We start from the raw sequence: 72,089 nt of genomic DNA, 5'->3' as shown, positions 1-72,089 counted from the left end.
AGAAGAATTTTCTCCTAAAACCAGCAGAGGAAAAGTTTTTGGATCGGGCTGATGGCAGCATCAGTAAGATCTCTGGACCTGCATGGATATCAATCAACTAAAGATCCTGGCCCATTTGATTGGACTCCTGGTGTGAGACTTGGATATTGGAAAGTTAATGCTTAGCTTAATTAGATAGTTTAGTTTATAGATGTTAGCTTTTAAGTTAAGTATATGTATAGTTTACTCCTAAATCCTTGTTCCTTCCTACCCTTCCCAAACAATAAATCTGAATTTATTTATATGTTTCCTCTTATTCTTTCCTCACTCCAAATCCCATCATAACAGTTTTCGATGAGCCAGCTAGGTTAATGAGATCAAAGCTAAGTTGAAGAAGCTAGATTTATGTGTCTGTTTATTGTATAAGTATTTTTTAAGTATAAAGACAGCAATTTTATGCCAACATGCTACTCTATATTTAGGTAGATAGGAGCTTAGGGGGTAAGTCACATAGAATTCTAAGGGCTTTGCTTGCTCAAGAGGTTTAGTGAGGCTGCACCACAGACCTCCAGCAGCCATCTTGGAGCAGTCATCTTGGGAAAAAACTGTTTTTAAATTTTTAAATTTATATCTTCTTTGTTTTCTTTGTTATATTTACAAATTACAGTGTAATAATATTGTTCTGTATAATAATTTGACAATTCAAGCTGACATGTCAGTAGACATGTCTAGCAAATATGCTAATGATGTTTTTCCACTCCATTATGTATATTCCCTATTTTGTGTTTGTGTCCTTCCCTACCTACAGCCATTATGGGGTTTTTCTGTTGATTCTTTTTTTTATTTGGTCAATTTCAAACATTATTCCTTGGTTTCAAAAATCATATTCTATTCCTCCCTCCCTATCCCCACCCTTTCTGTAGCTGATGCACAATTCCACTTTACATGTGACCTTGACTAGAACCTATTTCCATGTTGTTGATGTTTTCACAAGGATGTTCATTTAGAGTCTATATCCCAAATCAAACACCCCTCGACCCATGTAATCAAGCAGTTGTTTTTCTTCTGTTTTTCTACTCCCACAGTTTTTCCTCTGAATGCGGATAGTGTTCTTTCTCATAGATCCCTCCATGTTTTTCATGGTCACTGCATTGCAACTAATGGAGAAGTCCATTACCTTCGATTGTACCAAAGTGTATCAGTCTCTGTCTACAATGTTCTCCTGCTTGTACTCCTTTCGCTCTGCATCACTTCCTGGAGGTTTTTCCAGTTCACATGGAATTCCTCCATTTTATTATTCCTTTGAGCACAATAGTATTCCATCACCAACATATACCACAATTTGTTCAGCCATTCCCCAATTGAAGGGCATCCCCTCATATTCCAATTTTTTGCCACCACAAAGAGCGCAGCTATGAATACTCTAATACAGGTCTTTTTCTTTATTATATCTTTGGAGTATAAACCCAGTATTGTTCTGGCTGGATCAAAGGGCAGACAGTCATTTATCATCCTTTGGGGATAGTTCCAAATTGCCCTCCAGAATGGTTGGATCAATTCACAATCCAACCAGCAATGGATTAATGTCCCCACTTTGTTACATCCCATCCAGCATACATTATTTTCCATTGCTGTCATGTTAGCCAATGTGCCAGGTGTGAGGTGATACCTCAGAGTTGTTTTGATTTTCATTTCTCTGATTATAAGAGATTTAGAACACTTTTTCATGTGCTTCTTAAGTTATGATTTCTTTAACTGAAATTGCCTATTCATGTTCCTTGCCCATTTATCAATTGGAGAATGGCTTGATTTTTTTGTACAATTGATTTAGCTCTTTGAGAATTTGATTAACTAGACCTTTGTCAGAGATTTTTGTTCTGAAGATTATTTCCCAATTTGTTGTTTCCCTTCTAGTTTTGGTTACGTTGGTTTTGTTTGTACAAAAACTTTTTAATTTGATGTAATCAAAATTATTAATTTTACATTTTGCGACTTTTTCTAACTCTTGCTTGGTTTTAAAATCTTTCCTTTCTCAAAGGTATGACATTTATACTATTCTGTGTTCACATAATTTGCTTATAGTTTCCTTCTTTATATTCAAGGCATTCACCAATTCTGAGTTTATCTTGGTGTAGGGTGTGAGATGTTGATCCAAATCTAATCTATCCCACACTGTCTTACAATTTTCCCAGCAGTTTTTATCAAATAGCAGATCTTTGTCCCCAAAGCTGAGATCTTTGAGCTAGTCATAGACTGTCTTGCTGAAGTCACTTACCCCAAGTCTATTCCACTGATCCTCCTTTCTATTTCTTAACCCGTGCCATATTGTTTTGATGACCACTGCTTTATAGTATAGTTTGAGATCTGTAACTACAAGGCCACCTTCCTTTGCATTTTTTTCATTATTTCCCTGGATATCATTGATTTTTTGTTATTCCAAATGAACTTTGTTATGTTTTTTTTCTAATTAAGTAAAAAAGTTTTTTGGTAGTTCAATGGGTATGGCACTAAATAGATGAATAAGTTTGGGTAGGATGGTCATTTTTATTATGTTAGCTCATCCTACCCATGAGCAGTTAATGTTTTTTCCAATTACTCAAATCTAGTTTTAGTTATGTGGAAAATATGTTGTAGTTGTGTTCATATAGTTCCTGTGTTTGTCTTGGCAGATAGATTCATAAGTATTTTATATTGTCTATGGTGATTTTAAATTGAATATCTCTTTGTAATTCTGGCTGCTGAGATGTACTAATACAGAAATACTGATGACTTCTGTTGGTTTATTTTGTATCATGCTACTTTGCTAAAGTTGTTGATTATTTCCACTGGCCTTTTAGTTGATTCTCTAGGATTCTTTAAGTAGACCATAATATCATGCACAAAGAGTGATAGCTTGGTCTCCCCGTTGCCAATTTTAATACCTTCAATTTCTTTTTCTTCTCTAATGCTACTGCTAGTGTTTCTAGTACAATGTTAAATAATAGAGGTGATAATGGGCATCCTTGTTTCACTCCTGATCTTATTGGGAATGCATCTAGTTTATCCCCATTGCAGATGATGTTTGCTGATGATTTTAGATATATACTATTTATGGTTTTTAGGAAAGACCCTTCTATTCCTATGCTTTCTAGTGTTTCAATAGGAATGAGTGTTGTATTTCTTCAAAGGCTTTTTCTGCATCAATTGAGATAATTATGTGATTTTTGTTGTTTTGCTTGTTGATATGGTCAATTATGTGAATGGTTTTCCTAATATTGAACCATCCTTGAATTCCTGATATAAATCCCACCTGATCATAGTGAATAACCCTTGTGGTGACTTGCTGGAATCTTTTTGTTAGTATCCTATTTAAGATTTTTGCATCTATGTTCATTAAAGAGGTAGGTCTATAGCTTTCTTTCTCTGTTTTTGACCTTCCTGGCTTGGGAATGAGTACCATATTCGTGTCATAAAAGGAATTTGGTAGAACTCCCTCTTTGCTTATTCTGTCAAATAGTTTGTAGAGTACTGGGATTAGCTGTTCTTTGAATGTTTGATAGAATTCACTTGCGAATCCATCAGGCCCTGGGGATATTTTCTTAGGGACTTCTTTGATGGTTTGTTCAATTTCTTTTTCTGATATGGAATTATTTAAGAATTCTATTTCTTCTTCTATTAATCTAGGAAATTTATATTTTTGTAAATATTCATCCATATAACCTATATTGCTATATTTGTTGTCATACAATTGGGCAAAATAGTTTTTAATGATGGCCTTAATTTCCTCTTCATTAGAGGTGAGGTCTTCCTTTTCATCTATAATGCTGTTAATTTGGTTTTCTTCTTTCCTTTTTTAATTAGATTGACCAGTTTGTTGTCTATTTTGTTTGTTTTCTCAAAATAGCAGCTTCTAGTCTTATCTATTAGTTCATTAGTTCTTTCACTTTTTATTTTATTAATTTCTCCCTTAATTTTTAGGATCTCTAATTTAGTTTTTCTGGGGATTTTTAATTTGTTCACCTTCACATTTTTTAATTTGCATGTCCAATTCACTGACCTCTGCCCACCCTAATTTGTTAATATATGAAGTCAAAGATATAAATTTTCCCCTGAGTACTGCTTTGGCTGCATCCCATAGATTTTGAAAGGATGTCTCATGACTGTCATTTTCTTCAATGAAATTATTAATGTTTTCTATAATTTGTTCTGTAACTTACCAATTTTGGAGTATCATATTATTTAATTTCCAATTAATTTTTATTTGGCTCTCCATGTACCCTTACTGATCATTATTTTTATTGTGTTATGATCTGAAAAGGTTGCATTTATTATTTCTGCTTTTCTGCATTTGTTTGTCATGTTTTTATGACCTAGTACATGGTCAATCTTTGTGAATATACAATATGCTGCTGAAAAGAAGGTGTATTCCTTTTTATCCCTATTTATTTTTCTCTATATATCTATTAACTCTAATTTTTCTAAGATTTAATTCACATCTTTTACCTCTTTCTTATATTTTTTTTTATTTGATTTATCTAAATTTGAGAGTGGTAGGTTCAGGTCTCCCACTAGGATAGTTTTACTATCTATTTCCTCCTTCAATTCCACTAGTTTCTCCTTTATAAATTTGGATGCAATACCATTTGGTGCATCCATGTTGATTACTTATATTTCCTCATTGTCTGTACTCCCTTTTATCAGGATGTATTTACCTTCCCTTTCCCTTTTAGGAAGGTCAATTTTTACTTTGGCTTTGTCAGATATCATGATTGCAACTCTTGCCTTCTTTCTGTCAGTTGAGGCCTAAAAAGTTTTGCTCCCAGATTTTATTCTAACCTTGTCAGTATCTAACCACCTCAGGTGTGTTTCTTATAGACAACATATGGTAGGATTTGGGGTCCTAATCCACTCTCCAATTTGTTTTCATTTTATGGGTGAGTTCATTCCATTCATGTTCAAAGTTATGATTGTCACTTTTGTATTCCCTAGCATTTTGATAACCTCTCCTAGTTCTGTCCTTTCTTCTTTTGCTATATCCTTTTAAACTAGTAGTTTACTTTTAATCAATCCCCATAATCCCCTCCCTTAATATGCTTCCCTTTCTGTACCCTCCCTTTTTATTCCCTTCTTGTTTTCATAGGGTCTGTTAAGTTCCCTCCTCCTCTCTTTCTGTCCTTTTTTTGTACTCCCTTTCCCCTAACCCCCTTAGTTTTCCTTTCTCACTTTCCCTGTAGGATAAAATAGAATTTAAGATCCCAATGGATCTGGATGCTCTTCCCTCTCAGAATTGATTTCACTGAGAGTAATTTTAAGTATTACCTATTAGCACTGTCTTCCTCTCCTTCTTATAACAGTATTCTTCCCACCCTCCCCTTCCCAAGCATATCTTTGTGTGATAAAGATTATTCTATTTATTTTATGTCTTCAAGTAACTCTTGGTGTCATCTTTGATTCCCCCCTCTCTTTTTATTTTTTGCATATCATCTTATAGCACTTATTACCCCCAATATCTTCCTGTGAATGATTCTTCTAATTTCTATAATAGTAAATATAATTTTTGAGAGTTACAAATAACATTTTCCACATATATTAATACACACACACACACACACACACACACACATATATATATATATATAATTTGATCTAATTGTAGCCCTTAAAGAAGAAAGTTTGGATAAAAAAAAAAAAAACATTTTTCCACTTTCCCCTCTCTTTCGTATTTACCTTTTCATGTTTCTCTTGATCTTTCTGTTTGGATATCAAACTTTCCACTTAGTTCTGGTCTTTTCTTTACAAATACTTGGAAATCTTCTATTTTGTTGAACGCCCATACTTTCTCCTGGAAGTATATAGTCAGTTTTGATGGATAGGTGATCCTTGGTTGAAGATCCAATTCTCTTGCCTTTCTGAATATCATGTTCCAAGCCTTGTGGTCCTTAAGTATGGAAACTGACAGGTCTTGTGTGATCCTGATTGGTGCTCCTTGGTATCTGAATTGTCTCTTTTTGGCTTCTTTTCAAATTTTCTCCTTAGCTTAAAAACTCTTGAAGTTTTCAATTACATTCCTTGCAGTTGGCTTTTGAGGATTTAGTGTACAGGGTGTTCTATGAACTCTTTCAATGTCTATTTTGCCTATTTGTCTATTTTCAATTGTCTATTTTGTTCAAGAATATCAGGGCAGCATCAAGATGGCAGCTTAGAGAAAGCTAAAGTTCAGATCTCCGGAAACCCTTCCCTACCGAATTCAAACGATATGCTCCTAGGGCACCGAAATTCAAAATGAACAACAGCATAGACCCCGGGAATCCTCCTCCTGGACCTGGACCAAAAGGTACGGCCCCCCAAAAGCCAGAACCCAAGATCACTCGGACCTAAGGGGTAGGCAGAAGGAAGGTCCCAGGACCCATCCCCCCCAACCCAGAGTGCTGAGTCCAAGGCAGCAGAGGGAACCTCAGAGCCTCAGGGCCGGCTATTGTGAAGACAGATTCCTGAAAACAACTTGACTCAGTTGAGGGGACACCCAGACAGCAGGGAAACAGAGAGAGATTGGGGGAGCCTGTAACCCCCTGGCTGGATCCTTCCATCCAAGTCTCATGGAAGGTCCCTGCCTCAGGGCATACTCAGTTCAACCCAGGGAAAGCTAAATTTATCAGGAGCCCTTGGAGCTCTGGGAAGCCACATCCCCTCCCCTCTCAGAGTGCAGGCTCTTCTGGCCTGCTAAGGCACTGAAAAACCTCGCGGAGAGTGCCAAGCTAGAAATGTTTTTGTACAAACAAAGCTAATGCATTCAAAATTAGAAGGGCAGCAACAAATTGGGAAACAATCTTCTTTACAAAAACCTCTGACAAAGGTCTAATTTCTCAAATTTATGAAGAGCTAAACCAATTGTACAAAATATCAAGCCATTCTCCAATTGATAAATGGTCAAGGGACATGAATAATTAAGAGTAATCTAGGCAGTATTGTCAGTGAGGGTTGCCTAATTGGATTGTTTGTTCCCTAAGGGAAAGGGGATACATATGTAAACAGATTCCCCAGTCCTGCCACTTTTATGTTAAAAAAAAAAAAACAGCTGTGTTCAATTCAAATTAAGGAGAAAAGAGAGAAAAAAATATTTTATATTCACCTGATCTCACAGTTATGTTTCAAACTGCATAAAAGCTGACTTCAGGAAGTAATAAAGAGAGAAAGGAAAGAGATTTCACAGAAATTTGGGAGTCTTTGTCATCCCTTTGTGGTTGCCAAACTGTAAGGATAATTTAAGAGTTGTGACCTCATCTAAATTAATTTTGGTCACCAGGGAATATCCCAAATAAAATACTCAGCTTAGCTTGAAAATTTATGGGGGTTTAATTAATATAGAGGGAAAGAATTAAGGAGAAGAGAGAGGGAAAGGTATAGGATTTCTCCCACCTGGCCTGTGCCAGGGGGAGTTCAAAGTCCTCCACCATGAAGTCTTTGAAGATTAGAGACTTTTTCTAAGAGGATAGTGTTTGGAAAGTAAAAGAGAAAAAATCAGCCTAAACTCAAGAGAGCTCAGAAAAGATGCCTCACCTGAACTAGGTTACTAGGCTTCTTCCAGTATGGTATCAAGGAAAAGTCACCACTAAACCGGACAATAGCTGCCACCACACCAAGATGCCAAAACTCTAAGCACTATTCCACCAGCTACCTCTTCACTGCCAAAGAGGCCAGAGAGAGGAAGTGAAGCGAAATATATAGACAGTTTTTACATCACTTTACTGCATCTTACATGTACTAATGATAACTTAAGCTTCACTTAGGACAGCCCAGAGGTCTGTCAGATGTTTCTGATTTGTCATTTGCCAGCACATGTCTGTCATAGGCCATCCTCCTAAATACTTAATCCTTATGTATGGGTGTAGACATTCCTGTTTTTGTTAGACAAAGTAGAGTGTAGTAATCTAAAGTTCACACATTGTAATCATAGTCATCAAGGACTTGCTGATAAAAATAATGAACATCCACTAAATTAATGGTTTTCTCTAATTTTGTCCATTTAACCACTACAGCCTATTAACATGGAGTTGTTGTAATTTATCAGGATTTATTTCTTTTTAACATGACAAGTTAAAAAACTACAGCACATTTGAAGAAACTGAACTTTATAAAATATTCTTCAGATGGGATCCAACCAAGATGGCAGCTTAGTAGCACCAAAAGCTGAAATCACTCTGACAATAATTCTAAACCAATCTTTTAAAAGTGCATCAAAATGACAGAAGTCAAAAATCAACAGCAAGATAGTGTGAGGGGGTCCTCCCCCTAAGCACAACTTGAAAGGTAGGTGGAAAGAATGGGTTTTCATAAGATAAAGGGGAACCAGAAGCAAAATTGCACAGAGAGATATACATACTATCAAACCCGCCCAATGTACCAGGTGCTGAGCCTAGGCATAGGCCAAATTTGAGATCTCAGGACCCTGGCTACTACAACAGAAGAACACCCAAACCCCAGACCCACCCCTTGAGGTCCCAGGCCCTGGCACCGCCCTGCAGTGAGATGCATGGTCCTTTCAAGCCTGTGCTACAGTGAAGACCTACCCAAGGGCAAAATAGCTCACAGTACAGAGTCCTACAAGCCAGCAGCAGAGGAGACAGAATTATCAGCTTTTATAATTCCTAGTCCACAGGTAAATAAAAGGCTGGGGAAATTACCAAAAAGAAAAAAAAACCCTAGAAAATTCCTATGAATACAAAATGCAAAGCACAAAGTCAATATGAGATGGTGAGATCCAAGAAAGCACATGTAAAACTTCAACGAAAAATGGAAATTGGTCTCAAGTACTGGAAGAACTCAAAAAAGAATTTAAAACTTAAATAATATGGGTCAAAGAAAAATTGGGAGAAAAATAGGAAAAATAAATGAAAATAATGAAAAAGGAAATAACACCTTGAAAAGAAAAATCAGTTAACTAAAAAAAAAAGAGACAAAAATAAAATCCAATGAAGAAAGGAGTGACATGCAAAGTAGAATGGTCCAAATGGAAAAGGAGAATTTAAAGATCATGGGAGAAATTCATTTTTAAAAATTAGAATTGGACAAATAGAAGCTAATGGCATCATGAGACATCAAGAAACAATAAAATAAAATCATAAGAATGAAAAAATACAAAATATGAAATATTTCATTGGAAAAAACTGACATGTAAAAAAATATAGAAGAGACAGTTTAAGAATTTTTGAACTATCTGAAAGTTATGACCAAAAATAGCTTAGATATCATATTACAAGATATTATGAACAAAGAAAATTGCCCTGATATTCTAGAATAAGAGAGTAAAATAAAAATTGAAAGAATCTGCAGATTACCTCATACAATAAACCCCCAAATTAGAATTCCTAGGGATATTATAGCCAAGGTCAAGATCTCCTAGGCCAAAGAGAAAATACTGCAAACAGCCAGAAAGAAACAAGTCAAAAATCATAGAGCCCAAGTCAATATTACACAGGATCAGGCAGCTTCCACATTGAAGGACTTAAAGGCTTGAAATATGATATTCCAGAAAGCAAGGGAACTAGGTTTACAAACAATAACCTCATACCCATCAAAACTGACTATATTCCTTGAGGGAAAAGTATGGTCACTTAATAAAATAGCAGATTTCCAGGCATTCCTAAAGAAAGGATCAAACAGAAAATTTGATGTCCAAATACAAATTCAAGAGAAGCATTAAAAGGTGAGTAAGAAAGATAAAAAACTTAAGGACTTTAATAAAGTCAAATTGTTTATATTCCTTTATGGAAAAATGATACCTGTATATCTTTAAAATTGTTATCATTATAATAGTAGTTAGAAGAAGTATACAAAGAGATTGTGGTAGTAGGATATCTAGGATGAAACATAAAAAATCTATGGGTAAAAAAAGAGGATTGCACTAAAAGAAATGGGCAGAGAGAAGTAAAATGGGGTAAATTATATCACAAAGAGGCATGGGAGGGGGGAAAGCTATTACAGCAGAGGGAAGGATGAGGGTGGTGATGGGTCATACTTAAACTTTATTCTCATTGGAATTGGCTCAGAGATGGAAGAAGTCAGATTTGTTGGGGTATAGAATTCTATCATACTGTGACAGAGGCTGGCACTAAAGAAAAACTTCCAGGCTGAAGAGTGTGTGAAACTCATCGCCTCAATGGGGGAGGGGCCCCAGAAGATGGGAATCTGGAGGAGAGTAGAAGATTCTGGCTGTTAGACGAATTGGTCTCTTAGTCAAGAGAAGCCTAAAAGAAAAGGTTGAAAAAGACTTTCTCCTGAGGGTTACCCACTTTATCTACTGGTGACTGGAAATCTTTCCCACCAACACTTCCTAATTGAAAAGACTATTGAAGAGGAAGCCTGAGAAAGACATTTTAAATCTCTGTCCAACTTTACTTCCAGCTCCTGTTACCCTGAGTATGAACTGTGGCTAAGGGGACAAACCCAGAGTGAGTCAACCTGACTTTCTCTCAGGGAGATCAGGCTGCCAAGGTCTGAGTTCCTCCCAAACTTGAGGAGAGAGGAAAAGGGGTTTTGGATAGAGACAGGGACCCCCTTTTCCTCACTTTCCTCTCCCATTCTTTCCCTGCTAGTTATTCTTTTGTATTACCTTAACTGAGTTGATATTAAAATAGTTAACTTTTCCCCAAGCTGTGTGTGAGTGAACATATCAAGGGGAGACCCTTTGGTCTCGAGTAGTGGAGAGGGAACAAGAGGGACAAAAGGAATCTGGGAGAGCAACCTTAGCTAAGGAGGGAAGGAAGAAGTGAGAAAATCTTCAAACCCCCTCTTCTCTCTCTGAGCCAACCCTAAACATCAGCTGTCAGCCCTGAAACCCACTTTGAGAAGGAAAGTTCTCCACTCTTTTCTTCTCTCTCTATACTGAAAGACTGAACCCCTCGATTACAACTTAACAATCCCTCAAATACGGTACCCTATATAGAAATAGGGGAATAACAAAAGACATGGTGGGGAGGGGAATAATATAAGAGAGGGAGAAGTTGGGGGTAATTAAATAATTTAAAAGAATTTATACAAAAATAGGAGGGGGGAAAGGCAGGTGGTGGAAAGGGAAGTAATATAAGGGAGGAGGAATGATGTGTGAGACTAAAAGCAAAACATTCATGTATAGGGAAAGAATAAAAGGAGAAAGAGAAGGATTAAAAGAAGAAATCAAGATGAAGGGGAATACACAGATGGTAATCATGCCGTGAATATAAATGGGATGATCTCACCCATAAAACAGAAGTGGATAGAAGAATGGATTAAAAATCAGAATCCTACCATATGTTGTTTACAAAATACACATTTAAGGAAGGTAAACCCATATAGAGTAAAGGTAAGGAGTTAGAGCAGAATCTATTGGGCTTCAACTGAGATTAAAAAAAAAGTAAGAGTAGCAATCATACCCTCAAGATAAAGATAAAGCCAAAATGGACCTGATTAAAAGAGATAAAGAAGGTAATTACATCCTGATAAAAAGTCCTACAGACAATGAAGTAATATTAGTTCTTAACATATATGCACAAAATGGTATAGCATTTAGATTTTTAAAGGCATAACTAAAGGTGCATAAGGGGGAAATAGACAGTGAAACTATACTACTGGGGGACTCCACCTTTCCCTATTAGAACTAAATAAATCTAACCAAAAAACAAACAAGAAAGAAGTAAAGGAAGTGAATGAAATTTTAGAAAAGTTAGATTTAATAGATATCTGAAAAAAATTAAATAGGGATTACAAAGAATAAACCTTCTTTTCAGCACATGGTACATATACAAAAATTGACCATGTAATAGGACACAAAAACTTCACAACCAAATGCAGAAAATCAGAAATAATAAATGCAATTTTTAAATCTTAATACAATAAAAATATAATCAATAAGGGTTCATAGAAAGGCAAATTAAAATTAATTGGAAACTAAACAATCTAATTCTTCAAAACTGGTAAGTGAAAGAACAAATAATAGAAATAAACACTGATTTAATTGAAGAGAATGATACTTAAGAGACAACATATCAAAAATTTATGGGATACAGCCAAAACAGTACTTTGGAAATTTCACATTTGTGAATGCTTATATCAGTAAAATAAAAAAAAAGCAGATCAATGAATACGTACATATCTTTAAAAAATCCTAAAGAAGAACAAAATCCCCAATTAAAAATTAAGTTGGAAATCTTAAAAATCAAAAGTGAAATTTATAAAATTGAAAGTAGAACTATGGAACTAATAAATAAGAGTAGGAACTGGTTCTATAAAAAATAAAATAGAGCTTTAATTAATTTGATTTTTTAAAAGTCAAAACTATCAATAATCATATGTGAAGATGTTCTAAATCCCTTTTGACTAGAGAAATGCAAATTAAATTTAAATTAAGACAACTTTGAGGCACCACAGGTAGTTTTTGGATAAGAAAGTCAAAACTACATGTAATCATAGGAAATAATGCTCAGTTTATATAAAAAGGTGTTTTATAATTATATTTGTTTAGTTCAGGCATTTAAAGACATGTATACCTCTAAGCATTTTATTTTATCTATGATTATTTTAAATGAGTCATCTTTTACTGCCTCATCTTGCAGGATTTTCTTGATGATATGTAGAAATGCTGGTGATTTATATAGGTTTATTTTATGTCCTGAAACTTTGCTAAAATTACTAATAGTTTCAATTAATTTTTTAGTTGAATCTCTAGGATTTTCCATACATACTATTATATCATTATGAAAAGAGTTGGTTTTATTGCCTCCTTCCCCATTCTGATTCCTCCAATTGCATTTTCTTCACTTACTGTTATTGATAGCATTTCTAATACATTATACACAATATTGGCAATAATGGGCATCTTTGTTTTACTCCTGATCTTAAAGGGAAGACTTCTAAGTTAACCCTTTTACATATAGCAGAACTGGTGAACCTATGGCACATGTGCCTAATAGGGCTCCCAGAGCCTTTTCTGTGGGCATGCCTGCAGTTACTCACCAGATTTTGTTACTAGAAAGCCAGAGGGACTCAGGTTGGGGCTGTTTAACTCCCCCTCTCCATGCACCTGAGGACATTCCTGATCCTCTTTCCCCCACCCCAGCCCTCTTCCCAATAGTCCAATGGAGGCTGTGTGAAGGAAATTTACCCTTCTACATTTCTGGGGTCTCACAGCTACCTGCATTCCTGGCTTGAGCATGAACTTGACACAGAGGTGAGAATTGTGTGAAGGAAATAATTGAGTGGAATGGGTCAACAGGATAGAATGGCCACTGGGAAAAGGCAGCAATAGTGTCAAGAGATCACAAGATGGGAGCAGGTTTGATGTCCCTTGCACTGTCCCCTGTATGGCCCCCCTTGGAGGCCCAGGCAAAATAGAAAGCAACAGTTGACTCCCAAGATGTGGTGTGTGGGAGAAAGTAGGTAGTACAATCTATTGATGTAATCATATGGTTTTTGTTACTTTTGAAATCAACATAATTAAATATGTTAATTGTTTTCCTTATATAAAACCATCTCTGCATGCTTGATATAAACCTACTTTGGTCATAATATGTATAATATTTTTATATATTGTAGTCTCCTGGAATATATTTTATTTGGGATTTTTGCATTGTGAGTGAGAAAAGACCCTTACCCTGTTATACATTGTTAGATTTTAATGTTAGTGATAGTTTTAAGATACTCATAAGTACAATTCTAAGATGATTAGTATGTCAAAATAATCCTAATTGTAATTAATAAAAGTCATGATTTTATAAGACTTTTCCATCTATATCTGAGTAGAGTTTTAACACTACTTTAACTTTGGCCTTTGAGTCAGCCTCAACTCTTTTAATTTTCAGTCCATGCACATACGTTCCTTGTGATGAGGATGTGCATCATTGTGCTGACCTTTGAGTTTCATAACCAGATATGAAACTAACACCACCACCCATCCTTATCCAGAGTAAGCCACAAATAGCATCCTTCTCCACTTTGATCAGCATCAAGTGATTCTTATGTAATGGTCAAAAGATGGTCAGAAGATCTATCTCTCCAAATAATCTATGAACAAATAAGGGTTGTTTCCTAGATGAACTGACGTATAAGGGTTGTAATTGGGTGGCTCTATCCTTTGAAGGAGGGATGATCTCGTGATAATCTTGTGTACTTTTATGGAAAAATCAGAATCTTATTCTAAGGTTATAAAAGGCAGTTTTTCCAGTGAGCTGCATCTTCTGTTACTAAACAGAAGTCTGGCTTTTTTGAAGGACTTGGCACTCTTCCAATAAAATCTATCTAACAACCTGACTTGGAGAAATTTGACTTTATTTATGCAAATTGTTTATTTTCAAGAGAAAATTTTTATCACAGCATCTACATTCATTAATGAAAGTGGCCTTTTGTTTTCTTTCTCTGTTTTTGCTCTTCCGAGTTTAGGTATCAGTACCATGTTTATGTTATTAAAGGAGTTTGACATGACTCCTTTTAAAAGAATTACCCTAAATAATTTATTTAATATTGGAATCCGTTCATCTTTAAATATGAGGAAAAATGTGCTGGTAAATCTATCTAGTCCTGATGTTTTTTTTTTCTTAGAAAGTTCACTTATTGGGGGCAGCTGGGTAGCTCAGTGGATTGAGAGCCAAGCCTAGAGACGGGAGGTCCTAGGTTCAAATCTGGCCTCAAACACTTCCCAGCTGTGTGACCCTGGGCAAGTCACTTGACCCCCCATTGCCTAGCCCTTACCACTCTTCTGCCTTGGAGCCAATACACAGTATTGACTCTAAGATGGAAGGTAAGGGTTTAAAAAAAAAGTTCACTTATGGACTTTTGACCTCTTCTAAAAAATTTTTATTTAAATATTCCATTTCCTTCTCTGTTTAGTCATTTCACACCTATCAGACTGGCTAAAATATTAGAAGGGGAAAATGACAAATGTTGAAGGGGATGTGATACTAATACACTGTTGGTTGAACTATGAGCTGATCCATTCATTTTGAAGAATATTCTGAATATATGCCAAAGAGTTACAAAACTATTTATACCCTTTGACCCAGTAATACCACCATTAAGTTTGTTTTCCAAGATGATCAAGGGAAAAGAAGAAGAAATCATACTATTGAAAATATTTATACCAACTTTCTTGATGGTGGCAAAGAACTAGAAACTGAAGAAATGTCCATCATTTAGAGAATGGCTAAGCAAGTTGTGGCAGATTTTTGTAATGGAATACTAACTATATAGCAAGGAACAATGAGCACATTAATTTTAGAAAAGCATAAAAAGACTTGCATGAAATAATGAAGAGCAAAACAAGAACCAAGAAAATGTTGTATACAGCAGTTTGAAGAATAAATATGAATGTCCACCTCCAGAGACATACATTTGTCAAATGATATAATTCTCTATTGTGAGTAAGGAAGAAGGGATACAACTTGGAATATGAAATGTAATACATAATAAATTTAACTTAATTTTGAGAAGAAATAAAATAACTCCTTAAAAAGCAGAATTGGTCTAGTAGAAAAAGTAGATATGAAATTTCACTCCAGAAAATAGTTTCTTAAAAATTAGAACTATTCATATTGAAGCTAATTAATCCATAAGATATCAAGAAAAAAATAAAACAAAGTAAAAAAAATGAAAAGTAGAAGAAAATGTCAAATATCTCATCAGAAATCCACTGCCAAAGCAGCTAAGTGGCTCAATGGATTAAGAATCAGCCCTAAACATAGGTCTAGATTCAAATCTGGCCTCAGACTATTCCTAGCTGTATTGTTTCTAAGATAGAAGAGTTTTACAAAAAAAGAAAGAAAGAAATCAACTGTCCTAGAAAATAGATCAAAAAGAAATTATTTAAGAATTATGGATTACTTTAAAACCATAATCAGAAAAAAAGCACTTAGATGCCATTTTTAATGATAAAGGAAAATTGAAAGGATATAATAGAACCAGAAAGCAATTTTGAAATTGAAAGAATATACTAATCACTTCCTGAAAAAGATCCCAAAATGAAAACTATTATTATTAAAAATAATATTAATAAAAATATTATCACCAAACTCCAGAGCTCCCAGGTTAAGAGAAAATAATGCAAATAGACAGACAGAAACAATTCAAATATTGCAGAACCAGAATCAGGAATGGAGTGCTTGGAATATAATATTCTAGAAAACAAAGGAGGTATGATTACAATGAAAAATTACCCACCCAGTGAAACTGAATGTAATCCTCCAGAGGGAAAAATGAAAGAGAGGTTGAGGCATTCCTGATAAGAAGACGAGTCAAATACAAAATATGACATTCAAACTCCAGATTTAGGAAAAATATAAAAAATAAACATGAATGAGAAATCATGAAAATCTTTTAAAAGTTAATGCATTTTAAAACTTTATTTTTTACATTAAAATACCCAGTTAACTCCCTTTTCCCTCTTGTCCCCTCAATTGAGATGACTTTCTAGTAGCCTCAAATATATTCCTGTTTTAACTGTGCTTAACCTAAGGGCATCCTTGGGTGAAAGAGAGGCCAGCCAGATATTTAAGAAAAATACTTTTGATTATTTACAAGCTTAGGCATAAATGTTTTTGCTTTACAGTTTTTGTCACCTGAAAGAAACTCTATTTTGTAGTTGACAAAATGTTTGCATAAATATTTAGGCATTTGGAAACTCAAAATATTTTTACCATTTTCGTAGAGAATGAGAAAAGAGACAAACACTGAAGTTCTTAGGTAAAAGCCTCAGTGGGTCACAACCAAAAGAATGTAACTTGGGAGAAACCCCCAGAGATTGAATTTGATCCAAGTCAGCCCAAGGCTTTTGTCAGGATTTATGTTCAAATGTTTGTAGAAGGAATAGAAAAGGGAAAAAGAACTAACTAAACTATTAATCTGCTTAACAAAGCTTTCAGTAGTTAAATCAGACCTCTGTATCAATATTCTGATCAGTTAATTTATAAAAATAATTAAGATAACCAAAATCAATAATTGAATATCCAATAAGTAAATAGTTGAAGGTGTGCTAGACATCAAAAAAGAAGTTTCCAGACATGTCCTTAGTGGTTTGTAGCAGCAAAATTCTTTAATGCAGAATATTAAAAATAAAAATATGCCCCCCACATTATTACAATATTCCTTGTAATTATAATAGTCAAGGACAATTTTGATTTTAAAAAATAATGAATAGCTACTTAATTCATGATATTCTCTGTTTTGTCAATTGAATCAGTACAACTTAATAATATCAAGTGGCACTAATCTACTGGAATTTATTTCTGTTGAAATGTGATCAGCTAAATCAATGTATGTGACACTTGACACCACTAAGCATTATACAATTGTCTTGAGACATGGAGATCTTGAAAAGACCATCTGCAATACCTATTCATCTCTTGCAGTTAAAAAAAAACATTTCAATTTCTTCGTTTGGTTAATAAGGTAAGTTAAATTGTTTTTAAGTTCTAATATTCAGCATCCTTAAAGTACAGTAGAAAAATGTGAGACATGGTTGTAGATGGGCATAGGTAGAATGAGATAGATGATTTCTAGTGTTAATTTGTCTTCTTGTTCCTTAATTCAGCCTGCAGGACAATAGGTATGGTTGGTGTAAGGATTGGCTGATTACCCAGTTTCAGGGGAACCTGCAACAGTTAAGAACAGAGTTCAACAAATTAGCAATACCAAACAAGGAACAGAAATGTTTATAAATGTGTATGGCATCAAATGGAAAAACATATTATACAAATGAAGACACACCAGCTAGACTACCATGCAGAGGAATTTTAGATGATTATGATTGCAATAGAAACCCAATATAAGTTTAACCTCAGAGACTATCAAAAAATGGATAATCAATCAATTAATATATATGTATATGTATATATATATATATGTACACATATAAACTCTTTAGTCATATTCTATTAATTCTGTTCTGTTCTAGGATAGAATTAAGGATTTTGATGAAATTAAGAGATACTAACTCCCAGACCTTTAGTATTGCATTCTTTTTCCTCATAAATAAAAGGAATGAAAAGTCTTTGCCTACCCTTTGATACAGTCATACCACTGCTGAATTTGTACCCCAAAGAGATAATGAGGAAAATATGTATACAAAAATAACTATAACTGTGCTCTTTGTGGTGGCAAAAAAAAAAATGGAAGGTGAAGGGAATGCCCTTCAATTGGGGAATGGCTAAACAAATTGTGGTATCTGTTGGTGATGGAATACTATTGTGCCCAAAGGAATAATGAACTGGAGGAATTCCATGTGAACTGGAAAGACATTCAGGAATTGATGCAGAGTGAAAGGAGAAGAACCAGGAAAATATTGTACACAGAGACTGATGCACTGTGGCACAATTGAAGGTAATGGACTTCTCCATTAGTTGCAATGCAATGATCCAGGACAATTCCATGAGACTTATGAGAAAGAACCCTATCTACATCTAGAGAAAGAACAGTGGGCATATAGACACAGAAGAAAAAACATTTGCTTTATCACATGGTTCGATGGGGATATAATTGGGGATATAGAATTCTAAATTATTTCCCTAGTGCAAATATTAATAATATGGAAATAAGTCTTGATATGGTGGAGGCCATCATACCCCAAATGACTGACAAGTTCACATTTTGAGGAAATGAGGTCTACAAAGCAGATCCCAGAATGAGGGCCCCCCACTGACTTCTCTCTCCAAATTTTCCCCACTAATGGACTTATTATGATTATTATTCTCTCCCCAATACAGGAGAAATAATATGAGAACAAAAACTTATAGGATCAATAAATATATATACCCTACTTTAAGCCCCCTAGCTTATTACCCCCAAAAGATTGCAATTATAGAATTAAAGCCCAAAGATCACTGCCTATGACCCCTCCTTTCTCAAGCACAAGACATGCTCCAAGGACCTACAATAAACACTGACCAAAAGCTTGAGTACTATAATGAATCTTTTCCTATAGTTACCACGCTCCAATGAATTTGTTGAAATAGAAGCAAAGCAGCATTGCTAGGCACTTCAAAGTAACACAAGAAAAACAGAACTTATAAATTGAGGAAAACCCCAAGACTAGTCTGCTTTAAGTCCTCACACCTAGATATGAAAATGTTTTGTTCATCTCCCAAGAAATTATGATTGATAGTGAAAGCTAACCTCTCAGCAGGTCAAGGGGTACTATGTACTATGTACACTGTACTATGGCAGAGCACTTGTGTGATGCCTGCATGCATGGGTTGAACGCACAGTGTGTCTCACTTCCTTATTCCAACCATGACGTCATATCAGGCAGAGAGACGTTGGATCCTCAGAGGGGCCACTGGACAGACCCCTATATTTATCAGTTATACATGTAAAACTCAATGGAATTGTTCTTTGGCTACAGGAGGGGGGAAGGGATAAGGGGAGGGAAAGAACATCAATCATGTGACCATAGGAAAATATTCTAAATTAATTAATTAAAATTTTTAAAAATTTAAGTTTAGAAAGTCTTGCTATATTTTGATCTTCAAAAATCATATCAAGAGTATTTTACTGTTTTTATTGTTATTATTATAGTTAAATAAAATTAATTATTAAGCCAAAAACACTTTTATTTTTCAGATCTTAGACTTCAATCTATTTCATATTAACAAAAGTAGACTGACTGAATAGCTTCCTCAAAAAAATACTTATATAATACTAAACAAATACTGTTGAATTAAATTTATTCATGTGACACAAAACATTTCATTAATATGAAAATATAATTATCTTAATAAAAACCATCCTAAAGTATTGGAGCAAAAGATATGACTACTCACCTGTGTCTCTTTACAAGTTCTAAAGGAAAATTCCTGCAGGAGTCGGCTAACAGCAACTTTCATATTCATGAGTGCAAATCTCATCCCAATGCAGTTTCGAGGACCAGCACCAAAGGGCAGGTACACATAGGGGTTGATGCTCTCCTTGTTTTCCTTACTGAATCTAGTTTGTTGTTATTGTTTTCAAAATGACAAGATAAACAATGTGAGTGTAAAAAAAGAAAAGATCCAAGACTTGTCAGAACAATGAAACTGACACTAGAAGATATGAATGAATCAACCAACCAACAAATATTTGTTCAGTGCTTTCTATATGCTAAGTCCTAGGAATAAAAAAAAAAGAGGCAATAAAATTTCTTGTCCTCAAATAGCTTATAATCTAAGGGAAGACAATATAGTCAAGGAAATATAAATAGTGCGAGCTATGTACAGGATAAACAGGAAATAATTATTAGAGGAAAAACACTAGATCTAAAAGAAATTGAGGAAGACTTCCTTTACAGGGTGGGATTTGAATTGGGATGTCAAGGAAGCCAGAGAGCAGAGAACAGAGAGTATTTCTGACATGGAGGACTGCCAGAGTAGATACTTGGAGCTAAGATGAAGTGTCTTGTTTGTGGAACAACTAGGAGGCCAGTAAAATTGGATCAAAATGTAGGTGACATAGAGTAACATATGAGAAGCCTGAAAAGATATTAAAGGGCTAGTATGAAAGATTTTTTATACCAAATCAAGCATTTTATATTTGCGCCTGGAGGCTCAAAGAAGTCAATGGAGTTTATTGAGAGCAGGGGTTGCATGATCATACTTGTGCTTTAGGAGTCTCACTTTCATAACTGAATGAAGGATGGATTGGTGTAGAGATACTAGAGACAGGAAGACACACCAGCAGAGTAATATAAGAGTCTAGGTGTGAAGTGATAAGACCCTGCTCTAGAGTAGTTACAGAAGCACAGGAGAGAAGAAAGAATTTTTGAGAAATGTTTCAAAAGGGAACTCAACAGGCCATGCAAACAGATTAGATATGAAGGATGAGAGATAGAGAGGAATTAAATATAAGTACCAGGGAGTCTATGGGACTGAGAGTATGATGTTTCTAGAAATAGAAAAGATGGGCAAGCTGTTTCCCAGGACTAATAATGAATTCTGTTTTGACCATGATGAACTTAAAATGACTACTGTGTGAAAGATATTTGGAGATGAGAGATGAGATGAGATGAGAGTCCATAGTGAGTTTAGGGTAGGATATGTAGGTTTGAGAATCATCAGCATAATGATGTTAATTAAATTCATTGTAATTGATGAGTTCACTAAAGAAAATAGCATGAGGTCAGAATGGAAGGTTGAGGTCCAAACCTCGAGGAACACCTAAGAATTAGAAGGAGCAATATGAAAGAAGATATAGTAAAAGAGACAGAGGAGTGGTCAGAAAGGTAGTAAAAGATCTCTAAGAGAATGAGGCCCCAAAAACTTAAAGAGAGGAGAGTATCAAAGAGGAGAATGGTCAACTAGGTCAAAGGCTACAAAGAGTTCAAGGAGAATGAGTATTGAGAAAAGGCCATTGTATTTCAGAACTAAGAGATCATTAGTGATTTTGGAGAGCAGTTGAAGTCAGAAGCTAAAGTATAAGAAGTTAAGATGAGATGAAGATGCAGAGGCAGAACCAAAATGGCAGAATAAAAGTATTCCAACCAAACTCTTTTAACATTCTCCTCTATACAAGTTTAAAATAGCAAATCAGATAAAACTCTACAGTGGCTTATCCAATAAAAGGATAGGCTGAGACTTTTTTCATTCCAGGTCAATTTAGGAGGTCAGAAGGAGAGTTCTTTAGCCCAGGAATAGGAATTGGACAAAATTACAGCATGACAAAGACACTAGCTTGGAGTGTGGGTGTGAAAGCAATAGCACCAGGAGTTTTCATAACACAGATATAACAAAAGGATTGAACACATAATCAAAATATGATGCAAGGAGAATGCTGTTCTATGACTAGAAAGGGGATCAGAGGCCATTTGGCAACTCTTTTGTCCATTATTCAGTTCCAGGTCCAAGTTGCAGGGAGAAAAAGAGCTGGGGTTATGAGATAGCTAGGACCTTACCAGCATGAGCAAAAGAGTGCTAATTAGGAAGGCAGTGACCACATCTCACCTCAAATCACACTAATTTGGAAGCACTGGAAACTTACAGACCCCCAGAACTAATAGTGAAAACAGGTAAGCAATAGATAAACAAATAAAAATACAAACGAATGAAAAAATAAATAAATTATAAGAGAGGGAAGCAAACTTATAATGCTGGAAGACCATCTTGAGTGGGGGAAGGGCAGGAAGGAGAGAGAATTCCAGAGAAGGAACAGAGGAACTGAGAAGATCCTAAGAGTTGAACTCACTTCCCTTTGGGAAGCCCACCAGGAAGGGTGATCTGAGTGATCACCTGGAGATAAGCCTGGAGAATTTTCCTGTGAAGCCTTACCCCAATATCCAGTGGAAAACAAATCAGAGTGAATAGGACTTTGCCACAAATCCATTCACCACAAGATTTTCTCTCAATCCCTCTAGACAGCCTTGAATTGATATCATAGCTAGAACAACTAGGAATCAGGACAGCTCTCACAATTGACCCCAGAGGTTCAGAAGGCAAAGCCTGACCCTGCAGGATTTGGGGAGAAGGGGTTCAATTGTTATTTAAGGACTCCCTATTTCCCACCTTCCTATTGCCTTATCCCACAAATCACTGGTCGTACCTTTGATGTAATCCTTTAGAATAAATGGTTGTTTAGCAGATCAAGTGCCTACTTCATAGTATCCAAGAAGGAAGACTTGAAGTTTGTAGGGAGGAAAGTTATACTTCACTCCTCAGAAAGGGAGAAGCTGTCTGTCCTGTATTTTATTTTAACCAAGTCTCTGAGGGAACAGTAACCTGTGATTCTGAAGGCAACCAGAGTGGGGTTTACCAGGGAAAGAGAGAGGGAAGCCAATCTATCCCCTCTCTCTCCATCTCTTGGTTTCATTCCAATACCACAATCTGGTCCTAAATTCAGTGGTGGGAGACTCCATTTCTCTCCATTCATTACAAAATAGATAAAAATAAGTGAAAGTCTAAATATTAGGACACCCTTGAGGTTATCAGAGTCCATTTATAACATGAAGTATAATATCAAGGATAAGGTTGAAAAAATAATCAAACCACATTTTAAAAAAATAACAAAAATCTACAGGGATGACTGTGAAGTTCAAGACCACTTACAGAAGAGAATTAAATGGAAACTTCTATAAGCAAAGCTTCAAAGAAAAGTGAATATTGGATACAAGACCCAGAAGAATTCCCAGAAAAGTTATAAAAAGGAAATTTCCTAAAAGGAAAAAAATTCATACTAAATAAAAGTGGTAGAGAAAAAATCAGGGAAAGAAACATGAATAATGCAAGGAAATTATGAAAAAAATTAACAATTTAATAAAGGAGGAACAAAAATTACTGAGGGAAAAAAGTTCTTAAAAAGCAAAACTGGGAGACAGCTAGGCATCTCAGTGGATTGAGAGTCAGGCCAAGAGATAGGAGGTCCTGGGTTCAAATGTGGCCTTAGACACTTCATAGCTTTATGGTCCTGGACAAGTCACTTAACCCCCATTGCCTAGCCCTTACCACTTTTCTGCCTTAGAACCAATACATAGTATTGATTCCAAGATGGAAGGTAAGGTATTTTTTTTAATTTTAAAAAAAAAGCAAAATTGATCAAGTTGGGGTAGTAGGTACAAAATTTTGTTGAAGAAAATAAATCCTTTAAAATTAGAACTGGTCAATTGAAAGCAAATAAAACCATGAGAAATCAAGAAAAATTAAAATGACTTCAAAGGAATGGAACTGGAAAACAATGTCAAAACATAAAATAAACTGATCTATAGAATAAGTCACAGAAGAGCTCATTTAAGAATTTCTGAAAAGCCATAATAAAAAAAAGAGTTTTGATAGCATATTTCATAAAATTATAAAGGAAAATTGACAAGATATATTATAACAAGAAAACAGAGTAGAAAATGAAATATTTAAATGATACTTAGAAAAAGAAATTGAGGAGAGGTCAGTGGGAGGTCTGAGAAGGAATGAAAATGTTTCAAAGAGTCTCTGTGTAAAGTAGGATAGTGATAGCACTTAGCCATATAACTGAGGTATCAGAAGTGAACTTTGAATTCAGGTCTAAAACCATATCCTCTACCTTGATATACCCTAAAAATTTTAGTCACCATTAACAGCTTTTCAAAAAATCTACAAAGAAGTGATTTATGAAAATAATTACATATCTGCATTCATCACATCCTATAGATTAGGGAAATAAATGATACAAAAAGTTATGGAATTTAAAGCTGAAAGGGACTTCAGATGATATATATATATATATATATATATATATATATATATATATAATTCATTTCTCAATTAAAACTCTAACAATGACCAGGGTCCGAAATCCACTTCAGATCATTCTTAACTCTATGCTAATTCTAAGGCATTTAATTTATTTATTATTCAGTTCCTTCATCCATAAAATAGGGAAAAGAATGCCCAAAGTTGCTATATCTAAGTTCCTGAAACAGCTACTGTAGGTCTTGTGCATGGTTGTTATGAGATTTGAAGTTACAGACCTAGAATCATCAAGCTAAGCAAGAAAAAAAAAAATCAAGATTCAAACCCTTATCCTGTCTCCCAGATAAGTGTTCTCTCCAAACCATTTCAAAGGAATATATTTAGCAACTTTTTCCTCTGTTTAAAAAAAAGTACCTTTCAGGATGAAACTTTTCTGGTTCTGGCCAGTATTCTGGGTCACGATGAAGGACATAGGGAGGAGTCATCACCACTGTTCCCTTGGGAATTGTCAGGCCATTGAGCTCAACAGTTTTCTTAGCAACTCTTTCAACCCTTCCAGCTATGGGGAACAGCCTAAGATTTTCATTTATCACCATGTCCAGGTATTCCATCTGTACCAGAGCATCATAGGTGACAGCTTCCTGGGAGGAGAGCAAAGAGATTTATGTGTATTAAGGTGACATATCATATCTAGCCTTCACTTGCTTGGTTTTATTAGTTTGAACCAATTCCATTGTATGCCTGCCCACTAGACATTATATTATTTTAGGGGAAGGCTATAAAAATATTTTACTGTTAAATATATGAAATGTTGGAACTCGTTATAGTTGTTAATGTGTTAATGAAATAATTTTAAAATTCTGAGCACCATCAAGGTAAGATTTGTTTCAATATGAATGTTTTCAATAAAATAATGCCTTTTGAGTATGTGACAAAACACTTGAATCTCAAAAAAAAAAAAAGAAATAGTTCTAAGACAGATCTTTTTCTCTTATCCTTACAGGACTCCTCTTAGAACACACCAGACCAACTATGAAATCTGGGGTACAATGGTAGACAAAATTTACCTCAAACAAGTTTACCGTTAATGCACTTGAAACTTGAAAAGATCCTATCTGAAACTTCATTGCTACATAGCTTCCACTTATTAGCATCTCTGCTTATTCTTTCAAAAATGACTGCCTGATCTCCAAACTCAAGAAGTCCTAATACTCTAAGCTCACCATCAATGTTGGGGTTTGCTGGCATTATTTGACAGCATATTCACATTTCAAACCTCTAAGAAATGATTTAAAGTGGTGTATTGGTAGAGGTAGAATTTAGAAGAGATATTTGGGGATGAGGATCAGAGAAAAATTCCCAGTGTCCCTTACAAAATATAACTTAGGCATTTATTCATTTACTAATCCTATTGTTCTGACACTTCTGTATAGCATGAATAATATTATGTGGCTTCGAAAAGAATAATGGGAAATCAATATGTAACCATAATTACTTATTTCCAAGGAAAAAAATCCTGATAATCTGCAAAACAGAGAAGAAAATCTTACAACAAAGATCTGGACCCAAAAAAATATGAGACAGAATCTGTCCCATTTTCTCCTGGGCCTAGATTGTTCTCAGCATAGTTATAAAGGTTCAGGCTTGGCTTTGCCAGGTGATCAATGAGATATAACAGAACACTTTTAGTCATTTATCTCCTCTCCATTACACTACCACCACTGTAGCTTGATCAATTATCACTGCTTAAATGAACTATTTCAATATCTTCTCAAGACTATCCCCTTACTTCATAAGGAAATACCTGACTATTCCCATAATTTTGATTTTCCATTTTGGTCCAAGATGATCCTGGTATGCCAAAAAAGAATTTCTAGGTATGGACAAACTCCAGTTTCCATATATAAAACATTTTGTCTTCTAACAAAAACCTGTTATAAGCCACATCAGATACTGAATGAGTTTCTGAGATGAGGACAGCAGAAGTGGGTAGGGGAGTGGAAAGCAAGCAAGAGATAAGAAAAGATAGTATGAAAGGAGGGAAAGAAAATTAGAATACATGATTAGTAGAAAGTAGACCCAAAGCCATAAAGACATTTAGTAACAGAAAAGATGTGAAACGAGTGCTATTAAGTGGCAAAAGGGCTCTGAAGTGGCTGCGTGAACAGAAGACAATTGGGTTTTTTCAGAATATTGCCCCCAAGTTGGTGATAGTTTCTGAGACATTTCATTCTCAGCAAGTAGAACTTCAGGTAAACCAATTGTGTCTCTACATTCTTTTGCCTTTTCAAACCATGCTCATGTCCCAAAAATGAGTAAATAGACAGCACAGGTGATTTTGACAAAGGTTCTAATAGGAGATGAGGCAAATCAGTGAATAGGAAGTAAGTTGGATGTGTGTGGGAATAGTTCTGTTCTCCTGATTCTCTCACCTTGTTGGGCAAAACTGCATCTATCTCCTTATGAAGTTTCTCCTGGATTTCAGGGTTGGTAGCCAGGTGATAAAAAAGGAAGGAAAGAACAGAACTGGTGGTTTCATAGCCAGCAAAAAGAAAGATAATCGATTGGGCCAAAATTTCTTGATCACTCAGATCTGAAATAGAGGTGAGGGAGATATTCAGACCAAGTCATCATTCCTTTTTATACCATTCAGTCAAACCAAAAGAATTTAGAAAGGCATCTACCAGACTCTAAAATATGTAGAAAGGGTCTAAAATGCATAGATATGATGGGAGTTTTCTGCCAAACTCAATCATACACAAAGCAGGAAAAAGAGTTAAGTCTAACTGGGGCTCCTGGACCTCATTTCCCCTCTATCTGTTCTTTCCATACCCATCCTTCATCCTCAGGTCTTGTTTCTGGATGTGATAAAAGTGACAACTCATTCAAGGTATGTCTTCTTCTTTCTAATATATGTCATAATATACACATTAAAAGGCTCTAATTCAGGGGAGAGAGGATAGTGAGATTGCTAAGCGTTCAGAGAGCAAGACCTAGAGACAAGAGGTCCTAGGTTCAAATGTGGCCTCAGATATATCCTAGCTAGGTGACCCTGGGCAAGTCACTTAACTCCCATTGCCTATCATTTTCCAATCTTCTGCTTTGGATCCAATACACAGTTTTGATTCTAAGACAGAAGGTAAGGGTCTTAAAGAATAGGTAAGGGGAGAGGGGATAAGTGACTGTGCTAGGGCGGTTGTTGATGGACAGAAGCAGATGTGGAGGAGAGACCACAGAACTACAGCATGAAGGGAATTCAGGGAGCCATGCTGTCCAACAACTTGATTTTTTCAGTTCATTAATCAGAATCACAAAGTGTTTAAGTGACTTTCCCAAAGGTTCATAGGTGTCAGAACTAGGAATCAAATCTAAGTCTTCAGACCTAAACACCATATTCTTCCCATTGTGCCCTTCTATGTGTTTTCTCTGATGGGTTCCATGAAGGGAAGAGATCCAACGTGAAACTGTAACATGGACTACATTTACATAGTGTCTGGTGTTTATATTTAACCGACATTCTTTCACTTGGTCGTCATAACAAGCCTGTGAAAGTGCTAGTGTGAGAAGGCTTCTCTCCATTTTTTAGATAAGTGTCAGTTGTGGCTCAGAGCAATAAGGTGAAAGCTCCAAATTCACTTAGCTAATAAGCAACTAAAGCTGAAGCTAGGACAGAGGCCCATGACTCACAATTCTGGTTCTCCTTCCACTAAACTGTACTGCCTTCCTAAGACTGAGTTCCTGTGGGAATGCTTAGGTACAAGATAAGAGAGAGCATATCCTATCCATTGCCAGAATGATATATAGTCCTAATTAAACACAATTTAAGAAGTTTCCCCACATGTTGTATATTGCAAGAGAAACATATCTCAGATCAATCTCTTCTTTTCTTTCCTAGATGAGCACAAAAGACCATAGTATAGGACGTGGTAGAGAGTAAAATTATAGAATTTATAACAAGAAGGGATTTTAGCCATCACTTGGCCATTTACCCTTCTTTCTTATATATGACAAGAAAGACCAGACAAGGACACACAAGTATTTTGGTGCATAGCTAAGATTAGAACATAGATTTTTTTCTCTAGGAAAGAAAATCATTTTTCTCTCTTCAACATGCCAAATTCCTGTCCTAGGAAAAAGAGGTTTTAGTGTCATCATCCAGGCTTTAGACTAGGTTGACCATCACAAATGATCATATATTTTTGGAAATTGTTTCCATCTGGATCATCCAATGTCAAGCTACCATTCTGAGATTGCTCAGTGATATAATAAATAAAATGTTGGGATTAGATCTGAGTTCAAATTCTACCACAAAGATTTACTAGCTGTGATCTTCTGGAAGTTGCTTACATTCTCTCAGCCTTAGTTTCCTCATCTCTAAAACAGAAATAATTATGACCACAAATTCACAAAATTGCTATGAAGATCAAATAAAGTAATATATATATATATATATATATATATATATAAAGTGCTCTGCTATTTTAAAACCCTGTACGTCATCTTTGTTGTTGTCAGCATGATCATCTTTGTTATTGCCATTTGGAATATCATCTAAGCAAATTGGAAAATCTCCATTATCACAGATAGTGATTTGAAGATTTCAATTTGAATACAGTTATTCCCAAGGTACCTTTATGAGAATGTGGCTCTGAATTTTTAGAAGACTGAGAATCCATCATAAGCTGAAGCAAATCTACTCGATGCTGAAAAAAATAATGCAAAATAAATACTAATGCTGAAAAAATAGTTGAGAACATAGATATTAGCTAGGAACACAAAAAATTAATATCTATATTGCAGAACAGATAACTGATTATCTAAATGATCAGAAGGTAGATTGTGGTTTCAGCTCTGTGGCAGAATTAAAATTCTACCCAAAGGCATTTCCACAAAAAACCTCCAAGGGCTAAAGAGCCTCAGCTCTAAGAGAATAAAAGGAGGGCTTATAATCAGATTCCTAAATTTTAAATGATTCTGTCCCAAACATTAAGACAGAGTTGTAAAAGGGAAGTAGTCCCTGAAGAATATAAAAGAAAATAATAAGTATATCAGGAAATGAATTATCTGAAAACTCATGGAAAGCATAGAAAGAGAATTCTTCAATGGTATATGATATGATTGAGATGGATCCTATTGATCACAATTTTAGAATAACTTCAAGGATGATTTTTTAGATAGCTCAGCAAAGATACAATAGATCAATATATCCATGCTTGAAGATTTTCTAGCTAGCAAGGGTCAACAGTAAGTTGAACTTTCATGGCAGAGCCTTCAAGAATTAAGGATCATAGCTATTCCACATGGAAAAAGTCTATGTAGGAAATTTGTGGGAAAATCAAAAATGTCCAAAATTTTCTGTCCAGATCCCAGATGAAGTATTTGGAATACATTATTGGCACAAACATAATAATTTTTTGGCTTATTCTTATATGGTCTTTACTATTATTGGTAAAGTCTGTTTTAGGGGTTTACAAATAAGAAAGGGTATTCTCTCCTTTCTAGGATTCCAACTAAGTGTTATATACTAATTTGTAATATATTAATAGGGTATGTTATTTTATCCCACCATAAATTAACTGAAGGCTGAGATAGTGTCTTCTTTCTCTTTGTATATAAACAGAGACACAGAACACAAGGTCTAGAGAATATTAAATAACAAGAGTATATGATCATAGAGTAAGAACTAGAAGGGAACTGGAGGTCATCAGGTGACCCTTCTTCATGTTACAGAAAATCCTCTAAAAATATGGGAGAATCCATAAATAATCAAGAATCAATAATCGAGAATCAAATAAAAATTATAGTGAGCGAGGATGAATGTCAAGTGAAGTTGAACACAAGTTTAGCTTGTTCTACTCTGAGATTAAAAAATAAAACCATTTTTTGCAAAAAAAAAATTGGAAAATGAGGGGATGTCCTTCCATTGGGGAATGGCTGAACAAATTGTGGTATATGTTGGTGATGGAATACAATTGTGCTCAAAGGAATAATTAACTGGAGGAATTCCATGTGAACTGGAACGACCTCCAGGAATTGATGCAGAGTGAGAGGAGCAAAATCAGGAGAACATTATGCACAGAGACTGATACACTGTGGTACAATCGAATGTAATGGACTTTTCCATTAGTGGCAATGCAGTGATCCGAACAACTTGGAGCGGCCTACGAGAACAAACACTATTCACATTCAGAGGTAAAACTGTGGGAGTAGAAACACAGAAGAAAAAACAACTGCTTGAAGACATGGGTCGAGGGAATATGGTTGGGGATGTAGACTCTAAATGAACATCCTAATGCCGACACCAACAACATGAAAATAGGTTTTCATCAAGGACACATGTAATGCCCAATGAAATTGCATGTTGGCTGCAGGAAGGGTGGGGGGAGGGGCTGAAGGGAAATAATATCATTCTTATAAACAAGAAATAATGTACTAAATTGACTAAATAAATTAACTTAAATAAATAAATAAATAATGACCAAAAAAATAAAAAATAAAAGGACTATGTAGATTAAAAAATACAACCCATTTTAATTGTACATATATTCTTATTCTAAGAGGCTTACCTTCTCTGTATTCTTTTTTCGTTCTTCTTTTATTTTTTTAACTGATTTTGCTAAGAAATTAATAGCATCTTTTGGAAATACAGTTATATCCAGTTTATTAAACAAAGGAGTAAGGAATGGAAAGATTGCTGAAGAAAAAAAATAAAAAAAATATCCTTAGGTAGCTGTAGAATTTTATAAGAGATGCAACCTTTTTTTGGAGTGTAAATGAGGAGATCATATCAGAGATACGAATTGTAATGTGACTTAATTTTCTTTTTAATTGACACCAGTGGTCTGTGAATTGTCTGTGGTGGGGGCCAATAGAAAGTTCAACAGTAAGTAGCAGGGAATCTCTCTCCGAAATCAGGTGTCGTGCCCATCTCTAGTCTTCAAGTTTAACTGCCTAGCTACCTATGATTGACCCAATCAGCAAGTAATTAACCTGAAGATTTAGGTTAGTTGCTTTCTGAAAACTTTCCCTCTCTAACAGATAGGAATTAAAGAAGTCAACTCCCAGAATTCCTGAAATTAAGTTCTAATTTATGCATCAGCTTCTTACTCTGCTAAATGAAGGGATAAGATTTGATGGCTATATTTTACACCATTTCTAAACTTGTGATCAGAGTTATTAAGCCATCTTCAGGAGTGTCAGGGTCACTTTAATTATTAATTTCTATAATGAAGAACTAACTTACCTACTGACAATATGAGAGGATCCAGAAAATTGAATCTTATTAACTTCTTGATTTCTCTAACAAAAGGATCATTCGGGTTATTCAAGGAATCAACATGTATTCCAAAGGAAGTGCTGGTGATGACATCCATGCTATATGCCCCTAAGATGCTGAGGACAAAAGAAAAAAAAGACATAGAATGGGCCCTTTTATCCTTCATCTTCAAGCAAAGACATGAAGAGAGGCTCTAAACCAGCAATGTCAAACAACAGAAATTGATGTCACTGAACCAGATAAAAGGGCAATTATGGGACATATATGAAATAAGGAAAAACATTAAGATTGTTTATTTGATATTGACTTTTTAATTTTATTACATATTTTTCAATTACATTTTAATGTGATTTTACCCCAAGGGCAGTTGAGGACAAATGTGAAAATGATCAGTAGCACATACTAGGTGAGATTTTTCAGAAAAGTGATAATTCCCTCTAAGCCAGGGATCCCCAAATGTTTTACACAGGGGGCCAGTTCACTTGGCCAGGCTATAAAAAAAAATCTATGAACAAATCTGTATACCACTGTCTGGGATAGCGGAAGCTGCAGCGCTGGCTGTGATGGACCTGTCACACCTTGCACAGGCCCCTCACTGCCACTGCTATCCCGGGCAGCAGTATACACTGTGTGGAATCCCCTCCCCCAGATCACCGCTCACCATGCTAATGTCTTCCATGGTGCAGCCACATAATCCTTTGCACAGCACCTCGTTCTCATTCAGTTACTCTCAGAACAAGGTACCACACAAAGGATTATGTCATTGGAAGTAGTACTGTACGTGAGCAATGCCATGCTTTGAGGCACTGAGACATACCATACTCCTCTCACTGACCACCAATGAAAGAGGTGCCCCTTCTGGAAGTGTGGTGGGGGCCATATAAATGGCCTCAAGGGCCTGCATGTGGCCTGCAGACTGTAGCTTGAGGACTCTTGCTCTAAGTAATTATATGAAAGTCCCAAACCACTTTATGAGTGAGTAAGCAAACACATGAATAAATAAATAGATGACACCTTGAGCAATCTAGATAGAAAATACAGAGTAGTGTCAATCACTATTATCATTTCTTGTTCCTAAGCTATTAGAAAAGGTAATATTTGTCCCATGTTACCCAGGTTACATTTTCCTCCCCACAGTGTAAATATTATATACTTTAAATTAATAAGCTATCATTTACTAATTTCTTACTACATGCCAGGCCCTGTGGCAGGTAGTGGAATGTTAAATGTAAAACTCTTTTCTAGCCTCAAGAAGTTGATATTTGAATATGTAATTAAATACATACATGCATGTGTGCATATATACATACATATACACATAGATACATACATACATAAATACCTAGAAGATCAAAACAGGTATGGAAACTATCTTCACTGGAGAAGGTAATAACAGCCATACTTTTGACTTCACCTTCTCTTGTATTCTTCAGATTATCTTCACAGTCGTTCACAATCTTATTCTAATGGTTTTCTTAATAAATTAAATCACCTAATTAATTATTAATAACTGACTGAGCCACAGATAATGGGTACTGTATGGATGAGCATCTGGTAAAGGAGGATGAATCAGAATGGTCAGACAGATAGGAGAACCAAAACAAAATAGAATCACAAAACACAAAGAGGAGAAAGTACACAGAATGAAAAGATGGTCAGCAATGTCACATGCTACAATGGAGATAAAAAAGGGATTACAAAAGGTCATTAGATTTAACAATTAAGAGACCAGTAATAGAGATAAGATAGCAGAGAAGCAAGCAGGGACAGAAAGCTCCCTCCAACACCAAACTCATCTAAAAAATGCACCAGACTGACTAACAATTGGGAAATCCAAGAGGAGAAAAAACAGTCATTTCTCCAGCCCACTTTGACATAGGAAAACAAATAAAGATTTGTTTTACTGGACAGAAATTAGTCCTAAGGAAAACTTGAGCAACCAGAGATTTTTTCTAAATGGAATAAAAGGTCCTAAACCCATATTGAAACTATTGTGAATTCATACAGGGTACAGGAATAGGTGACAACTGCGAGGTTGTTGCTTCCTACACCTTTCTGATCCAGTGTGGAATATACAAGAGACAAGTACTCAGATATGAGGATGAATCACAGGCCCTATCAAGCAAGGGAGAAGTTCATAAGCAAGCAGCAACAATGTCCTTCGGACCCTTGGAGAAGACGTTGACCTCTTGGACCAATCTGAAGCCTACTGAGGAATAATGAAAGGAATGTCAGAACAAAAGGAAGCCTACAATTCTAGCACTCTGAACAAGCTGAGTTTTCCAGATGAAGGATAGTGCCTCAGTCTGCCAATAATTTATTACTGCTCAGATCCAAATACAGGTCAGGACCCTAGAGAACTCAGACATCACCCAGAGAGGAGGAAAGGAGAGAGAAACTAATCAGATATTACCCTGGATGAGATCACTTAGAGCATCAAAGTCTTATAAAAGTCTAGAATGAGACAGCCTTGGGAGCCTGGAATAAAAAAACACCCAATGTCCCCAAGAAAGTTATAATAAAAACAAACCAGACATTCCCTCCAAAAGGGTGAGAAACCTGCATCTACCATAAAGTCTGAAGTTAGGAAGCTTAAAACAATGAATTAACAAACAACAAATGAATCCCATAATAAATGAATATTTTAGTGACAGAGGTGCTCAAAACACAGAAGAATATAGTAATGCCAAAAAGTTTACAAGCCAAGCCTCAAAGGAAAATACAGTTTGAACACAAATTCAATTATAATTCTGAGAGAGATGAAGCAAGAGTTGGAATGTTTTATAAATATAAGATGATCATTAATAAGTTGAAAGAATTTTTATTTTTAAAGGTTTAGTTAAATGAAAATTTTGAAAGTCAAACTACAAAGGTCTCAGAATAGGAAAAGCTGAACAAAGAAAAAGAAGCAAAGTTAGTCATCATGTTTCAATACATTTCTCAAGAGGTTTACCCACAGAGAGGAAAATCAAATTATCTTGTCCTTTATATTTACTTTCATAATGTCAAGACAATAACCCTAAAGTGGATGTTTTAGTTTTAGAAAATGGTAGCAGGAGAGGGGGTTTAAGCAAGCAGGGGCTTCTGATGCTCCTCAGGTTCCTCCAGTTTTTATCCCCATACTTACTCTTTCATAGTTACAGGCTTGCTTTTCTCAGCCTCCTTCTTCATGTTCTTCACTAAGACATCTCCATATTGGTTTATGATAGGAAACATCTAAATGCCAAATCACAATAATTATATGTGGAAAACCAAGTCTGGCAATAAATCAGATTTCTCAATCCAGAAGAAGCATAATGATATTTCTTTAATTTGCTTTTCTCCTTTAGAATATAAAGAATCATAGATCTAAAGAAGGAATAGGCTTCAAAGGTCCTATAGTCAAACTCTTTCATTTTAAAGATGAGAAACCTGTCAGTCAGGGTGGTTAAGTGACTTGACAATGGTCAATCAAATAATTGGTGTCAGAGTTGAGATTGATAGTCAAGTTGTTTAACTCCAGAGATGATGCTCTCTCCATTGTGTCACCAAAAAAAAAAAGAAAGAAAGAAAAATGTTCCCTTAAATGAGCCTCATATTTGTTGACCTATTAATTAGATATTAACTGGAGAAAAATCATTGGATAGTTTGTTTTTTACTTCCCCTAGAATCAGTGTTTTAGAATGTGACCAATGTCTATTACTTTACCTCCTTGAGTTTTCCACTTGTAAATGTTGGAGACAACACTGTTCGAATCCTCTTCCATTGGTCATCTTTAGCAACTGTGATGGCACTCTCCAAAGAGCCTACTGGACCAAAACTCTAGAAGGAAAAAGTAAAATGCAATACCACTCACATATTAACTAGAACCAGAACAGAAGTCCATCAAACTTTCAAGAATATTGAACTAATTCATTTTTAAACCCTGGCTTTCTGTCTTAGAATTGATACTAAGTACCAGTTTAAAGGCAGAAGAATGGTAAGGGTTAAGCAACTGGGGTTAAGTAAGTTGTTCAGGATAACACCATTAGGAAGTGTCTGAGGCCAGCTTTGTACCCAGAACCTCTCATCTCCAGAATTTGCTCTCTATCCTCTTAGCCACCTAGTTGTCCCTGGAGTAATTATTTATAAAAATCTCTAGTTAATTGATTCTTTATAGCTCATGGACTTTGGTGGCATGAATCCTCTTTTCTGTGTTAAAAACTAGGCCTATTGTATCTGTAGGAGTGGTTTCCAGACTTCATTGCTTCAGATATTGCATCCCAGGATAAGATTGGGAGTACTAGGCTAGAAGCAATGCTATTCCCAGGAATCTTGCATGCTATGTCCCAGGCTATCTCTCATATGTGAAGTAGCAGTAAAGAGGTAGTGGTGAAGGGAGTGATAGTAGTAGTGGTAGTCGTCTTAATTTGACCTGCCTTACGTTCTGTATCTTTCTCATGTAGCCTGTTGCTTCAGCTATCCTTCATTGCCTGTCATATGTGAGGTTATTATTTAATAGTTGAATGGCACCTCCTCGACAGGATTTTTTAATACTAGATCATGACAGGGATGACCTGGCCAAAAGAAAGAAAGGAGGCTTAGAGGTATTTCCAAGACTTCCAAGACAGGTGTCTCATACCCATCTCTCTTTTGGAGGGAGCTGATTTACAATTACTGCCTATGGAGATGAGGAAGGAAAGCCCATTCTCCACAATGATCTTTGCCTTTAATAATGGCCCTGAGAGGTCAGATTACAAGCAAGTCTGATTGTTGATGTGGAAATATTGCCACTAATAAGTTTTGGGAGCCAAAGAGATATTAGTGAGGCTTCAAGTCATCCAGGAAAAACTGTCTTCTGTCTCCCCCTCAAGATGCATTGCCCTCAGTGAGGTTGTCTTGTCCCACCACCTTCTGTTAGAGTATCAACTGTGAAACTAATATTTGTAGATGGTCTAAAAACTGTAGGACCCTTAACATGCTTAGAGAGTTTTCCCCATTGCTGCCAATATTATGCTTCTACTGTGACTTACCCGACGATTGGTGAATACTGAATAACATTCTTTTACCATGACTGTTTTGATAGTCTCTGGGTCCATGGTGGCCAATACAGGTTGCCTACCATCATAAAATCTATATCCCCAAAAGGAACAAATTATATCAGTTAGCAAGTTAGACTATTTGAAACTGAGTTAAGACTATATGAGCTCATGAGCTCATTGCTGACTTTTTTCTTTAATTTCTTTAATTTAAGATGTGGGACTGGGCAAAGAATCCAAAATATAAATTTTCAGTGAATATTTATGAGATCCTTTACTTAAATTAGAATCCTGCCTCAGATACTTCCTACCTCTTGAGCCTATGCAAGTCATGAACATCTCTCAAACTCAGTTCCTGAAAAATGAGGATAATAATGCTGTCTACCTATTACCTAGCTGGGGTCTCCAAGTCTATCAAGAATACAATCAAACTAAGAGGGCTGTTGTGAAGATTTAAAAAAAGCATATAAACGGTGCTTTGAAATCTTTTTAAAATAGTCTTTTCCATTGTCATGGATATTATTGTTAATGTCACAAAAGTATAAAGCAAAGTATCATGTGATGTATGATGGGAAAAGGGAACAGTCTTGACTATTGGGCAATAAATTTTGTATTACATTCAGGATGAGAAAACAGTATAGGTGGGAAATTTACTATCCAGGTGGGGTGAAACTGGCAGAGTAATCCAGAGCCACTCTGTGCCACCATGAGAATCCTCTCCAACAAAGATTAAAATATCACCTCAAAATGAATACAGGAGTGAAAGAACCAACAAGAAGACAGATGAAACAACTTTCACAGATGAAACAACTTTCAAGAAAAGAAAAACTCAAAAGGTAGGCAAAGAACATCTAGGACACTGGGGTGATAGAAGAGCAGCGTCAGTAAGAGACTGTAGCAAGGAGGGAAGAGCAAGCCACACACTCCTCACCCACATCTGCTGTCTGAAGTTTGGAACCTAAGCGCAAGCCAACATCCAGATCCTAAGATCCTGCCTTGGTAAATAGTGGTACAAGCCAACCCATACCCCTTGAAATTTCAAACATGTGGAGAAGTCTGGAGCCTCAGCCCAAGGAATTCTAGTCTGGGCTTAAGATAAGGACATAGTTCACACATTGGGATACCTGATAGTATACTAAGTATTAAGTACTGATATTTTTGCTTTGAGCTCAGTATGGGAGCACCAAAACAGGACAATCACGGGTGTGCCTGATTGGATCAAGTACATAGTAAAACTAAAAACTTGAGCCTAAGCCTCGGGCTAGAATTTGATCAATCCCTGACCTGATCAAGAGCAGAATGACATCAAAAGCTTACACCTAAGTCTGAGGCATGTCTTTAAGCTATCAGCATCTCAAGGATCAATTGAATCATCAGGGGGAGGGAGCTCTCAGAGCTCATAGCCCTCAGACATCACATCATACACCCAAGCCTACCTATAATTAAATAGGGAAAATGAGCAAACAAAAAAAAAAGCACCTAACTCTAAAGAATTTTATGGAGACAAAGAGCAAGATACAAATACAGAAAGGGACAGTGAAACAGTAGGGACTTCTGTGCAGAAGAGTAGACATGAACAGATTTATGCACAAGAAAAACCATTCAAGCATTAATATTAAGACTGAACTAGATGATATGAGAAAATAACAAAGGATCCACCCATGAAGAAAAAAAGTACCTATCTCCAGAGAGACCAATGATGGGTTCAGTGCAAATACGCATATTGTTTTCCTTTTATTTTCCTTGGGTTTTTTCAACATGCTAACATAGACATGGGTTTTGCATAGGTATAATTGATATCATATTATTGGCCTTAGTGGGTGAACTGAAGAGGACAGTATTTGGAACACATTTTTTTTAATTTGTAATCTTAAAAATAAATAGTTTAAATAAATATTTTTAAATGGACCAGTTAGGAGGAAAAGTGAAGGCAGGTAGAATCCTGTCAAGAGGCCACAACAATAGTCTATGTAAATGCTAATAACAACTTGTACTAGTGTTAGTAGTGGTGGTAGTAGGAATAGAAAAGGAATTTGAAAGATGTTGCTGAGATGGAATTGAAATTCATAGAAGGTGATTGAAGATCAGGAAGATGATTAGATCTGAGGTAAAAGAGGGTAAAAGTTGTTGAGTATAACCTTCAATGTTATAAAAACAGAAAAACATGTAAATTGGAGTTTTCAAACATATAGATGATCTACCAGTAGCTGGTAACTCCTGGAAGTCAGGTTAAGTGAAATTGTAAAAAGTTTAATAAAATAATGAAAATAAAATATAGATATTGTTAATTTGTGAATGTCTAAAATAATATTCAGCTGTATGCACCCCTTAGTATTTGAATTCAACACATTTATTGTAGATGATTTTGCCAGAAGAAATTAAGAAATCAAATGGAAGAAGGCCAGGAGAAATGATACTGGACTGAAATAAGTTTTGAGTGTGTTTAAATTGACTATGATATGTAGGTGGAAATATCCTGAAGACAGCTGGAAAGTCAGGTTTGCTGTGCAAAAGAAGGATCAAGACTGGAAATAGATTTCAGAGTTATCTGAAAACAAGTATAGAACGTAGGGGAGGGAACAAGTGCTACTGAGAAAAAAAGAATAGACACAGAGAGAAGAAAGGAAAGTCAAACACTGAATTAACTTTGCCATTGGCTCAAACTTTGATTCTCAATCAATTTTTCCTTTCTCAGTGAAACTCCTAGAAAAGTGTTGACATTTGCTCTTTTTCCTTACCTCCTGCTCACTGAAGAATCTGAGCAGACCAAACTAACCAGAAAGGTGAGAGGTCAGAACAAGGAGGTTGCAAAGATTTCAAAGGGGGAGGTTTCTGGGGGAATAGTAAAAGAAGAATGGTCTGGAAACAATAGTGGTGATTAAGTAACATGCCTTCCTCTTCTTATACCCCCTCAAGTAGTAGCTAGAGGGAGTAGGAAACAGAGCAGAAGGCATTACAAGGGACATGGTATTTTCAGGGGAGTGTCAGGTTTCTATTAAAGCAAGGAACTAAAAACCAAGCTGCTGGAAAGAGAAGTTGGTAGATAATAGAATTAAGGTTCCTCAGAGCATAACGCAATAGGTGATGGGAAAATTGGGTTAGAGGGGTCCTGGAAAATAATTGGACTGATCAGAATAAAAAGTGAACTATTCAGAATGAAGCACTATAGATATGCACCTAAGGTGGTGAGACTGGATGATGATAATGATTATGAAGAAAACATAAGAGACATGTTCGAATAGTATGCTTTTATGGAACAAATCAATAGATAACCCTCCTGAGAGTTTAAAATAAAATTTTAAAATTTTAAATCATGATATCCCAAAATAACTGAAATGTAACACATTGAGAAAAGGTATCATAGGATATGATTGGCAAGAAAGAAGACCAATAGAGTAGAACAATGACTTCAACAAAAAAACTTTGGCAGCTATGCACTTATTTCTGACATGAGATGACCCCCTATATATATATGTCTTAGTCAAATGTGCTCCCTATATGTTTATCTTTTCACATGTCTTCTGCCCACATATATGCTGAGGTGTAGTTGTTCAGGTATAATTCTTTTTTTAAAACCCTTACCTTCTGTCTTAGAATCAATACTGTGTTTTGGTTCCAAGACAGAAGAGTAATAAAGGATAGGCAAAGGGGTTAAGTGACTTGCCCAGATCACCTAATTAGGAAGTGAATGAGGCCAGATTTGAACCTAGGACTTTCCATCTCTAGGCCTGGCTCTCAATCCACTGAGCCACTCAGCTTCCCCCTTTATTAGCCTTTTTCATCATCTTTTTTCATTACTATTGTCTTTATATGCTGAATTGTATAACAGACTGGCAGTTCCTTAAGGACAGGATCTCCAAGTTCTGTCTTTGTATCTGCATTATATGGTAGGTAATATAATTCCTTCCTTCTTCAAAATCCACATTATGGCAGCAATGAACTCAAACAAGGCATATGTATAGAGTACATGACTTGGTATAACATCACATTAGATGGATCTGTTATGATGCTACAGGACTGCCCTAGGATTCTGTGGCTTTAAACAACTTTCCAATACATCTACACTCACAAATTAATTTGAGCTGCGCACCAGGGAGCTATTTCATGACTGACCATTGAAATGAGAAGATTACTTAGAATACTCACCCCCAGGTTTTTCCATATTTTTTAAAACAGTCGTAGTCAAAATTCACAAGACCCTGCAGAAAGTATTTTTAAATCAGATATTTTAATGAATTTTTAATAATCAGTCCTATTAGTATTACCTTATATTAGGAAGTTAAATATGAAATGATGTACTTTTACTATTGTTGTAATGCTCTTCATTTTCACTGACATGTATATTGCCCACCCTTATTTCTACTTGTTGACATCTGTCCCAGAACAAATGTGTTCACTTCTATGAAGACTTTCCTGATCCCTCCAGAAGAAAGTGATTTCTCTAGGATTCTTGCTCTCTTCATGGTAACTCTAATGCCTTCTTCCTATGCTATGACAGCCTATTTAAAGGAGGGAATGTTTCATTCATTATATTTATAACCCAGTGCATAGACCACAGTAGGTATTTAATAAACATTTGATGAACAGTAGAGTGATACAGTCTCTGCACTAATGTTCTCACTATATTTTCATATATATTACAACTAACTCAAGACAAGTCATCATCTGTACTGTAGTCTTTGAGGCAAGTGTCATGGATTTTTTCTTTGTTTTTCCCCTAGTGCAGGGTTTCATAACCTTTTCTGCGTTATGGATCTTTTTAGTGGTCTGGAAGGCCTATGGAGCCCTTCCCAAAATGATGTTTTTAAATTCATATAATACATAGCAGTATTAAAGAAACCAATTTTATTAAAACCCTTCAAAACTTTTATATTTCCCATGTTAAGAACCATTGATTTAGTGCTTAGCATAGTATATCATTCACAGTAGAAACTTGATAAATGCTCATTGAGTTACTGTTAATATAATTATGATGTAGCAACTCTTTGAGGTTTCAATGTACCATTCCATTTTTGCAGATGTAAAGGTCAGAAAAAGGCTGCTAAAGTTAGATATCATATTTTTATTGTTCTTATACTGTAGTATCACTTCCTAGGAAATTTAATTTGTAATCTGATTCATGACACTGACATGTTTTGTAAAGCATATATTACTCATTTTATCATTAATAATAATAATAGCTCCTATAGACATTACCTTATAGTACAATGTTTTAAATAAACTCTTATCTAATCCCTGAAAAAATATTTAATGATGATGAAAACTTTTTACAAGTCCCTTTTGCTTTTGATAGTATCTTATACTTTCTGAACCTGCTTCACATATAGTTTATGATTTTGAGTCTCTTGATTCTCACAATAATGTGATGGGGTAATTAGTAAACCAAAGCACAGAAGAGGTGATTGGTTTCCCTAGCTCAGCCAATGACCCTCCAGTTCAAATCTTTGGACTCTATTCCAGAGTTTTTTCTAGTACATAACACATATGATGTAAATCTCCAAGAACTATGTCTCTCCAACCTTATGCATCAATATCAGGAATTAAAATTTCTTGTGTAATCAGTTGAAACACATAGTGATAGAGAACTGTTCTGAAAATCCAGAAGTCCTGCATTCAAGTTCTGCCTCTGACACATGCTGGATGTGTGTGACCCTGGCCAAGGTAATCAACTACTAACTGTAGGTAACTCTCTAAGACTATAAGTTGTGGGAAAACTCAGATGGTAATAAGCAGTTACCTCACCTGGGAATTCTTATGCCAGTGAAATCACAAGCTAATTGCTATCCCCAAGAGCACTAAGGAAACAGGACTCAAAAGGAAATTCTTTTTGAATCAATGACTAAATCTTCTAAAGAAAGTTTATAATACTAACAACCCCTCAGACAGAATTTAGTGTAGAACATTCAGCCCCTCACTTCTAACAGAAGCTCTTTGTACATGAGGGACTAATGAGAAAGAATGCTAGCCACATCTAGAAAAAGAAATGTGGGAGTAGAGATCCAGAGGAAAATGAATGATTTATCACTTGTTTATTTGGGTGTATGATTTGGGGGGTTGCTTTTAAAAGATTAATCTATTGCAAACATCAATAATATGGAAATGGGTTTTGAGTGATAATATGTGTTTAACCCAATGGAATTGCTTGTCAACTCCAAGAGGGGGGAGGGAAGAGGAGAAGGAGATAACAAGAATCATGTAAGCATGGAAAAATGTTTTAAATAAAAAAACAAAAATAAAATTTTGAAAAGAAGCCCTTTGTCCAATGAAAGAAACTCTTTATACTATTATACATTACAGCCTATATCTCTAAAGGACAAGTCCATAGTAATTTATCTTAAGGAAATCTGAAATCTTTTAAAGAATCATTAGTTTTTTATAACAAAATAACTAGATATAATGCAAATGCAGTGAATGGGAGAAATGACTAAACAGATTGTGATATAATAATGCAATATGTTGTATTGTACTATTGGAAATAACAAATATTGGAAATATCAAAATGGGAAAATGTGTAAAGAGTTGAAAAGAAAAGAAAAGAGAAAAATGCATACCATGATTATATTTTTTTAAAAAACAGCCACAAAATCAAGAGAAAAAATACCCAGGTAAACAAATCCAAAAAGAAGTCAAAAGCATAAAATGTTTATATTATCATGCAAATATAATTTACATATTTTAAAACAAAATGTAAACAATGCGGATTTGATGAGATTACATATAGTTTTATGCATTTTAGTTAAATAATTTTTGGTGATGGTGTATAATAAAATAAAAATAATATATATATATAATATAAAAATTATTTTAATAAGAATCAGATGTTCCTAGACTTTGAACTGAGAGTTCAGATCTCTCATTTTACAGATGAGGAAACTGATATTTATGCTTAATAAATATCATAAGTTGTATTTATACCCATCTCCTAAAGGTAGAACAAATGCTCTTTCCACCATACAAAGATAGTAAAGGAGAACTTATTGATACTCACTTTGCGATAAGAAAGAACAGTGCCAAAGAAAGGAAGAGGTTTGGGTCCTGGAATTCCTAAGTTCTTAAATAACTTGTGTGTCCTGGTCCCATATCTATAGGATGAAATAAAAAGTACAAAAGCATTAGAGTCAAGTCAAAGAACAGACACATAAGTGGCATGATTCTCTTATTAATAATTAGAATGGGTTGAAGTATAAAGTAAATACCTTGAGGTAAGGCTTGGTTTACTCAGATCCAGATGCTAATGGGACACTTCCAGATATACTTCATGGCTCACACAAACATCCTGAGATATTACAAGACCTACCTGAGATTCTTTGATGTATCACCTTAGAGTCAGTAAGGACTGAGATGACACATTAGATGTAGTCCTTTTTGACAAGCCTCAAGGAATCATCAGAAGTGCTGATGGAATATATCCCCTGTTTGTCTAGACTCATTCCATCATCACTAATCTTCACTCTATTGTGCTACAACTAGGACCAATTTTTTTCTTGTTAGTCTAGATCCATTCCAAGAGCAAGGCACATTATATATCATCACAATAACTCAGTACATGAGCTTCAGAACTTAAACCCTCCTCTCCAGTACCCAACCCAACTTTGGTACAGCAAACAGACCACTGATCTTTAGAAGCAGGACAACAAACACCAAAATCAGCGTTTCTAGTATCTTTCACTCCACTTAATGATCCACCCAAAGGCCAAAGAACCTCATATACTTACTGTTAGAACTTCATATAGAGGAAGAATTATTAGGATATTTCTAGCCTCCCTCCCTCTTTAATACTTCAGAGAGAAATGGTTGTTTGCTATGGCTAGCATCCCTACTACCTATTTTTCCACATAACAGAGAGTTCTCAGATGACTAAGCAAAAATCACCCACTTCTTTTGCCACTATTTCCCATTCACTTATCCCCATACATTGTTGTTCTGCTCTCTCAGATAGAAACTCAGGTGTGTACACCTCTTCCATCACATCCTCTGGATAAGCATTCTATGTTCAATATGTTCCCCTTCATTTTCTTTCTTTACTAACTTCCTTTCTTCAGGCCGTCATGTTATGCTACAGCCTATTCAGGTTCATCCTGTACCTACCCAGTATGCTTTGGGATACCCACACTTTTATTTCCTCAAAGACTTTTACACTGAATAATGAAACTGCCTTACTGAAAGGTGTTTAAAACTGATGAATGTTCAGCAAAACATAAATAAAAAGGATAGATGCTGAATCACTTCCTACCCTTCCATTTGCAGATATCTTTGAATTTATTGCCCTAAACCAGAATCTAATACAGAATGTTGTGATTAGATCCACAATGATCATATCCATTTTTGGTGGATTTATGAGTAAGTAAGCACATTAATATGCCATTGGTGCGACTTCAGATTCAAGAAAATACTTTGGAGAGCAATGTGGTAACATACTAGAAGACTCAGAAAACTGAATATGACTTTTAATCAAGCAATTCTTCTACCATGACTATCACAGAAATAAACATGCACTTTTAAAAATTATTTATGCACACAAAAATAAATCCATTTCTACTTTCTCTTCAAAAGAAAAAAATTGGGCCCAAATAAAATGTTCAGAACTGTCTAACTATTTAATGCATGTTATTATAGTCAAATATTATGGAACCCAAGAAAACAATAATTATAGGAAATAAGGAAAGAACTTTATGAGATGAGGCAGGGCAAAATAAAAAAAAAACCTGAATGGTTAAATGTGACATTGTAACTACACCAAATACTTATTTTTTAAAAGAGACAAGGAACACATAGTCAAGTGTTTTGAAGGCTAAACTTTTAAGTTTTAATTTCACAAAAAGTTTTCTAATACTTTTTTAAAACTTAGTTGAGGGATGGCAAGGTAGCATAATGCATAAAGCAACAGGTCTGGAGTTGAAAAATCTGGATTCTAATTTGACCTCAGACACTTCCTAGATGTGTGATCATAGTCAAGTCACTTAACCCTAATTGCCTAGTATTTACTGTTCTTCTGCCTTGTACCCAATACTTAGTAATGATTCTTAGATAGAAAGAGTTCTTGATATATGATAAAGGTTTTAAAAAGAACTTGTATGAGATCTCATTCATCATCTGCATCTTAAATAGTGATGTTTCACCATGTACATTTTAGTTTCCTTTTTTCTTGTTTAGGTGTATCTATCTATTTTGTTTATAACCACAAAGTGAGTTCAATAAATATTATAAATTATATTACTTTATGTTGTCATATATTATATTATACCTATTTTAGGCATGGTATTTTTCCTTTATTAACCTCAATTTCTTCATAAATAAAGCAAATGAACAAATGAAAAACTCCTTCTTAGTCCTCATTCTATGTCCTTTAAACTCTGTAGTACATCATTACCCTCCGCCAGCAGTGGCTCAAAACTGAAAACATTGGCAGTTCTGATTTCCAATATGGGTTTAGGATGATGGAATCCTAAAGCTAGACTCTTAGGGGGGATTCATGGTCCATTTTCAGAATCCCTTTATTCTATGAATGATATATCTGAGGCTGAGAAATTCAAATCTTTGACCAAGGTCACATGGGTAAATGAGCATCATGAAAGAGATCTGAATTTAGATCCTCTCATTCAAGAGCCCATTGTCACACTAGTTTCCAGGTGCCTCCTAAGTCATGAATGTTGCTCTGATTTTGGCATGAAGGCAAAAGAATCCCAAAGTATAGAATGTTGATATTTCCTCAATGCTATCATCTCTGGTGGCAATTATGATTCTCCAAAACCAGTTAGTTAAAGAACAAATCATAGAAACAATTAATAACTTCATTGAAGAAAATGACAATGGTGAGACATCCTTTCAAAACCTATGGGATGCAGCCAAAGCAGTACTCAGGGGGAAGTTTATATCCTTGAGTTCATATATTAACAAATTAAGAAGGGCAGAGGTCAATGAATTGGGCATGCAAATTAAAAAATTAGAAAGTGAACAAATTAAAAATCCTCAGATGAAGACTAAATTAGAGATCCTAAAACTCAAAGGAGAAATTAATAAAATTGAAAGTCAAAGAACTATTGATTTAATAAATAAGACTAGAAGCTGGTACTTTGAAAAAACAAATAAAATAGACAAAGTACTAGTCAGTCTAATTAAAAAAAGGAAAGAAATAAACCAAATTGACAGTATCCAAGATGAAAAAGGAGACCTCACCTCTAATGAAGAGGAAATTAAGGCAATCATTAAAAACTACTATGCCCAATTATATGGCAACAAATATGGTAATCTAGGTGATATGGATGAATACTTACAAAAATATAAATTGCCTAGACTAAAAGAGCAAGAAATACATTACCTTAACAACCCCATTTCAGAAAAATAAATTGAACAAGCCATCAAAGAATTCCCTAAGAAAAAATCCCCAGGTCCAGATGGATTCACAAATGAATTCTATCAAACATTCAAAGAACAACTAATCCCAATATTAAACAAACTATTTGACAGAATAGGCCAAGAAGGAGTTCTACCAAATTCATTCTACGACACAAACATGGTACTGATCCCAAAGCCAGGCAGGTCAAAAACAGAGAAAGAAAACTATAGACCAATCTCCCTAATGAATATAGACACAAAAATCTTAAATAGGATACTAGCAAAAAGACTCCAGCAAGTCATCACAGGGGTCATCCACTATGACCAGGCAGGATTCGTACCAGGAATGCAAGGATGGTTCAATATTAGGAAAACCATCCACATAATTGACCATATTAACAAGCAAACTGACAAAAATCACATGATTATGTCAATAGATGAAGAAAAAGCCTTTGATAAAATACAACACCCATTCCTATTGAAAACACTAGAAAGTATAGGAATAGAAGGGCCTTTCCTAAAAATAATAAACAGTATATATCTAAAACCATCAGCAAACATCATCTGCAATGGGGATAAACTAGAAGCCTTTCCAATAAGATCAGGAGTAAAATAAAGATGCCCATTATCACCTCTATTATTTAATATTGTACTAGAAACACTAGCAGTAGCAATTAGAGAAGAAAAAGAAATTGAAGGTATTAAAATTGGCAATGAGGAGACCAAGCTATCACTCTTTGCAGACGATATGATGGTTTACTTAAGGAATCCTAGAGAATCAAACAAAAAGTTACTCGAAATAATCTCTGGTGGCAATTGATTGCTCTAAGAAACTTGGATATTGGAATTATAACATTACAGTCTCTTTGTTCAATAACACCTTCATTTGTTCCAAGCTGGTCAATTTTTGTATACAATAGGAGAATTAGATCCAAGTTCTCTCTAATCACTTATAGGGGATTTTGAAAACCCTCACTTACAAGGTGGTTGTAAATATCTGCTTCTACTATCTGGAAAAAATTGGTATGATTTGGATGCTTCAGGGGAAAAATGAACAGAAACATTTACAAAATTTTATTCAAATGAAGAGAACAAACGGAATAAACAAAGACTCATGAACAAAAATTTATGTGTTACGCAGTATAGCCTTTACAACAATCAGAAGCCTTAAAAAATACAGGCAGCAAAGCAATGATTGAGGGTTGGGGAGAAGGGAGGCAATACCTTCTCTTGGATCTCCTTCAAGGACAGGAGTTTGAGTTTCATCAGCTTGTGGGGTTTTGCAGAACTAGACAATTTATTAACATGTGGTTTTTGAATACAAGAAAAAATTCTGCCCTGATGTAGAACTAGTTGACCAGTTTTCTAGTTCCCTACCATTCCAGGATAGCAATTGGTTAAAAGGGTTTGATGGAACATAAAAAGAATGCTCGCCTTTTGGACTTCTCCACCTCCACTGCAAAGCCTCAGGGAAAAAAGTGTTTAGAAACATATCAAAGAGAATCCCTATAACCACATCAATAGAAATGACTATAACATTCTGTGATTGAGATGAGTATGAATAAACTGTAATTTCTGGACATCAGAACATACCTTTTAAACTCTAAAAATTAAAATAATGAAGAGAAAACATAGAAAGGCAAGAATAAAAACAACCAGTTGATATGGACATAGGTTTCCTCAAGGACTTTGCTTTTAAATCATTTCACCACTAATATCAGAATTTTATCAAACAATATACTTTTTGAGTTTTTGATCAAAAAGTTTATAGCTTTTCTTTGGAATCTTTTCTCAAATTTTATGTAAATTAATTTAGACTTTTTTAAAGGTCATGATTTTCAGTTATGAAAATTTTTTAAATTACAAATATAACCTTACATACATTGTGCAAAGAGCAGAAGCAACTAAAAGCCAGTCATTGTGAAAAATCTTATGACAGTCACAATGCAGATCGCCCAATTCTCTGGAAAATTATAAACAGGAAAATAATAACAGGTTCTCACTTACAGATACAGAAGAGTCAGGAAGACAACGATGAGTGTCCAGGTTCCAGCACTCAAACTTGGAATGATATTCATTGTCATACTTTCCAGTCAGTTTTTTCTTCTTTTCTCTTTGCCAATTTGCTTCTTATGTCTTAGTTCTTTTTACCTAACTTCAAATCCTAGTATAATTTCCTAACCACTTTTGAAAGGAATTTATAGGCTGAATTAAAAAGGCAGGGTTAAAGGGATAACCAATGAAATGATGATCTAGTAGGAAGTTTTATGGATATTTTATAAATTTACATCCCTATGGTCTCTTAGTTTTCCCCTGTTGACCCAATGTGGGGATTACTGCATAGTATTTGGTGATGGTTAGTAAAGTTCAAAAAACAATCATTAACTTTAGACATTTAAAAAATGTAATAAAACAAATATCTTTGATCCTTATCAGAAATAATAAGGACAAATCCAGGGTGGAGTTAAAGTTTTATGGAAGTCTAAAGTATAAATGAAATAGTCAACAATCATTTACTAAGGGACCATATGTCTAGACAATACACTTAGCTTTTAGGATAAAAAAAAATTCTGACTGTATGAGTATAGAAAGTCATGAGTCTTGGATCCATGAAAAAGGTGAACTTGGAATCAGGAGAAATTAGTCTATCACCTTTGGACTCTATGATTGTGGACAATGTGCTTTACATTGTAGGACCTTGCATTTCTCATCAATAAAATGAGAGACTCAGAGATCTCAAAGGTCTCTTCAAGCTCTACCTGTTTCATTTTTGAGCCTTAATTATCTGAGAAATGAAGAAAAGAAAACCAAAATACATTCCTGATGGGTTTCTTGTGAAATTCAAAAGAATGAATCTATACAATGTGCTTTGAAAACTTTAAATATTAATGAAACATCTGCTAATGAAACAGTACTGTGCAAAACCCTAAATTGTTGCAAGAACAGAGAAATGTCCACTCTATTTTCTCTAATCATCTGCAGAAAAACATCCCAAAGGTAGAAGTCTGTAGCAAAGTTCCATAATGCAACTTTATAAAGCCCAGTTGTTGCCCAGAGTTAGAGACATCATATCAAGGTAAATGAAAAGCCTCAGATACTAATTAACTGCTAGCTTCCAACTTCTGATCAGAAAAAGTTTTCCTTTTCCTTTTCCCTAACTCACATAATCATATGATTTCAGAGTTGAAAAGGTCCTTAAAGGTAATCCTTCTACAACACACACAAGAACAAACATCTTATCTGCCACAAGCCAAGCAAGTGCTCTTCCAACCTTTCTCTGAAGACCTCCCAAGAGGAAGAACCCACTACTTCCTGAGGCAACCCAATTTCTGACTAGTTCTAATCATTAGGAATATTCTTTTTTTAATGGCTTAGTAAAATGGTAAAAAAAAAATAGTAAAATAGTAAAAAAAAATGGCTTAGTAAAAGCCATTTATCTCCCTGTAACTTCCATGTGTAACTATTAGTAGCTTTAAGAGCCTGGATTATAGGAACAAAAATCAGATTTTTGATCAGGCTACCAAAAACCAATAAATTAATTTATCAGTATCCTCTCAGTGAAAAAAAAACAGAGGCATAAAACATCCTGAGTAATTAAACACAAATTATTATTATTATTACTAATTAACCTAATTGTTCAGCCCTCCACTGGTTGAAGACATCACCAATTGGTAAAAAGCTAAGGAGAAAGGACTTCCGGTCAAGATGGTGGCGTAGAAGCAGCGAAAGTTCAGACCTCGGAAACCCTTCCTTACCTATCGCAAACAGAGTGCTCCTAGGCCACCAAAATTCAAGCTGAACAACAGGATAGACCTGGGGAAACCTCCTCCTGGACCTGGATCAAAAGGTACCATACCCCAAAAGCCAGAACCCTAGATCACTCGGATCTAAGGGGTAGACAGAAAGAAGGTCCCAGGACCCATCCCCCCCAACCCAGAGTGCTGAGCCCATGGCAGCAGCGGGAACCTCAGGGCTCTGAGGACTCACCTTGAAAGCAACCTGAGCCAGTCTCCGGGGCGCCCAACACAGATGGCAGGGAAACATAGAGAGAAGGGGGAAACTTGTAACCCCCTGGCTGGGTCCTTCCATCTGAGTCTCAAGGGAGGTCCTAGCTTTAGGGCACCAGCTGAACCCAATCCCATCAGGAGCCCTCAGAGCTACTGAAAGGACAGAAAACTCAGGGCTGGCAAAGGGGTTGCTCCGAAGAGCTTACCTTGAAAGTAACCCGGGCCAGATTCCGTGCGTTCAACACACACTGTGGAAGAGGAGGTTGCTGCTTTTTTTTCTTCCTTTTTTTGGCTCAGGGAACTCCGGGGAGCCATCAGAGACCAGGCAAGCCATGACCCCTCCCCCCTTAGAGAGCAGGGTCTTCTGAAAGAACCAGCTGAACCTAATCCCATCAGGACCCCTCAGAGCCCAGAGAGGCCACACATCTCCCCCTTAGAGAGCAGGGTCTTCTGAAAAAACAGAAACCTAGAGGCAAAGTCAAGATGGCAGCCTAGAAGGAGCATAGACCTGGCAGCCTGGCCAGAGCTTTGGAGATCCTCCATATCTGATCCAGCCATCCAGGAAGTTTAAAACTCAGAGTAAACCCAGCCCAACTAAGCTGAACTCAATCCCATCAAAAGTCTCCAGAACACAGGGAAGCCCAGGCTCCCCATCCATCCTCATTGACTGCTGGACTTTAAGCCAATCAAAAGCCTCCAGAGGACAGGAAAGCTCAAACCCCCAACAACCCTCCCTCAGAGATTACACCAAGAGATCCTCTGTTAAAGCTTCAAGAGGGGAGACTTATAGAAGTACCCAAAAAACAAAAAAATGAGAGGAACAAGAGCATAGACAAATACGGGGAGTAAAGAAGGGGTGAGTTTGAGCAAACAACAGAAACAGAAGAAAGAAACTACAATAGACAGCTACTACTCACCAAATGGAACAGAGGGGGAGAGATCAGCAAACGATAAGCCAGAAATCCCAGCGAATTGGATACAGGCTATGGAAGAACTCAAAACACAACTAAGAGAGGCTGAAGACAATTGGGAAAAGAACTTAAAAATTAAGATAAGTCATCTGGAAACAGAGGCACTTGAAATAAAACAAGAAAATAGTGTCCTGAAAGCCAAAATCAACCAGTTGGAAAATGAGGCAAAGGAGATGAAAGATGAGGCAAAGAAGATGAAAGACGAGATAAAGAGGATGAAAGACAATCTTCAAAGAAAATCAGACCAGAAGGAAAAAGACGACCAAAAAGCCAGAGATGAAATCCAATCTTTAAGAACCAGAGTAAAACAACTAGAATCAAGTGACCTCACAAGGCAGCAGGACACTATAAAACAAAACAAAAAGAATGAAAAAATTGAGGAAAATGTGAAGCATCTCATTCACAAAACAGACAATTTAGAAAATCGTTCAAGAAGAGACAATTTAAGAATAATTGGACTACCAGAAGACCACGACAAAAGAAAAAGCCTGGACATAATACTAGAGGAAATTATCCAGGAAAACTGTCCTGAGATCCCAGAACAAGAAGGAAAAGTGGAGATTGAAAGAATCCACAGATCACCCCCTGTATTTAATCCCCAACTGACAACACCAAGAAATGTTATAGACAAATTCAAAAACAATCAGATGAAAGAACAGGTATTACAAGCTGCCAAGAAGAAGCCATTCAGATACCATGGAAACATGGTGAGGATAACACAGGATGTGTCTGCCTCCACACTGAAGGACCAAAAGGCATGGAATATGATATTCCGGAAAGCAAGGGAACTAGGCCTACAGCCAAGAATAAAATACCCATCAAAACTGACTATATTCTTACAGGGGAAAGTATGGTCATTTAACACAACAGAAGAGTTCCAGGCATTCATAAATAAAAGACCAGACCTGAACAGATGAAGTCCAACCACAGAACTCAAGAGAATCATCAAAAGGTAATTAAAAAAGAGGGGGAAAACAACAACAACAAAAAAAATTTTTTAAGAGACTCAATAAGTTAAAATGATATGTATCCCTATGAGAAAAGAGGTCATTGGCAACTCTTAAAAACTGTTGCTATCACCTAAGCAGCTAGAAGAACTACACTCAGAGGGAACAGTGACAAACTGTATAGGATGAAAGGACAAGACATAAATAGATATATAGATATATGCATGCATAAATACATATACATGTGTATGTATATATATATACATGACTAAAAAAGAAAAGAGGTTATGACTAAAAGAAATGACTAAAAGTTATGACTAAAAAGTTATGACTAAAAGAAAAAAATGAGGGTAAATTTATATGTCACAAAGAAGCTCATGGCGGGAGGGGGGAGAACATCGATACACTGGAAGGGTAAAGAGGTTGGAGATAGGAAATACTCAACTCTTATGTACTTTGAAACTGACCCAAAGAGGGAAGAACAATCCAATCCATTGGGGAAGAGAATAGATTTGCGCCCTATAGGGGAGTAGAAGGGTGAAAAACAGACTGGTGGGGAGGGAAGCAGTACAAGGGAGGGAGAGGGTGGGGGGGAAATTTTTAAAAGACTATAGGGGAAAATAAGGGAGGGAATAAGAAGGGAGGAGGGTAGAAAGGGAAATACAAGTGGGACTGATTTAAAGTAAATCACTGGACTAAAAGGCAGAGCTGAAGAAGAAAGGTTAGAATTAGGGAAGGATATCAAAATGCCAGGGAGTCCACAAATGACAGTCATAACATTGAACGTGAATGGGATGAACTCACCCATAAAAAGAAGACAAATAGCAGAATGGATTAGAATCCAAAACCCTACCATATGTTGTCTCCAAGAAACACACATGAGGCGGGTAGACACCCACAAGGTCAGAATTAAAGGATGGAGTAAGACCTTCTGGGCCTCAACTGACAGAAAGAAGGCAGGAGTGGTAATCATGATATCTGATAAAGCCAAAGCAAAAATAGACCTGATCAAAAGGGATAGGGAAGATAATTATATTTTGTTAAAAGGGACTTTAGATAATGAGGTAATATCACTAATCAACATATATGCACCAAATAATATAGCACCCAAATTTCTAATGGAGATACTAGGAGAATTGAAGGAAGAAATAGACAGTAAAACCATATTAGTGGGAGACTTGAACCAACCATTATCAAATTTAGATAAATCAAATCAACAAAATAAATAAAAAAGAGGTAAAAGAAGTGAATGAAATCTTAGAAAAATTAGAATTAATAGACATATGGAGAAAAATAAATAGGGATAAAAAGGAATACACCTTCTTCTCAGTACCACATGGCACATTCACAAAGATTGACCATACATTAGGTCACAGAAACATGGCACACAAATGCAGAAAAGCAGAAATAATAAATGCAGCCTTTTCAGACCACAAGGCAATAAAAATAACAATCAGTAATGGTACATGGAAAACCAAATCAAAAACTAATTGGAAATTAAACAATATGATACTCCAAAATCATTTAGTTAGAGAAGAAATCATAGAAACAATTAATAATTTCATCGAGGAAAATGACGATGGCGAGACATCCTTTCAAACCTTTTGGGATGCAGCCAAAGCAGTAATCAGAGGTAAATTCATATCCCTGAGGGCATATATTAACAAACTAGGGAGAGCAGAGATCAATCAATTGGAAATGCAAATAAAAAAAAATCGAAAGCGATCAAATTAAAAACCCTCAGCAGAAAACCAAACTAGAAATCCTAAAAATTAAGGGAGAAATTAATAAAATCGAAAGTGATAGAACTATTGATTTAATAAATAAGACAAGAAGCTGGTACTTTGAAAAAACAAACAGACAAAGTACTAGTCAGTCTAATTAAAAAAAGGAAAGAAATAAACCAAATTGACAGTATCTAAGATGAAAAGGGGGACATCACCTCTGATGAAGAGGAAATTAAGGCAATCATTAAAAATTACTTTGCCCAATTATATGGCAATAAATATACCAATTTAAGTGATATGGATGGATATATACAAAAATACAAACTGCCTAGGCTAACAGAAGAAGAAATAGAATTCTTAAATAATCCCACATCAGAAAATGAAATCCAACAGGCCATCAAAGAACTTCCTAAGAAAAAATCCCCAGGGCCTGATGGATTCACCAGTGAATTCTATCAAACATTCAGAGAACAGTTAATCCCAATACTATACAAACTATTTGACAGAATAAGCAAAGAGGGAGTTCTACCAAACTCCTTTTATGACACAAACATGGTACTGATTCCAAAACCAGGCAGGTCAAAAACAGAGAAAGAAAACTATACACCAATCTCCCTAATGAATATAGATGCAAAAATCTTAAATAGGATACTAGCAAAAAGACTCCAGCAAGTGATGAGAAGGGTCATCCACCATGATCAAGTAGGATTTATACCAGGGATGCAGGGCTGGTTCAATATTAGGAAAACCATCCACATAATTGACCACATCAACAAGCAAACCAACAAGAACCACATGATTATCTCAATAGACGCAGAAAAAGCCTTTGATAAAATACAACACCCATTCCTATTAAAAACACTAGAAAGCATAGGAATAGAAGGGTCATTCCTAAAAATAATAAACAGTATATATCTAAAACCATCAGCTAATATCATCTGCAATGGGGATAAACTAGATGCATTCCCAATAAGATCAGGAGTGAAACAAGGATGCCCATTATCACCTCTACTATTTGACATTGTACTAGAAACACGAGCAGTAGCAATTAGAGAAGAAAAAGAAATTGAAGGCATCAAAATAGGCAAGGAAGAGACCAAGTTATCACTCTTTGCAGATGACATGATGGTATACTTAAAGAATCCTAGAGATTCAACCAAAAAGCTAATTGAAATAATCAACAACTTTACCAAAGTTGCAGGATACAAAATAAACCCGCATAAGTCATCAGCATTTCTATATATCTCCAACACAGCTCAGCAGCAAAAATTAGAAAGAGAAATCCTATTCAAAATCACCTTAGACAAAATAAAATACCTAGGAATCTATCTCCCGAGACAAACACAGGGACTATATGAACATAATATTTGAAAAGTGACACTAAAGAGCAAGGACATATCCAAAGGAGGACAAGCAAGATTGGTAGGTGTACTAGTGGGAGAGCAGGAACCAAAGCTTGACAAGTCTTAGAAAGGGAGAGAACAGATTAAAAAAAAATCACCTCTCCCACACATAGCTGCCCCAGAGAAGGTGAAGTTGGATCAATGTCCAGAGCTGAAAGGTACAGAGGAAATTCCTTTCAGTCTCTGATTTCTCTTTCCTTCACTGGATGGATATTATCTTAAACCCATTAGTACATTTGAAGAATGAGATTTTCAGTTCTTCTAAATTAATAAGGTCTATTTATTGTTTGGGGATTCAGGAATAGTAGGTTTAGGGCAGAGGGAAAATGGAAAATCCCTATTTCTATTTTCAACCTAAATTCCCTTCAGGGCTTGAGGTCTCAGGTCAGGTTCCCTGAGGACCGTTGGGGAGTCAGGCTTGTATAATTTCCTGATATGGAGAGATACAGTTTTTGAAGATATCAATGGAAATCTTCTGGGTGGATAGTTTCTTGTATTCCCCAAAGGGAAAAAATCTCTATCCACCACTATTGAGGAAAGATGGCTAATCTAAATTCTTCAGATCAATGAGGGATTATAACAGGTTAAGCTCAGTGAGATGATCTTCTTCCTTTCAGCTCAGAAGGGATAAGAGCGCCTTTTCAACTGTCCATCTGCTTTTCTTGGCTGGGGTTTCTAACACTATCCCCTGTTGCCAGCCAAAGTTCCATTTCCTTCCTGCATGAGGTTTCCTTGTAAATCAATTCCTTGCAGTGCAGTCTGTACCTCTCTTGTCCACATAGGGATCATTAGGTCATGTTATTTGAAGATCATTTGAAGGAAGCTAGGATGTTTTAGTTGACAGAGAAAGTGAAAGTATGCTAGCTGGCTTCAAATGTTTGAGAATTGTCACACTGAAGAGAGATTAGACTTAATTTACACAGCAGTGGAGAGAACTAATGTCAACTATGGAATTTAGAGGGTGATAGATGTTTGTCTGATGGGGTAGTGGGAGGAAATTCTTGATGATTAGAGTTAATCCATAAGTGGAATTGTGCCCTTTTGGGTTTGGGGAGGGCATCTAGGTGGCTCAATAGATTAAGATCCAGGCCTAGAGATGGGAGGTCCTGGGTTCAAATATGGCCTCAGATACTTCCTAGTTCTGTGACCCTGGACAAGTTAGTTAATCCCATATGCCTAGCCCTTGCCCTTCTGTCTTAGAGTTGTTACTAAGGCAGAAAGTAAAGGCTTGGAACAAAAAAGTAGTGGGTTTCCCTTCTTTCGAGGTTTTCAAAGAAGGGGTAAATGAATACTTGTTTGGCATGCTGCAGAAAACATATTTTGTTCATATATGGTCTATAATAAAATGGCCTTTGAGGTCTATTTCAACTCTGAAATCATATGAGTATGTGCTTTATTAAAGAAGATGAATAGATTTTTTTCACCTATCAGTAGCTGGGAAGATGTCTCTGGTTAGTATCTAGGATTTGGTTGCATTGTGGGGCTTCTTTGAAGACTTCTTCCTAGATCCCTTCCATGAATTATGACTTATGAACATATGGTGAACATTTCTCCCAACTCCAACTTTTTGGTATCTTGTGCAACATAGGTATCTGTTTCTGCCTCATTTGTGGATGGTAATCTTAATGAGAATTAACATTTATATAACATTTAAGGTTTGAAAAGGATATTAAATGCTTTAGTTCCTTGGAGTTTCATAACAAATACTTCAGGATGGTACTATAAGTTTCACAGATGAGAATGCTAAGATTCAAAGATTTATCTAGAGCTAGACAGGATCTTAGAGTCCTCTGAATCCAATTCTTTCTTTATAAGGAAAAACGAGGTTCAGAGACATTGAGTAAGAAGTGATACAGATTATAAATTGTAGTGTGTGTATTCAAACTTGTTTCATGGATTCCCATTTATCTCATTTTTATGGTACCATGACTCATGACTTGCCCCCACTTATGTGTTTATTATCAGCCAAGGTTTTTGTATTTCTAGCATCTAGTATAGAGAATACAATAGGCATTTAATAAATGTTGGTTGAATGTTTTTGTACTTTAGATTTTAATGAAACTTTAACTCTCCTCTGACTTTGTCATCATTGTTTCTGATAAGGATTCAAAGTTTGGATGATCACTTATTTAAAAATCATTAAGTTTAATGATTATTCTTTGAACTTAACTGACCACCAAAAGAAACTACAAATTTTGTAGGCTTGACCAAACAAATTGGCTAGGTTAATTATTATTTTCTGAACTTGATTGACCATCAAAAGGTACAATAAATTTTGCTTTTCAACAATGAATCAGTAAAAACTTTGAAACTTCAGTGATTCAAGATTTGTGAGGATTCATAAAACTTCCAAGCTAAATCCTCATTTAAATTAGCTCTCTTTTAAATAGATCTAGTGCATTTTCTACTTGACTTGACAGAACACTAAATTGCATCTATAAAGGTATATGTAAAATCTTATACTTGGTTTGAAAAAATGACCACAGCAGAAGATGGGATTGGTTTGGCTAAATACTAGTTTAAAAATATTCTCAAAGGGTATGAAAAACATGACATGGAAGCCAAAAAATCCAAATGTAGTCTTAGTCTCCATGAAAGAGATATTATGACCTGAGTGAGGGAGATGATAGCCTCACTGTCATATGACCTGGTGAGATAAAATACTTAATATTAGATCTATGTGTGCCACATTTGAGAGCATACCTAAAGTAGGACGTTAAGGTTGGTAGGGACCTTTGCTCCATTCCATCTGAGGATGAATTGAAGAACTAGAAATGTTTTGTTTGGGCAAAAGATAAAATAAGAGAGTATATTAACTTTATTTGAAAAGTTGTCATATGGAAGGGGGAATTAGATTTGATTTACATGGCATCAGAGAACAGAACTAGGACCAACCATGGAACTTATAGGGAAATAGATGTTGGCTTGATGGAAGTAGAAAATTCCCTAGAATTAGTATCATCTAGAAATGGAATTGTGATTTCTTAGGACATAGTAGGTTTTGCTCTTGTGGATTTGTCTTTAAACAAAGGCTGGATGAACACTTCCTTGGTATGCTGTAGACAAGGTATTTGTTCTTGTACATCATGTAGCAAAATGGCTTTTAAAATCCCTTTCAACTAAGAAATCACATGATTATTTGATTTAAGAAAGGGGAGAATTTTTTTTTCCAGTCAGTAGTTGGAATGTATCAGTAGCCAAAGCTTTTCAGTTTGTCTTGGGAGAATAGTTCTCACCCTTGTCAGCAGCTGAGATTTGGTTACATTGTGAAGTTTCTCTGGAGATTTCTCTTCTATGAGGAAGCCTAGAGAACATTTGGTGGATACATGCCCCTCATCTCAATATTTCGGTATCTTGCTTGCTATCGCCATGTCTTATTCTCCTTCATTTTCAAAAGGCAGTTTTTAATAATAGATATTATTGATGTAGCATTTAGTTATCAAATAATTTTGTATACATTAATTTTTTGTGTGTTTCACATCAAACCAATAGAAAAGGGTGCTATAAATGTTGTTTTGCCCTTTTCTCAGATAAAAATGCTGAGGCTGAACGATGTTATATCTAGGAGCTGGATGGAACATTTAAACTTTTTCAATCAAGTCCCCTTATTTTATTGATGATATAACATGAGGCCCTGTGATATAAAGCAAATTTTCCATGATCATAGAAGTCATAGGTGGCAGATTCTCAAGAATACAAGATCACTTTTTTTCATTGTTCTATAACTCATGACTTGACCATGCACATGCAGTATAATTGTGACAGACTGGGTTTTGTCTTTGTATTCCAAGGATATAAAATGCCTGGCACATAGTAGGTACTTAGTAAATTGATGTTGATAATAAATTTGTTTGATGAGTTAGTGCTGGTAGTGCAATCTCTACAAGCTGATGAGACCATGATGAAAATTCTGTATGGGTAGAAAAACTAATGTAGACTTAACTAGAAATATCATATTCACCCTCTCCTCTCCTACCTCAGACTTCACTACTTTTATTTTTGAAAGGCTTAGTCCATCTTTTAATTATGCCCCAAAGAACATATATATAATATTATAATTTGTATTATATTATATATTCATATTTATAATGTATATAAGATATTCAATATAGTATGTACATAAAATTATACAGAAATATACTATTGTTTTATATATCATAACTATATAATTATATATAACATATATGTATAAAATAAATATATGCATATATTTTTTTCTCCTGGGTGTTTATCCCTTGTATGTTGATTAGTTTACCACAAAATTAGACAGTGGGCCTTAAGAAGCAATATCAATGGCAATCCCAAGGTATCAAAAGACCTTTCTGAGTAAGGACCAGAATGCTGATCAAGAGAGCACTGACCACACTTCTTCCCAGATTTCACCTGCTTAGAAACACCAAAATCTTCTAAAATCCCCAGATCGAGCTCTGAAAACAGCAATATGAAAAAGTCTGAAACTTCACACACACACACACACACACACATACACACACACACACTCCAGAATCCAACATTAAATTATAATAATTAATTAAAGTTCAAGTTAATAAATAGGGTGGAAAATGAGTAAACAATAACAAAAAGAAACTATAAAAATGTATTATGGTAACAGGGAAAATGAAGACACAAACTCAAAAGAAGACAATGAAAACAATAGCTATAAGAGAAGCCTCCAAAAATTGTGAATTGGCCCCAGATCCAATAGAAATTCCTTGAAGAGCTAAAAAGTCTTTTGAAATCAAATAATAATGGCAAAGGAAAAATTAGGTAAAGAAATGATAAGTGATAAAGAAGTTAAGGAGATGACTGGAACTTAGGAAAAGTTAGATATTATTGACAACTCGAGTAAACTGAATGGACATAGAAAAGAGATTACATTTTTCTCAGTTGTACATGACACATTTCCCGAAACTGGCTGTATATTAAGGCATAAAACCCTCACCACCAAATGTAGAAAAGCAGAAATATTAAATGGATCCTTTTCAGACTTAATGCATTAAAATTTAACAAAGGGTCTTGGAGTCATATATTAAAGGCTAATGAGAACAAAGAACAAGTCAAAGAAATATATTTTATTAAAAGGAATGATAACAATGAGACAACATTCCAAAAATTTGTGGTATGAAGCCAAAAGGGAAAATTAATATCTTAATTGGGCATGCAACTAAAAAAATTAGAAAAAGAACAAATTAAGACTCCTTAGTTGGGGGCAGCTGGGTAGCTCAGTGGATTGAGAATCAGGCCAAGAGACAGGAGGTCCTAGGTTCAAATCTGTCCTCAGACACTTCCTGAGCTGTGTGACCCTGGGCAAGTCACTTCACCCCCATTGCCTAGCCCTTACCACTCTTCTGCCTTGGAGCCAATATACAGTATTGACTCCATGACAGATGGTAAGGGTTTTTTTAAAAAAAACTCTTTGGTTAAACACCACAAAATGAAAATCCTAAAAATCAAAGGAGAGATTAATAAAATTGAATATTTAAAAAATGAATTAATAAATAAAACTAGGAGCTTGTTTTATGAGCTAGATCCAATAACAAAGTTAAGGAATATAGTCTAGCAATTCTAGATTTCAAACTATATTATAAAGCTATAATTACTAAAACAATCTGGTTCTTACTAAGAAATAGAATGATGGATTAGTGGAATAGATAAGGTACATAATACATATTATGCTCCATGATTAGGTATTATACATACTTCTGATTTTGATTATGTATTATAGGTATGGATAATACCTAACCATGCAACATAATAGCTAGCCATGTAGCGAAAGAAAACAAAAACAAAATAAAACAATTACAATAAAGGAAGCAAAAAATATCTATACTTCATTTGGTATCCAGAATTCATTGGTTCTTTCTGGGAGGAAGGGAGAAAATTTGAAACTTAAAATGCTACTTAAAATTTTTTACATGTAATTTGGAAATATTTAATGAAATTAATACTAGACATAATCAAAAACCAAAATGAGGCAGTGGTAACCACTAAATTACAGTGAAAATGTATTTAAAAATTCATTGAAATTATTTGATTTGCACTTTAGACTTTAATTAAACTTTAACTTTACTTTGGCTTTGTCACCACTATTCCTGATAAGAACATGATACTTTTGCATCATATATTTAAAAGTGATCAAGGTTAATTATTGTTTTGTGAACTTGACTGACCATCAAGGGATACTATAAGTTTTTTCTCACAGTACAATAAAGTTAAACCCTGAAACTTTAGAGATTAATCTTTATATGGGATTTGTAAAACTAAGAACTAGACAATTTGGGTTAAGTGAATTGGTCAGGATCACAGAACTAGGAAATGTCAGAGGTCAAATTTGAACCCAGGTCCTCCTAATTCTAGGTCTAGTGTACCATTCACTATGCTACCTAGCTGCCTTTTGCTACCTTTATTTTTTTCTAAAGGCTTCTGATGACTTCAACAACTATTCTCTAATTACAATCTATGAGATATATGTGTTTTGCTTATGGTTCTTTGTTTACTCTCTGGTGCATAGTTAGTTTTCCACTAAATGAGACACTGGTCACTACTAAAGGACAGTGATACATACACAGAAGAGTTTCATGAAGTTTACTTTTCATTTCTTCCTACAGACTTTGAATTGCACTAATTTGTTTTGGAAGTAAAAAGTCACATTCAGATATTTTTTGTTTACCAGTTTTTTTCAGAATCTCCTGTAAGCAAATAGTGGGGACTTAGTCTAATTCTCTACATGGATAAGTAAATTGACCAGGTTTTAGGAAAAGAAGCTATTATTTAATAGGCAGATAGTTTAATGTCATAATCCCACTATCCAGATTTCATTTTTAGAGGTATCGGGTAGCAGCAAAAAACCATAGAGCTGAGGAAATGTCAACATCTCACACTATAGGATCCTTTTGCATTCACACTAAGATAACTGAAACATTAATGGCTTAAGAGGTATCTAGTAAATGAAAATAAAAATGAGAGAGAGCCTAAATCAGATCTCTTGTGATTCTCAATTACGTATTTGACCTTGGCCAAGGACTTAAATTTCTGAGTCTCAATTTTCTCATTCATAGAATGGAAAGACTTAGAAGATGGACTCTGAAGGCCCCTATAGTTGTAGAATTGTAATATTGTCATCCTAAGTTCCCTACTGAAGTCAGAGCTGCCATTGTGTGCTGCTTTAAGCTTCTGTTGGCTGAGGGTAATGATGTGTTACAATGCATTTAAAGGACCATAAGATATGAGACCTCTGAAAGACCTTTGGGATTATCTGCTACAACTCCATCAATTTCTCCCTCATTTGACAGATGAAAAACTTGAAGTTAAGAAAGAAGCTGCCTGCCTAAGAATACATTGATATATGACAGCATAATAGAATGTAATATTTATAATATAATATGATTTAATATAATGTATTTATAGAACCCATTTCTTTGAGGTTATAATCAGCAAACAAAAACAGCTAAGAAAAAGAAAGGAAACTATATTCTGAATGATGAAATAATATTAATATATTGAATTGCATATTAGATATTGAATGACATATTAATCAGATACTTAAAAATTATTAAAAACTTGATTGTGAAATCTAAATTTAATCAGATGAGCTAGCTTTCAGAATCTTACCGCACACTCAAGCATATTGAAATAGAATCAAGTGAAGCAACATATTAATAGCAAGGTAAGAAAATGATATAGTTCCCCATGAAAACTTGCTAGAATTTTTTTAACCATATTTGACCCAGTGTTCCTTCCTTCTATTTTTTTCTTTTATATAAAGATGTAGTTACAGTGTACGGAGTAATCATTCTGATTTTGTTGATTTTGCTTTACCTTATCTCATAAGACTTCTTCCATATTTCCTCATGTATATCAACCATTATTATTTTGTTGAAGGGGGGTTCCATTATATTTGACTATGATAACTTGCTGTAATTAGTTTACTCAATTTTAAACATATTGTATTTGTCCAGCTTTCTGCTTTTGAAAATTAAATCTCAACAAATATGTTTTTATGTGCATGAGTGTTTAAAATTTCGTGTTTTAAAAAATTATTTAAGGGATACTTTCCTGGTAAAAGAATTGCTTGATTACAAATTATATTCAGTTTTGTGATTCACATAGTATATAGCCACATTGCTCTCCAAAATATTTTGATTCCAAAGTCTCACCAACAATATATTGGGGTCTCTGAGTCCTCTTATTCCCACCAAGAAATGGACATAACTGATTATTAAGCTCTGGAATATGTTCTCATGTGGTGCAATAAATTCAAAGGCATCTATAAATGGAAACACAGGAAGTACCTCACCAACTCCCACCTTGATTTGGACTCTGTGCTGAAGATCCTCCCTTTTAATGCCAAACATTTTCAGTAAACCCATCTCCTTATTCAGAACAAAATTTTTTGAGGAATTAAAGCTGTGACCCTCCCAAAGTATCTTGAATAGGTATACAATGAACCTGTTAGGCTGTAGAATATAATCAAAGAATTAAAAAAGGAATTTAGTGAAGAAGGAATTTAGGAAGTAAAGGAAGAAGGAAAGTTGAGAAGAAATATGGAAGCAAGCAAGCAAGAATGCATCAAGTGTTATGAATAAAAAATAATATTGGAGACCTCACACAAAATGTATAAGTATTTATTAGTAAAGATAAAGAAAGAGAGAAATAAAGTTTCCAGACTTTCTATCCTAAAGTAAGATCTAGTCCCAGATTCCAGCCCAGTGAGTTCCCCTCCAGGCTGATGCTCATCAAAGATGACTATAAAGATACTGGTGCAGAATGACTGATAAGGTGAGACCAGAGACTCAACAGAGGTATGGAAACCCAGAGACTCCCCCCACCCCACAGCTTCCCATAATGGATTTTCAAACCTCAGCTAAACTCCCCCATCCCTGAATCCTTCTATTGGCTCAAAACCTCAATATCTTATATTTCCATGACCTTCTGGCCTTTGTGACAACATAACACTGCCAGCTGGCAGACCCAGAAAGGTAACTGTGGCACTCCTCTATCCATCCGCTGAGTTGAGTCTTTCCATAAAATGATCCACAAGTATTATTTGTAAGGAGGATAAACTAGAAGTCATTCCAGTAAGATTAAGAGTAAAATGAGGATGCCCATTATAACCAGTACTATTTAATATTAGATTAGAAATAGTAATAAGGGAAGAAAGGGCAAAGAGGAAACAAAAGTATAGATTTTTGCAAATGATATGATAGCATATATTGAAAATGCTAAATTCAATTAAAAATTAGCTGAAACTATCAATAATTTTAGCAATGTAGTAAGACACAAAATAAATCCAAACAAATAATTAACATTTCTATATATTACTAATAGTGACCTGTAAGAAGAAATTGGAAGAGAAAACCCATTTAAATTAACAATAGGCAGAATAAAATGGCTGGGAGTACACCTGTCAAAACAAACCTAGGAATTGCATAAATATAATTATAAAATGGTTTTTACAAAAATAAAATCAGATTTAAAGAATTGGAGAAATATTAGTTGCTCATGGGTGGATAGAACCAATATATTTAAAATGACAATCTTACCAAAGTAATCTACTTATTCAATGTCATCTCAATTAACCTACCAAAAATCATTTCATTGAGCTAGAAAAAATAATAACAAATTCATTACAATAAAAGGTCAAGAATGTCCATAGAATTTATGAAAATAATGGAAAGGGAAAAAATCTAGCTTAACTATAGTTTATAGTAGACAATCAAAATTACCTGGTACTGGCTAAAATAATAGAAAGACCAGAAGAACAGAACAGACATACAATAAGCAGTGGTAATAGATTATAGCACCCTTGTATTTAACAAAAGTAGAGATCAAATAATTTTGGGATAAGAATTCATTATTTGTTGAAAGTTGTTGGGAAAATTGGAAAGTAGTTTGGCTGGAATTAGATATAGACAAATGTTTTAACCCATTTACTATGATAAGATCAAAATGGATACATGACAAATGTAAAGGGAGTTATCATAAGAAAATCAGAAGAACAGGAAGCATATTACTTCTCAGAATTATGAATAGGAAATAACAAAAAAGAGACAGAGAGCATTGTGATATATAAAATAGAGATAATTTTGGTCACATTGATTTTTTAAATTTTTATTTATTCATATAAAACTTCTTTTTTAAATTTGGATTTTTAATTTTAATAAATTTCCACATAAGTTTTCTGAAGTTATATGATCCATATTGTTTCTCTTTCATTTTCCCTCCCCATTCCTAGAGCTGACAAGCAATTCAGTCTAGGTTATTCATGTGATTACATTAAATTTAAAAGGTTTTGTACAAATAAAACTAATGTAGTCACTATTAGAAGGAATAGAAAATTTTGTAGAGTTTTTCAGATAGAGTTCTCCTATCTAAAATAGATAGAGATCTTTGTCAAAATTTTAAGAATATGAGCCTTTCCTTAATTGACAAATGGCCAAAAGATATGCCCATTGGTTGGGGTAGGTAAGGCTGAACAAGTTGTTGTATATGATTGTGATGGAATACTATTGTGCTGTAAAAAATGATAAGCAGGTTAGTTAAGAAATGGAAAGAGGTGGAGGAGGAAAGAGGAGAGAGGCATCAGAAGAGGAAGGGAAACCGCGGCCGGGGGGCCGGCTGGTCCCGCTGGCTCCCGCTGGGCGGGGACCATGCATTGTGGGAGCAAGGTGAAGAGCGAATACATGAAGCGCTACAAAGTCCCCAAGTGGGACACTTGTGGCCCGTACTACCAGGAGCTATTGCATTATCGCCTGAGTCGGCGGCTACTGGAGCAGACGCACAACCCCTGGTTATGGGACGGCTGGGGGTCTTCCAGCAACTCGGACGATTCCTCATCTTCTGGAGGTGGTGGGGCCTCCACGCCCCTGGGTCCCCAGGGAGCTTCGGCCCCTTCTCCACCCCAGACTCCCCTCAAGCCCGAAAGAGAGGAAGAGGAACTAGGAGTGGAAGAGAAAGGGGCCGAGGCATCTGAGGATGAGGACGCTGCCAGCCTCCCAGAAACACCAGGGAAAAACACACAAGAAAAAAATAAACAGCAAATGAAAGTGAAAAAACAACAGATAGCAGTGAAAGACAAACTAATGGATAACACAGATCATCCTCCACAACGTGCTTTGCTTTCTGGAGCTAATAAGAAAACAGCTAAAAGTCCTCAAAGACCAAGTAAAACAAAAGAAGTCAAACATCCATTTGCTCTTTATGGCTGGGGGGAAAAACAGACAGATACTGGGAGCCAGAAAACACATAATGTATGTGCTTCTGCTTCAGAACAACAGTTTCATGAGTCAGCATTACGAGCCAAGAACAGAAGACAAGTGGAAAAAAGAAAACTGGTCAGTCAGAGACAAAGAGAGGTGCAGAAACACAGAAGGAACAAGCCTTCCTCTTCATGGATGACAGAGTACATGAGATGCTACTCAGCAAGAGCTTGATGAAAGAAAAATGTGCTTAGATGACCTCATTAAAAACAGGACATTGGCTTGAGAAACACAATGATTATGGAAGGGTTTGCTTAGAGAATTCCCAAAAGAGTGTTATTTTCGTGTATTCTGATAACCTACATTCGTAGTAGGGTGGATAGCGGAAGCTATAGACATTTGAAATTATTCATGATGATCATTTCCTAGGTCTTTGGTATTCTTGTGTTTTTGAGGCATTTTTATCTTAGGAGCAAATGGCACAAAATGCCTTTTTAGTGACAAGTTTTATAAGACACTTAGTAATTGGTTTTTCATAATTATAGACAGAGCCCATTCTTTCTCATGAACATCCACAAACCCTGTAGAGAGTAAGATGGTTCCATTTTGGACTTAAGACGCCTGTTTTCAATTATACGAGTGGAAGAATCAGTAATAAAAGAGCCATCATTCCTGATAGCTATTCTGATCCCTACCATCTTGTGAAACAAGTTCTGGTAAAAGTTCTATTTAGCTTATTTCTCTATGAATTCATTATCATTTCATGTGGACAAGTAAAATTTAAACTTGTCTAGGGCTTAATCTCATTTTTTCTCCTTGCTGGTTTGGGCACTTAATTGATTTAATAATCCAAATACATTCCTATTGAGAGATATGTGCAATGAATATTTTAGGATAAGACTGAAGGAATTTTTTGAGTCAAAGACTGCCACAAGTTAAATTTTTTACAGCAGAACTTTAAGAGCACACTACTGATGACTTAATAATTACTTGCTGAATCTGAGTTGTGGCCCTATTTTAATCATGTATTTTTGACACTTGTATGACAACTGGCTTTTAAGAATAAATGGGCTTCAGAGCAGTAAATTTTAAAATTTGTTCTCAAAGTTAGAATATATTTGTAAGTATTGAAGTTCTGGATCTGATCAGAAATGGGGAAATTGGAGAAATGATATCAGCAGCCTCATTTCCTCTTGCATTGCTTTTCTTCTTCAAAGCTAATTCAACAGTAAGCAAATGTTGGCTTTTAACAGTGTTCCTCAAACTTATGAATTCATTGGCATTCCTTATTGATATTCTTATGTCATGACATATCTCAGGGAATGATTATGTGCTTCCCTGCATATGTGTAAGAATTCAAGAGGAATTATCTTTCTTTGGGGCTCCAAAATGTCCTTAATAAGTATAGTTTTCAGCTAAGTAGGAATATGGCTTCTTTTTCTGCCCATTAGGGATGGAGACTTGATTATGGGACCTGATTACTAAAGATCCTTGAAGGGAAAGGGAAAATCAAGCATATGTAGCTCTAGCAGCAAGCATGAACAAAAATTATGTGTTATTATAACAGGTGCTTTTAGATGTGAGACTAAACACTCCCAAGTTTTTATTCTCAGTCTTTAGAACAATGCCAACAACTATAGTGTATATATCCACTCTTCATGATATTTTTTTCTTTCCTTATCTGGTCTTTAAATATATTCTACTTGTTTAGTTATAAATAGGTTAGGTTTTGAAAGCTGATTTCTAAATAGTAATAAACTTTCTTCTTAATTGTGTTTCTTGATCTTTATATGGTTTTGAGGTTCATTCACTTGTTCAGAGAGCTGTCTGTGCCAGTCATTGAACCATATGAGTTAAATCAAATCTCTTTATTCTGTATATCATTACCAAAACCAAATCACCAATGCATGTCAGCACTTCTGGTAATAATACTTTAAAGTCATTATTTGTTTATTAAGCGATAAACATTGAAAGTACCAAATGTCCAAAGGAATGTTGCAATGACTGGTAGTTATGTAAATGGATGTAAAATTCAGTGTTCTCACATGGTCAGGTTTAGTAATCAAGCTTAAACTTTTCATATTGCATCTGACAATCAGCACTGCGAAGTAAGATAGAATTTAAATGTTTAAAAATAGCCCTAGAAACTTCATTTTCAAATCAACTTTTTTTTAAAAAGTCAGTCTTTTCTAGTCTAGAAAACTGACTTGCCTGTAACTTAGTACTAAAAATCCAGACAGACTCACAGAAAACTAAAGGCTAAAAATGACCAAAATAATTTTGTTCAAAAACTACCAGAAGCAAAAAGGTAAATAAAGTTTTAATTGTATTTTTGATACCTACTACTAACTTACACTGATTTCTTTAAAAGTGACTATAGTAATCCTGTCAGTTTTTTAGGGGTGGGTGGAACACTAATTCAACTCTTCTTTCATTAGATTACAATTTATGACACTTTTTCTTAGGCTTTGAAACAATTCTGTGATCATGCAATTTTTTCCTTTCTTATAAACAAAGATAATTTCCCATGATGCTATTACCAGTTCTCTGTGATAACTTATTAGAAAATAAAGTAATATAAATAATTTCATATGGAAGAAGTCTGAGACTGAGAATGGGATATTTTAAAATATAGAAGAAAAGATATTTAAAGAAGAAAATGTTGCTATGAGATTTCCCCCTCTCCAATTTTAGCTTTAATATCTTAGTTTAAAAACTATCTTAGTTAAAAATCTTTTGCCATCAGTGTGCTCCTTTCCTTTTGCTGAGTTCCTTTTTCCTTCACCTTCAAAGCAGTAATAGAATTTTGAAAGCAGTAGCAGCTGTGTGGGTAAATAAAAGTGACTATTTCCTTCTCTCCCTGTTCCTTAAAACTTAAAGAACAAAACAAAACAATAACAGCAACAATCTAATAATGTATTAAAAACAACAACAACAAACTCTTCTCGTGGCTCTTTATCTAGAAATTTTTATATACTACTCTACCTATTATTTTTGTATGTTTATTTTTGGTCAAATGTGTTAAGCAAATATATGAAATTCAATGTCCTTATCATAATGAAAATATTAATGAATAGAAGATTCAGATGGGGTCTTTAACTTATTTGAAGATAGAAATATAGACCCTTGAGTAGCTGCTCTATTTTGACTTTGCTTAGGTTTTATGTGCTTGGATTAGATGCAAAATCAGTTGTTAAAATTGTAAGGGAATGATAATAGTGTGCCTTGTTTGGGGCCACTTCTCTGTTTTAGAAAACAGCTAAGTGATGTCAAGGTAAGGTTCAGATTAATGATGTGGCTACTGCAAATTGATTGTCTAAAAGGAAATGATCCCACATAATATGCTTTACAAAATGAGTCTTACTGGAGGTGGAGTCAAGATGGCGGCTTAGAAGCAGCAAAAGTTCAGACCTCTAAAAACCCTTCCTTACCAATCACAAACTGAATGCTCCTAGGGGACTGAAATTCAAACTTAACAACAGGACAGAGGTGGGAAACCCTCCTTCTGGACTCAATTCAAAAGTTATGCCCCCCCAAAAAAAGCCGGAATCTGAGAACAATCAGGTCTAAGGGGAAGGCAGAAGGAAGGTCCCAGGGCCCCTCCCCCCAAACCTAGATAGCTGAGCCCCCAGAGGCAGCAGCAGCAGGAACCTCTGGGCAGGCAAAGATGCTGGTCTGGAGGGTGTACCTTGAGAGCAACCTGGGCCAGGCTCAGAGCATCCAACACAGGTGGCAGGGAAGCAGTCAGAGAGAGACCAAAGAGTCTGCAGCCCTGTGGCTAGGTCCTTCAATCTGGCTCCAGTCTCACCAGAGGTTTTTGCCTCTGGGTACATCCAGACCAACCCAGTTGAACCTAATCCCATCAGGAGTCCTCAGAGCTCAGGGAAGCCAGGACCCCTACCCCCCTAGAGTAAAGGGCCTACCCCAAGGACAGGAAGCTCTGAGCAGGCAAAGGCACTGGTGTACCTTGCGGACAGTGCTGTACCAGGCTCAGAGCATGGAATGCAGGCAGCAGAGAAGCAGCTGGAGAATTGGAGAGAGCCTGGGTGACTGAGACCTTCCATTTGGCTCCAGCATTCTGGGAGTCTTTTGGCCTCAGAGCACATAGAGCCCAACCCAGTTGAACTTAATCCGATCAAAAGCCTCCAGAGGACAGGGAAGCCAACATTCCTCCCCCAGAGACTGTACCAAGAGATCTGACAAAGCTCCAAGAGGGGAGACTAACAGCCCCAGAACCAAAAAAAAAAAATGAGAGGAGCAAGAGCACAGGCAAATACAGGGAGCAAATAACAGAAAAAGAGAAAGAAATTACAATAGACAGCTTCTGTACAGAAGCTTCTTCTGAAAGAACCAGGTGAACCTAATCCCATCAAGAGCCCTCAGAGCTACTGAAAGGACAGAAAACTCAGGGCTGGCAAAGGGGTTGCTCCAAAGAGCTTACCTTGAAAGCAACCCGGGCCAGTTTCTGGGCATTCAACACAGACTGTGGAAGAGGATGTTGCTGCTTTTCTTTTTCTTCCTTTTTTTTGGCTCAGGGATCATTCGGCCCACACCACCTTAACCTAATCCCATCAGGAGCCATCAGAGTCCAGGCAAGCCACGACCCCTCCCCCCTTAGAGAGCAGGGTCTTCTGAAAGAACCAGCTGAACCTAATCCCATCAGAAGCCCTCAGAGCTACTGAAAGGACAGAAAACTCAGGGCTGGCAAAGGGGTTGCTCCATAGAGCTTACCTTGAAAGTAACCCCGGCCAGTTTCTGGGCACTCAACACAGACAGTGGAAGAGGAGGTTGCTGTTTTTTTTTTCTTCCTTTTTTTGGCTCAGGGATCATTCGGCCCACACCACCTGAACCTAATCCCATCAGGAGCCCTCAGAGTCAAGGCAAGCCACAACCCCTCCCCCCTTAGAGAGCAGGGTCTTCTGAAAAAACAGAAACCTAGAGGCAAAGTCAAGATGGCAGCCTAGAAGGAGCATAGACCTGGCAGCCTGGCCAGAGCCTTGGAGATCCTCCATATCTGATCCAGCCATCCAGGAAGTTTAAAACTCAGAGTAAACCCAGCCCAACTAAGCTGAACTCAATCCCATCAAAAGTCTCCAGAACACAGGGAAGCCCAGGCTCCCCATCCAT

At 35.6% G+C, this 72,089-nt stretch overlaps 2 protein-coding genes across 2 annotated transcripts; one reads left to right on the top strand and one right to left on the bottom strand.

Moving 5' to 3' along the window:
• Positions 1-16,994: 16,994 nt before the first annotated feature.
• Positions 16,995-49,057, bottom strand: LOC100013503 (cytochrome P450 3A4-like). Its single transcript, XM_056806463.1, has 13 exons — positions 48,717-49,057; positions 43,363-43,456; positions 40,521-40,573; positions 36,369-36,468; positions 35,065-35,178; positions 34,505-34,593; positions 31,345-31,493; positions 30,668-30,795; positions 28,732-28,804; positions 26,534-26,694; positions 24,516-24,742; positions 19,737-19,899; positions 16,995-17,570 (listed from the first exon to the last, which is right to left on the bottom strand). The coding sequence occupies exons 1-13, from the start codon at positions 48,791-48,793 to the stop codon at positions 17,481-17,483; spliced, it is 1,518 nt and encodes a 505-aa protein (XP_056662441.1). The 5' UTR covers positions 48,794-49,057; the 3' UTR covers positions 16,995-17,480.
• Positions 49,058-66,317: 17,260 nt separating this feature from the next.
• Positions 66,318-67,257, top strand: LOC100013543 (centriole, cilia and spindle-associated protein-like). Its single transcript, XM_056804630.1, has one exon. It carries the CDS (start codon positions 66,414-66,416, stop codon positions 67,194-67,196), a length of 783 nt encoding a protein of 260 aa, XP_056660608.1. The 5' UTR covers positions 66,318-66,413; the 3' UTR covers positions 67,197-67,257.
• The last annotated feature ends 4,832 nt before the right edge of the window (positions 67,258-72,089 follow it).

This window comes from Monodelphis domestica, chromosome 7, assembly GCF_027887165.1.
Source record: "Monodelphis domestica isolate mMonDom1 chromosome 7, mMonDom1.pri, whole genome shotgun sequence".
In the NCBI taxonomy this organism is placed as follows: domain Eukaryota; kingdom Metazoa; phylum Chordata; class Mammalia; order Didelphimorphia; family Didelphidae; genus Monodelphis; species Monodelphis domestica.
Note: the sequence above shows the minus strand (reverse complement) of the source record. Positions and strands in the feature narration are given on the sequence as shown.

Coding starts and splice junctions, on each gene's coding strand:
- LOC100013503 (XM_056806463.1), bottom strand. CDS start 48,793: ATGACAATGAATATCATTCCAAGTTTGAGTGCTGGAACCTGGACACTC. Junction 40,574..43,362: donor CTGTTCTTTCTTATCGCAAA/GTGAGTATCAAT, acceptor TACTTTCTGCAG/GGTCTTGTGAATTTTGACTA. Junction 36,469..40,520: donor AAATATGGAAAAACCTGGGG/GTGAGTATTCTA, acceptor TTGGGGATATAG/ATTTTATGATGGTAGGCAAC.
- LOC100013543 (XM_056804630.1), top strand. CDS start 66,414: ATGCATTGTGGGAGCAAGGTGAAGAGCGAATACATGAAGCGCTACAAA.